The sequence below is a fragment of the Falco biarmicus genome, chromosome 2 (assembly GCF_023638135.1).
Source record: "Falco biarmicus isolate bFalBia1 chromosome 2, bFalBia1.pri, whole genome shotgun sequence".
NCBI classification, from domain to species: domain Eukaryota; kingdom Metazoa; phylum Chordata; class Aves; order Falconiformes; family Falconidae; genus Falco; species Falco biarmicus.
In genome coordinates this window covers 34,765,818-34,837,906 of record NC_079289.1, presented here as the reverse complement: position 1 = coordinate 34,837,906, position 72,089 = coordinate 34,765,818, and positions in this window count along the sequence as shown.

Below are 72,089 nucleotides of genomic sequence, written 5' to 3'. Positions count from 1 at the left end.
CTAAATGTCTGGGTGGTGCCACCGAAGACACAGTAAATTATTAGAAGACATACTAAATTATCTTCCCTAAGTGGGAGACTTCATTCAGATATAGAATAGCGAAATAGATTTGACTAAGTTGGAAATTTTTTTAAGCTATTTTCTGCTAAAGCCACCATATTGTCATTCTAATGGTTAAATCTATCTTCATGGGCTCATGCTGCAGTTTGCCCATTGTTAAAAATGAAGAGCCTTGCTTTTCAGTCATGCAGAACAAACCCTGGCCTTATTAGCAAGTCTTTTTAACAAAGCAGGTCTTGAAATACCAACTTCTTTCTGAAAATCTGCTTTGAAAATAGAGTCAGAGATGCATGATGAAATGTTTGTTTCTTTTCACAGAGCCTGCTTGGGAAAACAATGCTTCTTAGGTCTGCACTAAGAATGGAAGGAGCTTGAGTCCGTAAGTGAATTACTTAAAACCTTTATGAAAATTAGGCAGAGGAAAGGGACAAAGATTCCCTTCACATAATGGGAATCATTTTATTAAGCCCAGAAACAGTGCCTCATACCCCCTTGATTCAAGCAGAGATTTTTTCCCCTACCCCAGTAGAAATAACTGATACCAAATTAGTTCTGACCTCAGAGGCCTCAGACTGACTCATTAGGAACATATGAGTTTTAAAGAGAACCCTCCAAGCACCAAAAAACGTGGAAAAAATTCTATCTCTGGATATAAATATAGCATCAGGAATCAAATTCCTAATTTCATTCCACTTGGGATGGCTGCTATGTCCGGCATGTGAGAGGGAAGTTGTTTTGCGCTCACCTCCATCAGGAAATTCTCAGAGTTGTCGCTGTTCATCATCCAGCTTCAGTGGCAGCAGCTGATAGGGAAAGCCCCTGAGGACAAGCCTTGGAATAATGAAAGAGCTGCTGAGACAAAATGGCCCGGGGCTGTAGATTTTTAAGTTGTACCCATTTATTTTTTTAAATCACTTTGGTTAACCTTCACTCTGTCACGTTTTTTAAGTCAATTTGCACTACACACATAAGGCTCTAAATGCAAAGAATATATATACCAAGCCAGTGCAAGCTCTCAAGGAAAGAAGTATCCAAGGAAACAACTGTTTTCTAGGACAGATGCATCTAAATAACTGTATGCAGAAAATACAGAGGTAAAGGAAAAAAAGAGTATGAACAAACACTTTCCCACCCACTGATACTATATCAAGATTAGTGATTAACAGGTAGTTTTCAGTTTCAATCAAACAGTCAGTGCTAGAGGCTCATCTCTATCTTGTGAATGAATCAGGTCTCTTAAGTTTTGCAAATTTGTTCTTGAAATATCATTAAGACCTTCTGAATCCACTTAGAAATAGTTTCAATAGGCAAAATTCTGATAATTTTGCTCACTAGTAGGAATGCTCAGCAATTAATCATGTGGAAATGTGCACTAGAATACAAGGAAAATAAAAGTAAAAAAACTCAGCCTATTTTCTTTGATCATTTTAACTTTTCTTGCAGCCAGCACTAGAAACATGAAAATGCAGGTGCTTAAGTTTTATCCCTAATTCAATAGTTTTAAATCTGTGCCAGATTTTTTTTTTTATTTTTATTTTTTTTTTTTTTTAGTTTAGAGCAGTCTCAAGTTGGGACATCTCCATTCCTCTCTAAGCTGATCCAGGAAATAGATTCCTATTTTCTATTCACTCCTGCACTCTATCACATCACACTTTCTATATTTAGAAGTGATTAGATTTATTTACCTTGCACAACTCAACTCAAATGAGTACAGAGCTGAACCTACTCTTGCAAATATCTGTTTACATATCCTGATTTCCATTTAAGTAGTGGCCAATTAAACCTTTCTAAATAAAAGAAAGTACCCATAGCCTTTGAAATTTGCAGGTAGATATGCAACACACATGAGCATTTCAGGTTATTGCTCTCCAATTAGAACTCAGAGGACAACGTCATTGTCCTTTTGACAATGAAACCTGCCTGTCACATTTGCAGGCACATACATGAATTAAACATTACACCTAAGCATAATGTTCTTGCATCTTAGAGTTGTGTCCTAGAGCTGTTCAGCCTAATGCATTATAATCACGAAAAGGAGAGCTAACACTTTCCTTCAGATCCTGGCTGCACTGCAGCCATCATGCAGAAGAATCACCCAAGCTGACGGGGATCCTCCAGTGGCATACAACTGGGAGAAAAGTTCTTGTTGGACAGCATCCAAGGTCTCCTCATGCACTGGCAATGTCCACCTGCCCTTGCTGCCGTTGGCATCTGCTGCAATTTAGTTAAGGCTGTTTGCCTGCAGACGGCTCTCATATACCCAAGGGTACCAGCCAGGCACTCAAACAACCACATATCAAGGGAGTGAGAGACTAGCTTGATTCCTCCTTCTCAGTCCAAATCCTCAGATGCACTTTGTGCTTTTCAACCATGGCAGAATCTCTGAGCCAGAAGCTGAAACCCCAGGGCAATGTAAGCACTGCTGTAAACTCGTTCATGGATGTAAGTGACTACGGGTCAGTGAGAGACAAAGGCAGGGAACGAGAAAAGAGAAAGGGACCAAAAAAAGTACCGACGGTACTGTGCGTAATGCGATGTTTTAGGGCAAATGCATGCTACTCCCTCTCCAAAGGTGTGGAAGAAGCAGCTGTGGCTTTGCTGATGGAGACAGAGGGACACATAGCACCTTCAGAGCCCCACGTCAGGCTGCATGCTGGAGTTAAACAGCATCTGTGCTGGTTTGAATGACAGCACATTGCCTCCAGGAGCTCCTGCTGGGCTGCACACCTCAGCACTGCTTCTAAGCCAAAGCATTGATGTTATGCACTATCTAGCCTGGAGATGTTTTTAATTTGATTTGATTTCTCTCAGAGGCAGGATTAGAAAGCTGGAGTTCAAGGCCCACTGGCTCACGCTGACACCGCTGTACCTCACTTCGCTCATACTGCTGTGTCACAGAGGTTGAAGGAGACCTCTTTAGTGATGGGACAAAGGGACAGCAAAGAGAAAGCCCAGCTAGTTCTCTTTTAAAGCTATCACTTGCAGTAAAATATGATTCAGACTTGGCCTGCTGTGTTCCAAAGACAGGAAACTTAGTTCACATTTCCAAGTTGTTCAGCCTGGCTTCATAAAAAGTTCCCGCAGCAGAATGAACAGACTTAAAATCAACTCGTTTTTTGAAAATCTAATGCCTTTCATCTGGGATGAAATGATAGTAGGTTACTTACAGTCAAAAAACTGAAACAATGCAACATATAAAGCATGCACTGCCATACTCTGCAAAGTTTTATTTCTGAACAATTACAAAGGAGACACGTAAAACCAAATGTGGAAACCTGTCCAACAGCTGTATCGATTGAATATTTTCCTCATTCTCTGGCTTAAGCTCCTGCTGCTATTGTTAGGATGCCCGCTGGGTTAGGGTACCTCCATGGAAAATGGCATCTGTTGGAATTAATCAGCAATGCTTTAGGTGCACTCTGCTTCCTCCTCAAAGAAACCCTAGGAATCGACATTGCTGCCTATTTCCAAATGTCTCCCATGGCCTTATTAAACGTGGCTGTGGCAGCAGAAAGAATGTCTTTTTTTAACAGCATATTGCAAAATCTAAAAGAGCACAGATGTGCTGAGGTTGTCAGTCATGCAATTCAGCTTGAACAAAGCAAGTCTTCAGAAGGATAAGCAAGGGAATGATCTGGTGGATTCACTGGCAGCTTCGTTATGGCAGGGAAAGAAGATTTCTAGTAGCAGTCCCTAAATAAGAGGAAATTTGTGTTTTCAAATAGTTTTGGAAAATCTACCTTTGAAAACTCATTAGAAAAATAGTCCCTCAAGAACAAAATAATTAAAACCCTAAAGGATGTATCCTCTAGCATCACTAGAGCAGTCAAGGAGCTGAGATCTTGCATGTAGACAAGAGTACAAAGCATTATTCATTACTTGAAATAATCAATCATTTTGATTACAATTTGCCCCACGAAACAGGCAAGATGATAGCAGCCCTGTTTCCTCAGGTCTAAAGGATATTTTCTGCATGTTTGTAGCACTTTCAAAAACAAAAGCTGTGTGAAGGCTAATTCCTGAAACAGAGGCTGCTTCAGTGTCCTGTGGTTGTAGTTACCTTTCCTGGAGGGGAAGGAACGTTTCTGCAGCAAGCACTCTGAACACGGGTGCTACTGGCCGTGGCCTGCCATCTCCTTTCATAGGTCAACGGAGCCCCAGAAAGCCTGCTGCCTGGCTAGGTAGCTCACTACCTGCTCCTTGAACCCCAGGACCAGTCCTGGCTTGATATGTGTGTAAGACACCCCAGAAGACCATGGCATTGCCCCAGTAGGGCTGTGCATGACCAATGCCCTGTGTGAGTCTAACCATCTTCTAGTGGCATTCAGACAGAACAGCAGGGCATCCTCTCCTCCAGAGCTCTCAGCTTCTGAGTTTCTTGGTTAAGTCCCTTTCTTTTCCTGCTAATATCACTGCAGCTATCTGCTACTGTTCTCCTCTTACAGCCTCTGTCCATGATTTCTCCTGAGAGCACATCCCAGCAGCCAGGACTGGCATCAGCTGAGCCCAGGCTGCAAGCAAAGGGTCTCATGGGGTTCACAACTAAACTACCATGTCTGTCCTACTCTCCACACAGAGGAAAACTCGGCATGCAACCTGGATGGGGATACCCATGTACTTCAGCGGCTTTCTGGATGATCAGGAAACCAAGACCTTAGGGCTAACAAAGCACACATCAACAGTAAGGATGAGTTGAAAACATCAAGAATATAAACCAAATCCAAAGTGATATATAACCAGAAGTTACAAGCCTGATGCAGCCACCAGTTCTTCAGCATATCAGTAGAACCATTAGGGATACATCTACATATCAGTGGAGGAACTGTAAGAACCTTTTAAAGAAATCAGGTGTAGAGGAATCTAAACTGCTTTACCTTATACGCATATTTTAGCCCTCACTTTTTTTGTATAACTATCAGTTCTTAACAGCCCTGTGCCCTCCAAGGCTTTCATGCAGACTTTCCTCCATTTCTTTGCTGAAGGCATGTCTCCAAGGAGATTCAAAATGTAGCCTGAATCTATCTTTAATTTATGATGTTGGACCTTATTTCCCCAAAGGTATGAGTTCAAGCATACTGTCAACCTCATCTTTACATTTCAGCTCTTGTGCAATGTATTCAGCCTTTAATACAGGTCTGATAGCTGTGTATTTGGGATATGGAAATATCCCAGATGAAACCAAATGTTTACAGTTCACTTTGCTACTGCATAAAATCACTCTCATTTCTCTCTGCCAAATAATCTGTGAGGTGAGAACAGGGTTGTTTACTGTACAAATGCAAAACCAAGGAGTACAAGAGAAAACAACAGCAGAAGAAAATTCAGACCTGAGCACTGGTAGAACTCACATGGCAATAGGTAAGCAAGTTAATAAAATTTGTGATATAAAGGAAAGGAAACTCTTTTTAGTGACTTGCAAATGTAGAAAATAAAACAGCTTATGCTTATTCTGAAATGTTTTTTCTATGTATCTGTGCACTGTGGCAACAGCTCTGCTGAAGCTTTTATTTGAGACATTGGCAGATTAGTCAAACTGTAGAGCGCTTTAGCTCTGCAGATCCCTGGCACCATCTGAAATTATTTCCAGTTCACATGCTCAATATGTCATGCTGTGCTGCACATACACGGAGGGTATTGGGCATATATTGGGGTCTTCACTTCCTTCAATAACCACTCTTGAGCACATCTAGATAAGTTGTCCTCTTATAAAAAAAAGTTACATCCTTAGTTCCCTTTTTGTAGTTACTGAGGTGTCTTGGGGATTTGTAATTAATTCTAATTCAAATAATTCGAATTCTAGAGAATTCTAAGCAATATTTAAGCCATTCTATGCAGACAGATTCTGTATGGATGGCAGATGTGAGATCATTTATTTGCTCAAGTCCAGATCTCAGCAGGTCAAAAGTGGAGGGAAATAGAAAAATGTCACATTAGTTATTATGCTTAGTACAGTTTTATCCTGTTTTCAAATGCAAAAACCATTTACACACATAGCAGGAATTTGAACTGTTAAGGACCTGCAAAGTGCTGCTGGTCTAATGAAGTTCCACACTTTCTTTTTTAATTACCTCTGTGGAGTTTGTGTTCTTCACTCATCCCTTGCCTTTCAGTAGATATACTAAGGTCCAGAAGAAGGATGTGTCCTTTGGAGGGTACCAGATGGTAAAGGTATTGAGTCAAGCACATGGTGGAATAGAACAGCTAATAGTGTATCATTATTTATGAGAAGCCAGTATAAGCATTGACATGTCACTGTTGAACTGTCAAAGAAAAAAAAGCTATCAGAAGACTGTTGTAACTGTAGTAAACACTGCATCTTAATCAGAAGCAGCTTGCTTTCCTTCCTACTTTGAAGTTAAGACAAGCAACTGTTTTTATTGTATCAACTTTAGGAATACATAAGTAAATAATTTTAAAATTTAGTAGAAGTCCCAAGTGAGCTTCATTTTCAGTCTGGTAGGCCTTTGTTTACAAAATTGAATGGAAGATCTGAATCAGATTTACAATGGAATTCACATTTCAATTTCAACTATGGGATGATTGTTGTTCTCCATATTTTATTTCCCCAACCAATTCATAAAACATGTGAACAATCTGTTCATAAGATGGTGCCAATTATATAAATACATCACACAGTATGTAAGAGAAAACTTCATTGGATCACTTTGTGAAATCCATGAAGGATATCTGTGCGCTGCTGTCAGTGGTCAGTTTCTGTAGGGTGCTTGGTGAACTTCATTTCAAACTGAAGTTTCACCGCAAAAAGAAGTTGCAGAAGATGAATCATGAAACAAGTTCTTTGCATGCACATGAAGTACTAAACAGTTGATTCTTACTAGGGCTCATCACATTTGTAATCCATCCTGTAGGGGGTCAGTGCTAAAATTAAATTATACCTGCCTACCATTCTCAATCTAATCAGGCTGTGAACTGAAAAATAAAACAATTAAAATTAGAGACAGGCCAGCCTCCCACTGTTTATGATCTCATTCTATTTGTGAAGAGTAGGTGGAAATTCACCCGTGGTGAGCATTTGGTTTATGTCAATTTTTCTTGTTATTACAGCTGGGGCTTATTTTGTGAACTGTTTGCAGCTATTTCTGCTAAAAATAGGTGGATACCAATTTAAACTTCCTGGCGATATTTCAAGTCAAAGTATCATTAGTAGATAGTTATTATGCTGCGTTTTATTGTAAGAGATCCTGCCATGAAGCCAATCTATACAAATATAAATAAAGACAGTTAGAATTACCTTCCAAACGACTCTATTGGAGGTTATTCACATTTGGTTTAGCAAAACAAGCTAAGCTATTTGCAAGAAAAGTTATTAGTCAGAGGAGCACTGAGTTAATGAGACTTCCTAAAACTCCTTATCAGGTTAGACTTAGGGAGAAATCAGGGATCAATTTTGCCTTTTTGCCTCAGTCCTAAATAAGAGAAACTCATAGTTGTTTGTCCCTTGGTTTCCAAGGAATATAATTTCTTTTTATCACTCCTCCCTCCTCTGCTGTGCAGTCTCATAACAAAATCACCTTCCCCAAACACATCCCCTCACAAAAAAAAGAAAAGGTGACAATTAAATACAAAATTCCCCATCTTCTAATGACAGCAGGAGCTGAGATGTGAGAAGACCACATAAGGGTGATTTGGTCATGTTGATGCATGTAGTTTCCTAGTTAGCCATCACAGGGTTTACATCTTGGCCAGTGAGGATTAAGTCAGATTCAGTTGCCATTAAAGTTTTCAATAGGAACTTCAAAGTCTCAGGGAAATTACTTACACTATTCCCAGGATCTCCATCTTCAACCTAAGAGCTGCTAGTGTGGTTGCAGGTGTTAAACAGTCAATATTTCACTCCCATCAGTAATCATCTGCTCTCCATGATATGTGAATTTTGAAAGTAGTGCAGGAATACTAAGATCTTGGTTTAGCTGCAGCTCCCCACAGTAAAGGGATTTATCTATTGTCAGAGACAGTAATGTGTTTAGGAGTGCAAAGTGGCAAAATTTTACAAGGTTACTAACTGTGTTAATCAAATGTTGTGCTGTGAAGGGCTAGCTAGGCTAGCAGCAGAGTCCAAGGTACCTCATTAAAGGAATTGGTTCCACCCCCATTCTCTGCTCCTGAAGACAAGACACAGCACTGCCTGTTAGGTACAAACCCTCTTTGGGCATTGTTTAGGAACTGCTAACTGGCCCAAGTCAAAATGCTACCTGTTAAACAGTATGGAGAATCATCTGCCTGTGCTTGTGTCCTGTCCATTGGTCCAGTCTAGTCTGCTGGCAGAGCCATAGCCAGAACGTTGTTACATGTATGGCACAAGGCATATAGGAGTTCTCCCTAAGCTCATTAGCCCCGTGGAGAAACAAAGCACGTTAGTGGAGTTGGAACATTACTGTAGTACCATTACCATAGTAATGGAGTTATATTTCTTCTTGGGTTTGGATGAATTCCTTTAGATACTAACCTGTTGAAATAATTGTAATGCCTCAGAGCGACGGTCATCTAACTTATCTGACTTTAGCTGTCTAGAAGATAGGGGTCTAGTCTAAACTAATTGTCTTTACTTTGTCTCTCTGTTGATTCTTCCTTTCTAATTTAACTACCCCTTGTTACCCTAGAAAGCTTCTCTGGACGTCTGTGCCCATCTCTGGCCATTGCCTAGAAGCCCACTTTCAGCCAATTAAAAGTAGCTACAATGGGAAGAGACATGGGAATATAAATGATTCTGAAAAGATGAGGGGGAGAGTGAAATCAATCTGGTAGCACAACTCCAAAAGCTAGGTTGTTAGGCTTGTTTTCAATAAAAAGCTTTAAGTGTTCAAATGTTTATTTCTAAAGATCTTAGGGTTAAGAATGCAGATCTGGCGTGATTAACTTAAACATTTAAGCAGAATGGTTTAGACATCTTGTTCTAGCAGTGTAACACGTAAAGCCAAATTAGATGCCCGGGGATCGAATACATAAAATGGGGGAAATTTACCTATCCAGTTGGGAATTACAACAGCTAGAAAAACTGTTGTTTACATTAGTTTTACTCCTTTAGTTAGCTATCTGAATTGAAAAATAACACCTCCACAAAAATGATATTCAAAGTCTGTCTTATTCTATCAGCTCTTGTTTTCTTTCATCACAGGTTTATACCACCCACCCTTAAACTGTGAGACCTGGGTTCTAGGATCTCAGCTACACATACAAACCTAATACTCCTATATCCAAACAATGTGTTTACTCATTCTCCACCATGCACCTAAAAACTGGGATGAGATTAGATTCCAGAAGGTTTAGAAGGACAGAAGTCTGAAGCAGACAGAAAAGCAGAGAATCAATAATGTGGGTCAATAGGGCCCAAACACAGAAAAGAGTTGTTGAGGAAAATGTGATTGCATGTTTTGCCAAAAAAAAAAAAATTTATATGCTTCTTAAGGAATCCAGCAAGGAGAGCCGAAACTGTCTAAACTGTGTGAGCGGAGGAGTGTTTTCAATGTCTGTTCAGAAAGGAAAGGATCTTAGACATTTTATAGAAGCAGCAATAACAGCAGTAACAATACACAAAAAGAGATTCTTTCTTGGGTGCAAAGAAAGAGAGAAAGAGGGTCTAAACTGACCTGCACCGTTACAAAAGTTGTCAATGGGTTTTGTTAGTGGCCCTGGCAGGGAGTTAGAAGCTGACAGGGTTGTAGAAGAAGGGTGAGGAATTTGCTTTTATTTCCACTACACTTCAGGGGAGAAAGAACATGCAGAAACTCTTAAGGGAAACACGCAGGCAAGTTTGATGAAGGAAGAGGTGACAATGAAGATGTTGATATGAGAATGACTGATGCAAAAATAGTAAATTAAATTTTGTCTCCTTTTGATATCTTAAACAGATACTAGTCTCTGAAAAAATCCTGTGTCTGACAAAGGAAAAGGGTGGGGTTTTGTCTGAAAAACCAACAGTGAACAATCAAAATACCCTACAAAAGGAGACAATACTGAAAAGCAAAATGTGATCAGAAAGATCTTTAGGAAGACTGTGAGGAATGGGGAGAAAAGAGGGAGGTCAAGGCAGTCATACTTAATCTTCTTTCTGAAAGAGTAGTTAAGATATTGCATGTAGAAGGTGAAGGGCTACAAATAAGGAGTATTTTAAGAAGGTGTCAAAGGCTGTAATTAAGCTAAGGACAAAGGTAGGCATGCAACTTGTTTTCATTATATTCTGGTTACAGGGAGTGGCAAGGCAACTTAATAATTTTTATTACTATACTACCAACACAAATTTACTTTTTAAATTTAAGAAGTGGCTCCATTAAATTTATTCTGCTCTTTCCAGTGCTGAGAACATCATATTTACACAAACATATTCAGATGATTTAGCCAAATGTCATGCACATACGTTAATACTCCAGTCTTTTAAAAATTTGTATCATTGTGATGCTATAGTTTAAATGCCTACAGTTGATTGATCATTTATTACCTAACACAATGGAGTATAAAAGCTACCAGACTAGAATTTTTACTTCTTTTACTTCACCTTACTTACTTTTTACTTCACCATGTTCAATTGGAAGTTACTGTAAAATGTGAAAACCAGAAGTGACTTGTGCCATTTGTACTGAAACAAGATTCCAAAAGACAGATGAGCTATGTTTTTTAAGAGGATGGAAAAGGCCTGCAGAATAATGTAAACATATTTTCATTTTGCAGATGGCTGACATAAGCCAAAAAAAAATTTGTTCCATAAGTTAAGGACTTCAGTCACTGGAGACAGATTCCAACCATCAGCCATCAAGATGTGACAGCTTTGCCCTGGATGTTCTTTATCCATCACCTGCCCAAAATGTTCAAAGTCAGGTATGAAAAGACCCAGTTCTGCAAGAGACTAAAGCAAAACAAAACAAACCCACCCTTCAATTCAAAAAAAACACCCTGCTAATTTCAGACTGATGTTACACCTTAACAACTCCCACATACTTCTTGTCTTAGAGTTTCAACAGCTGGATGATCATCCCTCCAGGAATACTGCTTCCTATCACTCAGTTTTGTCAAAATGAAGTCTCCAAGGCTAATGCCTTTTTATCCTTTCTCCTTTTCTTACTGCAAGCGCCTGTGGTTAATGACTTTTTAACTCTTGACAAAGCTGATAAGTAAGTTACTTTTAAAGAACTGCAAATCTGCATGTAGCTATTTGGCAACAGTAAGTTGTGTTTATTTGTTAGAGAGCAAAAAAATGGCCAATGAATTCCACTGCCACCGGCAGTGAAAACTTCTCTAATACGCCTCTATTTCTGCATTAGTTTAGGGTGAAACACGACCAAATCTCTTCCAGACAAAAGGCGCTTCTGTCAGTGGACTGTTTCACTGAGATAAGAATAAAGGAAAAATAAGTCTTTATGCTTTTAGCACAGATTGTTTACCTTGTGATAGATGTAGGCAAGTCTATCATTGGGGAAAGTTGCTTTTCAGTTGACATGATTGAAAAGGATATTAAAACACTTTTTTTTTTCCTTTTTTAAGCAAAGTATGCCCAGAATTAACTCTTTCTGTTAAATCCTGGTTTAATGCCTTTTCCCATTGTTTTGTTTCATTAAAAAAAAACACACCCAAAACATGCAAACATTTCTGTAACCCTGAAATGCAGCGTCTTTGCTACCAGCTCAGTATCAGATTTTAGCAATTACACAGTCGTTTCTCTTCACTGACAGTTAAAGTCACAGGGCATAGCTGCCATTTACTTTATTGAGACCAGGATTTGAACTACTTTGTCTGAACTGATCCAGCCTGGAGAGACTTCTGTGTTGTCTCTGTTATTCACCTTTTGCAACCAAAGTAATACCACACTTCCATCCAAATGAGGCCAGCACTCCCCAAGAAAGCCTCTGTTATTCCTAAGCCCAAGCAGTATGTTCAGCGCCATTTCTGTAGAAAATAAGGATAATCCATGCTTGAAAGGTCATGAAGCTCTTAGACTTCCAAATTCAGAAATTGAAGACTTAAAGTTTAATACTAAATCCTGCAAACATACTTAAAGTTTTACATACATGAGTTGTGTTGGCTTCAGTGGTATTACTGTTCTTAAATTAAGCATATGAATATGGCTTTGTACAATCAGGGTTTAAAGAGATGGAGTTGAAAAATATTGGAAGCATAAAGGAAGCATAGGTTCTGAGTAAAATGTGTAAGTACATAGGTGTCCATTCAGATATTTTACTGAGTGAACACGCACAAGTCTGTGAGAGCTGAATGAAATATGTTGCTACATTATCCAGCTCCAATGACCAGCCTGCCGCTTGTAACTGCTAGGAAGAGCAGTTTCAGTAAAAATCCATCTCACCTTCTGTATATCTTGATCAATAATGCTCACAAGGTGTGGATGCTTCAGAGAATGTAGGTTTCAATCTCTACAAAGTCTCTCTTGAGTTTTCTTATGGATGTAAAACTGAGCATATGGCACATTCCCAAAATCTAGGCTAATCCCATTTTTAGCTCCAAATCTTTGCTCGAATACAGTACTGAAATTCATCTGATAAACTCTAGGAGAATTCAAAGATAACAGGTTAACATATTTTTCTAGCCCTTTGCAAAGTTTTACTATTGTTGCTGATGTTTCCTCTAAAACATCAGCCTGACATACACAATAGTCATGGAAGTATTTGAGTCAAGCAATAATAGTTTGTTGAAGTTGTAAGGAAAAAACAATCTAGTGTGTAAAAAATTATACCAGATAATCATGATTATAGGCCATACCACCTCCATCATATATAAATATATTTCTCTTTGGTTTCACAGAAGAAATAAGTATCAGACTAAAACACCTTTCAGGAAATCCCAGTCTTTTATAGGACATTTGACAAAGCTTGGATCAATGGAGCTAGGAGTCCATCCGGTGATTTACAACTGCAGCTATAACACAGATAAACAGAAGAAAGAAGAATGTTTACATCAAAACCTTTATTATCAGACTAACAGCAAGACTGGCAGTTTTAGTAATACAAAGATTTTTCTCTCTGACTGTAGGCAAAGTCACTATGACAATTTGGAGAGCACTTTGCAAAGTCAACAAGGAAAGTCAATTCAGCTTTCTACTCTCAAGTTTTTTTCTGAAGTACATATTCAATAAAGCAAAACTTCCACTGATTCTTCAGATAGTTTTGCTTGACAAAGACCCTAAAAATTCTACTATGTTAATTACTTGGACCCTAAATTATCGTACCACTAAGCACTAGCCTGAGCTACTATATGACTCGACCAGTTTTGTGGTTCTCTGACACTGCTATTTAAGACTGATTGATTTTCATGTGGCTTTGATATTGTGTCATATGTAATATAATTTAGTGCACTGCAGTTCATTTAAAATGTGTTTACCACCATTCAAAATAAAAGAGGGACAGTTCGTCAAAGAGGTTTCTTATATGTCTGTGGACTGAAGCACAGTAAATCAATGATACACTTCTTCCTAGCCAGCATGGAGTTATGAAAGGCAGGTTGTGCTTGACTAACCTGATCTCCTTCTGTGACAAGGTGACCTGCTTAGTGCATGTGGGAAAGGCTGTGGTTGCTGCCTACCTAGACTTTAGTAAAGCCTTTGACACTGTTTCCCACAGCATTTTCCTGGAGAAACTGGCTGCCCATGGCTTGAACAGGTGTACTCCTCACTGGGTAAAAAGTTGGCTGTATGGCCGAGCCCAAAGAGTGGTGGTGAATGGAGTTAAACCCAGTTGGTGGCCAGTCACAAGTGGTGTTCCCCAGGGATCAGTACTGGGGCCAGTTCTGTTTAATGTCTATATCAATGATCTGGACAAGGGGATTGAGTGCACCCTCAGTAAGTTTGCAGATGACACCAAGTTGGGGGGTAATGTTGATCTGCTGGAGGGTAGGAAGGGTCTATAGACAAACCTGGACAGGCTGGACTGATGGGCTGAGGCCAATTGTATGAGGTTCCACAAGGAGAAGTGCTGAGTCCTGCGCCTGGGTCACAACAACCCCACACAACACCACAGGCTTGGGGCAGAGTGGGTGGGAAGCTCCCTGGCAGAAAAGGTCCTGGGTGTGATTGTAGAGAAATTATAGAGGACTGTATGAAAAGTTATTTGTAAAAAGGTTGTGATGATTGTTAAATACATAAGGTATGACATGTTAAGAAGAAAAAGAAAAGAAAAAAGAAAAATAAAAGGGGGGGATTATAGAGGAATGAAGATGGGTTAATTAACATAGGAAATCTTAAGAAGAAAAAAGAAAAAAAGGGAGAAATTGTAGAGGAATGAAGCTGGGTTAATTAACATTGATAAAATACAGCTGTGAGCTGGCTTCAGGGGCGGTGGGTTGGCTGATGTGGATAAGGTGCAGCTGTGGCTGGTTCCTGTAAGTAGTTAAATAGCTCTAAGGGGTATGGAAGAGGAGCAGCCAATGAAGAGAGACTGGGAAGAAGCAGAGGGAGGAGAGAGGGTACTCTGGATGTAGGGGAGACAAGGAGAAGGATGCAGTAGAGGCAAGAAGCAGAGGGACTGACCTGAAGACTATGAAGAAATAGCAAGATGGTAGAATCTGACTAATGGTAAAAAGCCTTGTTGCAGCCTTCTAATTTGTTTGTGCTGCAACAGGTGATGGTCAACAGCAGGATGAATATGAGCCAGCAGTGTGTGCAGGTGGCCGAGAAGGCAAACAGTATCCTGGCTTGTATCTAAAACAGCGTGGCCAGCAGCATCAGGGCAGTGATTGTCCCCCTGGACTCGGCACTGGTGAGGCTGCGTCTCAAATACTGTGTTCAGTTTTGGGCCTCTCACTGCAAGAAGGACATTGAGGTGCTGGAGCGTGTCCAGAGAAGGGTAATGGAGCTGGTGAAGGGTCTGGCGCACAGTCTCATGAGGAGTGGCTGAGGGAGCTGGGGCTGTTTAGCCTGGAAAGGAGGAGGCTCAGGGGAGACCTTATTAATTTTGACAACTACCTGAAAGGAGATTGCAGTGAGGTGGGTGTCAGTCTCTTCTCCTAAGTAACAACTGATAGGATGAGAGGAAACAGCCTCATGTTGTACCAGGGGAGTCTTAGACTGAATATTAGGAAAAATGTCTTCACCCAAAGGGTGATGAAGCATTGGAACAGGCTGCCCAGGGAAGTGGTTGAGTCACCAGCCCTGGAGGTATTTAAAAGGTGTGTAGACGTGGCATTTAGGGACATGGATTACCTGGCAGTGCTAGGTTAACAGTTGAGCTTGATGATTTTAAAGGTCTTTTCCACCCTAAATGACTCTATGATTCTATGATTCCAGTATCTTACAGTTGCCCATATTGTGGTGTGTATTTTATTGTACAGTATATGTATTTCTTCAACAGAATGTGGGCCAGAGAAAGTTCTGTCTCTAATATAATATCTGGTCCCTATGCAAAATGTTTCCTAATGATGGAAGAGTAAGCTTCTGTGTATAGAGAAAATATTGGCTTACCAATCAACCATCTGGTGTATAGTGGGAATGGTCTGAGTAGGTTTCTCAGTTGGAACATTTGGAAAATGAATATACTGTTGCTACAGCTCAGACTGTTGGCCATGATGTTTGTGATAATGTTGTTGATTTACCAGATGTCCTGCAAATTCCTGGTGTGGTAGTGTTTTCTGCTCCTACTGAAGTCTTCATTATGTGATGGGTTTATGATTGCAGTCATTTCTCACAGAGTAGGAGGGAGCTGGGAACTGTGTCCAAGCACAGCATGGAATCAGTCATCCACTGGCCATTCAGTTTGCAAATCAAAACCTATACCAACATGTTGCTTCTAGATCTCTAAAAATTACATGGGAGTGTATGTAAAGACTTTACTAATACCACTGGCATCATTTGCCTTTTTTCTAAATCACGTGATGCCCACTGCAGATGCTTACACATCTGTCTTCATGTAAGCCTGCCCAGCCCTTTTTCCTATTTTCCAACTAGCAGGCAGGAATACAAATGGGAGCACTACATGTTGTATTCACTCACTGCTCAAGAAGTGTATGTGAGGTCTGAATAAGTATGCTTCACCACTCTGCTCCTTTTCTGTTACAGTAGATTAATGAAGATAATATATGATGTACAGCTGAGCACCTAGGCTTTGACTTAAGAAATTAACTCATCTCTTCTATTTTCAAAATGAATAAGCACATGTGCTGCTTTCCCTTTTTTCTTCATGTTGTCAATTCATAGATGAGCTGTATGCATACCCTTAGAGCAGAAGCAGAGTGGAGACCAAGGTACACATACACAGATCTAAGTGTATTTCACAAGACTAGCAAATGCATCAGTCTTTTTTTTTTTTTATCTAGATTCTGACATGCTCACCAATCTTTTCTTCATGTTGTGAACATTGTTCAGTCAGCACAGTTCGGATGTAGCTGCATCTTATAGGCCTGAAGTAAAAATAGTTCTCACTGGTTGAGAAAAAGTTGTAAAATGCACAAAGACTTATAAATCCCAGATTGGTTCTGGAACAAAAAAAAAAAACCAAACAAGAAAAATAAATAAGAATGAGAAATGTAAAAACGCAAGTTACAATTTAACAGGTAGACAACACTTTGTTCATCCTTACCTTATTTTGATTCCAGTATGAATGCTGACAAGTTAAATCACTGATTCTAATTCAAAGAATATATATTGTGTAAATACTGAGATCCTGAACTACTTAATGGATATTTAAAAGATGAACTTACTTTTGTCACAGGCATTTGAAAGTATACAACATTCAGCTTGGCTTAGTCTAAGAATAAGCATTAATTTTTGCAGCAGTGTGTAAGGAACCACGAAACTGCTGTAGTAAAATGTCATTCAGGTGGCATAGTCATCACTGTACCACAGAATTGCGTTCCATGACAAGTGCAGATAAGTTTGGGTTTAGCAGATATTTGTGGAAAGGTATAGAGAAAATACCAAAATATCTGTGATTAGGTGGATCCAATGTCCACATAATCTGATATTGGAGGCTTGGTATTCCAGACTATGGCACAGCATCGATATAAAATCTGCATCACAGCTCAATTTTATTTTTATCTGCTAGAGAAGGGAATTCTATGCCACTGGGCAAAAAACAATCTCTAGAAGCAGTGAGATTATTCATGCCTCATGCTTCATGCAAGAGGGTGTCTTTTTCTGTGTGCAAAAATAGATCCTAGGCTACATGTTCACTCTGGGCTGTTAATCTCAAAACAGAAAACAGCATAGTGTATATTACTTGTGTCATTTCCACATTCAGAAGCAGGCCATCTTTCTGAGATATATCCAAATTTCTTCTGAAGGAGCATAGGTTTTCTCATGGAAGTTTCACCAGTGCTTTATTCAGGTAGATTGGAAAACTTCATTTCTTTCTTAATGTCTATCTCCAGGCTATCCAGATCTAGCTACAGTGAGAAACTATAAACCAAGTTCTGTCAGTGAGAGTAAATTTTACAGAGCCTGTCTTGTAAAGGAAAATAAAGACAGAAAGTATTTAATTTGTACTGAAGAAATGGTGATTCCACATGGCTGATCCCACTGACTTTGCCCTGTGTGAGATTTCTCATTCCTCATCTCATCGCCAAGAGCTGTCTTTTAGCACATGTAATTTCCACCAGCATTCTGGATTCTTCCCAGGTGAGCTTCACACAAAAATGAGGTATGGTACAGCTGGTACTGCTCAGATTCCCTGATTAGGTAACTAGGAACATCCAGGTAGGAAACCTGCAAACAATGATGTGTTTTAATAGGGCTCACTGTATGTATCTCTTGAAAGGTGTTTCTTTGGCTCAGAAAATCTGTGGTAGCACGATGAAATGGTCACTTGATGACCTGTCCCAGGTGATTTGGACAAGCAACTTGCATCAGCACAGACCTCTCAAAAGTAATGTTTACAAGACTGTTATGATCAGCAATTTCCAAGCTGTTTCCAATTGTGACTACACTTCCAGTTGAGATACACTTGCCGAAACAATTTAATTTCTTTCAGATGAATGCTCCTTCTCACAATGATTATCTATGGAATTGCTGCCTCTGCTGTGTCCCACTCCACAATATTGTCAGTAGGCAAGACCAAGGCAAAAACAAAATGGGAAAAAAAAAAGGTTTTTTTATGCTAGCTCTTATTAAGTCTGGCTGTGTTTAAAATGGTGTTGATTCAAATAACTCCAACCCCTACCTCTCTGCTGGCAGATATCACTTCAGTAATAAAGTCTGCAAAACATGAGGCACAGCTTAAGTATCCTAGCCTGACTAGTTTTAGCTCATACTGCTGAGGAAGGTGGATTTAACTAAACTGCCAAAATCTAAAGCAGAGCAGGTGGAGTGCTGGCAACTTTATACCACCCTCTATGAGGGTGGTGGCATCTTCTAGCAGAGAGGTAGGACAGACAACCGAGCATAATAACATCTTAAGTAAACCCAGCAAGATGTGCCAGAATTTTTGTGTCACAGTTCATATGCAACAGCAGATTCCATTCAACAACACCATCTAGAAGTTAAATATCCAGATTTCTCAGTGTCAGACCTGTTAACCCTTATGCTGTCTCTTAAACTGGGAGGTGTGGGGGGAGGAGGAGGAAGTGAACATTTCAGTTGGCACTGAAATTGGGTTCAATTCAGTTTTATGAACCCAAATTGTTCCCTTAATCAGCTCCTGTTTGGAGAAAATTTGCATGTCACCTCATCCCCAGTTTGAGGTCAGGTCTTTTTCTTTGGGAATTGGCATTGCTCCTTCCCAGTGCTTTCTTCAAATGTAGTGAGTTTCATGCTTATTTCCCGAAGGAATTCTTTTTTTCCCAGAAGCTGTATGTACAGCAAATGGGCCATAATACATTTATGAATTGTGTCCTTAGTAGTTCTTGAGTTGGTAAAGCATTTAAAAGCATTAAGCCTAATCATTCTGGGTAATTGTAGGTTGTACATTGCCTGTTGGGACTCTGGACTTTCAGATATATCATAAATCTTTCTCTGGATATTGCGGTTGGTTGCCTTTTTCTCTTCATCATTAAGTGATGGGGCTGATGGAGATCAGCTGCTTCACTTTGTAAGTGGTTAGCATTCTCTCACCTGCTCTGCATGACTACTGAACTGAGGTATGTTGTGACAGTCTGCTCGCTCTTCCCTGTTCAGATTAATGAATACAGCTTTAAGTGTTAATTCAAAGGCAGTCAAGCTTATATCCAACAATTAGAGTACAACTTCCCTATTCAGATAGTGTATGTCTAATTTGGCATGGTCTTTTATACCAGTTTGGGGTTAAAGTGTGTTTCTGCTCTAAGACTGTGTAAAAACAGCTTCAGGATTCAGGGGGCTCTGTGTTTATTTTCCTCCAGAGACATCCAAGCGAAATTCACTAATTTTGCACACAAAGTTATTTTTATTCCAACTGCCAGCCTGCAGATTCAGCCTGAGCTAGGAAAAAAAAACTTGTCGTCTTTCCACAACACGCACCATTTCCAGTAATAAATATACTGCAGCTCGAATTTTGCCTTTAGTTACATCTGAGCAACCCAACTGAAAACAACAACAAAAAAATTGCCCTGTGATGGCTGCACAGATCAATCCTGAAGGATAGCAAGTGCTCAGCTCTGCAGCAGGCAGGGACCTTGACTGAGTAGTGTTGGCTGGAACGAAGCTCTCACAAACCTCTTCTTACCCCATCCTGAGTGCACAGAGGAAACTGCTCATTTCACCATACTCAGTGATACAAATAAGCTTCCCAACATTCCCTTCAATCATAAACATTCAATCATTTGTGACAGTGAGTCAAGTTTGAGACAAGTTCCACAGATGTCAGAGGTAAGCTCTTCCAGTTAATACGACATCTATTTCTCGTTCTCACCCCCTCAATACCGCACATTCACTCTGAAATGTGGAATCAGGCTTTGAAATAGCAGCTTGTTTAGGGTTCCCAGGGAATTTACACATCAAGTGGAAAAAGGTCTATTTATACATCTGAACAGGAATAATATTTCTGCAAAGCACAACCCAGAAGATCTGGATTCAGTGCCTAGTTCTACCTCTAACTTCCATGGGCTTAGTATTTTGCTATAAAATGGCAACAATAACACTTCATTTTCATAAAAAATCTTTAAAACTTGTCTCTTCCAACAGATAAGTAGATGAGGTGTCACTGCAGATCCTCATCTCAGCTGGTGCTGCTAGCAGGTAATATAAATAATAAAGGTAACAAGTGAATATCTTGTTACAGACCTATCTCTGAAGTTTCATCGAATCACTCGAACATGTACAATTTCTTTCCATTGAAGCCATGATCCTCATAAAATGTGATTAAATCCTGGCAAATGAGACACATTTCAAATTCTGGAGACCCCATATGAACCAGCAAGTGATGCTTAAGCAAGAAAGAAAAGCTAATGTCAGTGTAAATATCTGAAAAGCCAGCAACTTTGTTACATGACTGTCACCTTCTGCCACCTCTTACTTAGTGGACCTTAGGTTGGGAGGAGGGCTTGAGTCAGAGACTTATCAAAATATTGCTGTGAGACAGGATAAAAAATCACTTTTTCTTTGTTTCTTCAAACTCTTCTACTCTTTTATATAGCATTTAGAACAATTTGATTCAGATTATCTGTTTCAGATGCTAGGAAACTGTGTTTCAAAATGCATATCCCAAATGAGCTGAGTTGACTTCAGGGTTGGCATGTGGTTGAAGGCTGCTGTTCCGAAGTGCCACGAGAGACAGGTGCCTAAAGTCTCTTAAAGTCTGATGAAGTTTGCACTTGTTGGAATTAGGTGATCTGTAATGAATCCAGTGTTTTTAGGATGGCTTTGCTTTGGTCAGCAAACACTCCCTCCATCTCCCTCCTGAAAGGCGTTAAAGCTTGAATCAGTGCTATGAAACATCTAAGAAATGGAAAAGGGACCATTTGAGGAACACATCCTATGCATTCTTTGGGGTTTTGTCAAACTTCAGAAGCTGTTACCTAAGTAAAATACAAAGTCACAAACACTAAAACGCAATGACAGACATTTATTAGGACAGCAAGCAGCCCCAGATCAAGATTCAAGAACGCCCAGACTGAGCGTGCTAGATTTATACAGTCCAGGTCCTTGTAGCATTGGCGTTGCCTAATTAGCCAGGTGCCATCATCCTAAACAGCCAAAAGGAAAACACTTGATTCCAAAATCTCATCACTGTCACTTAAATTTATTTCAGAAACCTTTTTTCTCTCCCCCCATTTTCTAGCACGCAGAGCTCGGCTTTCAGCAGGGTACGTATGTTTCTGAATGAGATGAACCCCTATAGCATTAGCACGGAAAGGTGGAGAAAGACAGAGAGCAGCAGTCCCCAGCTCCAGAGGGAAGGCTGCACTCACAGCACAACACCCTGATCTGAGACCTTGCCAGTCCACCCCTGATTGCTTTTGCTTTCTGTGGCGGTCACAGGTTTAATGCCTTGTGTCTGTAGCTTTCCAGAAGAGAAAAAAAAAAAAAAGGGGGGGGGGGGGGGGGGCTGTATTAGAAGTTAATAGCCCACTTTCACAGCTACACTGCAACTAAATGTAATCTTTCTCCTCCTGTGTGACAGCCTTTTTGTGCATGAGATTGGAATAGACTGTTCCTGCCACTGTCCAACATCATGCTGACTTCAATGACTTTGTAAACACAGCCCAAGACATTAACAGCGTGCTCACATGCTTGTGAACGGGGGCAGCACTTAGGGCACCCGTATTGTTGTAGCAGGACGCTGTCGAGGTTTAATCGGGTCAGGTCACTTGCTATTTCATCCCTGAACTGCTGCAGCAGATCTGAGCTAGGCAGCTGGGCATTCGTAACGGGGATATCTCCCGAAGAGTTTTCATTACACGCCCTCGGAGGAGTCTCTGAAAAGTCCTTGTTCACCTGAAATGGCAATAATGCTGCCAGTCTATTTGCTCCAACTTTGTCTTTAATTAGGTCTTAAAAACTCACGTCTTTGAGGCCCTGAAGAAAGAGAACACAGCTGTTTTCCAGAGCAAAATCCCCTTGAAACCTATGTTTTGCTTAATCCTAAGGGCAGGGAGGAGGGGGAGAAGGAAGAGATATACACATTTTTTAAATGATAATATGTTTCCAATCAAGCTTTACAAGATCCTGCACAGCATGGTTTGCAGTGGAGTGCTGCTGCCTGAAAAGAAACATGCATTTTGATTATTATTTATTCTTCTCTTTCTTTCTCTTTTCCTTTTCAGAGAATAACAAGACTTGTGCAGAGAGGAAGAGAAGACAGAGTCTGCAAAATATTCCCCCAAACACACCAGCTATTTAAAGTGTATGAATGTGTAGACAATAAAGTTCACACCAGACAGTTAATGAAGCTGGGAAAAAAATGTGAATTGGAATGTAATGAAAAATTCATACTTTCAGTGCATGAAAAATAAGTGAATGCCCTTTAATTGCTCAGTTTACTTGCAGAAAGGACAGCTTGAATAAATTGAAAAATTATTCCAGGTTGTTAAAAGGAATAATGGTTGATCCTCTGCACCTTGTGCTAAATTCTTCAGCCCTGCTGGACGTATGCATATGTGAGGAGGTAAACTACGACTGTAGTCCGTCTGGTAGCCCACAGGTGCAGGAAGCAAACAGGGAGCAACTGTGTAAGCATCAGGTGGGACTCATCCTCCACCCACTCACGGGCAGCAACAGAAAACGAGGTGGCTACTGAAGAGCAGAGAAGTGAAAAATCGGGATCCGCAGCCAGAGGGAGGAAAGGTAAGTTGTCACTGTTGCTGAAGGGACTAGAGAGGAAAGTTTGTCACTGAGGAGAGGCCTCTTGGTCCATTTTTCATTAATGTAGCACCTCTGTCCCTGTTCTCCGTGCTTTTTTGCCAAGAGCATAAGTATTTTTCGGACTACTTTTCCAAACAGGCTGGGAAAGGAGATAGGGAGCTATGGAGGAGCCAATGCCAGCTGCAAGCTTGAAGTCTGAGAAAGACTGCAGCTGTACTGGTTAGTGGGACTCTGGTGAATGGAGAGGGTGAGGTGAGGGGGGGGGGGGGGGAAGGCAGGGAGGTCTGACGAAATGCAGAACCAAAGGGAGAACAGGGAGTAGCTGCATAAGGGGTCTGTCCTTGCTTTCTCTGTGTGCTCCTTTCACTTCTGAGCACATTTTAGCACCTATGCTCCTGTCCCTGTCTTACATCAGTATCCTTGAAGACTACTTGTGGGTAGGTGCATGCTTCAGATAGTGTTTATATCGTGACTTTCATCAATAAAGCACTTGACAAATGCTTGACTAAACACCAAATTAGCATCACCTTCATTGAAAAGGGAAAATGTAAAAGTATATCTTAATTATATTAAAAAAAAAAAAGGAAAGAAAGAAAAGGAAAAGGGAGGCAGGAGAAATGACCTACAAGAGCTCCCAAATGAAATTCATGTCAGAGTCAGCAGGACCTGCAGCTCCTTTCTCTGCTGCTCTGTACAGCTCCCCAAGCACAATTTCATGACAAGACACCCCAGTGCTATTCAATGTTCATATTGCATCGACTGAGTTTCTCACTGCAGGAACTGACAATTCATGATTTTTTACAGAAATGTGATGGGGGGGGAGCACTATGAGTTCAACTATAACCCCACTGAACAAGAAGCCTTCCACTGATGTTAAGGTTAAAGATTTTGTCTGATATCTTCCAAAACTACTAATCACGTAGTGGATTAAATGAATTTACCTTGGTTTTGTACTCAGAGTACAATAATTTGTCGCAAGAGGGTTTTATGTCCTCTTCACTGTGAACAGTGCAGCAAAGCAACTCTTAAGCAGCTTGTAGTGACATAAATAGGCAAGAAACGTCTCCATTCTGGCATTCTTCGGCATTTTTTTTAATGACAGTCTAAAATGCCAAGTGAATTGTTTCAATTTCACAGCCATTAGCAGAAGAAAAGACCAAGTAGGTCAAGACTGTCACATTAGAAGCACTTAAATAAATAATAGTAATAGTCTGACACCCAGCCGAAGGAGGATTTTTCCCTTTAGCACATCTACTAGTTCTTTGTTGAGTCTGGTTTGAACATGTTATAATTAAAACACAGTGCAGCCTGAAGTCAGTGAAGTTACAGCAAGGGAAATTTGCCCATTATTTTCCAAGCAGATAATCATCAGTTATCATTAGTCAACCTATTCAGGCAGTAGGCAATATAGATGGATTACTTTTAGATCACGTACATGCATTTGCTCTTTTTATTTCTACAGAAGCAAAAAAGAAACTAAATTCTATGAAGTGCTAGAGTCAAATTTCAGTTGTGTACAGGACAGCAAAGCAGGGCTTTGTGAAAGCTGATACGTTGGCATGAGGGGACTTCTAGAAAAATCTAAACTTTTTGCTGATAACATGACAGCACCTCCTTAATTTCATTCAAATCTCTACAGAAACTAAGACTAAACAGGCTCATCAAAAGAATATACAAGATACACTGAACTAGCAATAAAAAGAAAAATGTGACTCTACATATAGGCTTTTTCACACACTATTATATCTTTGAGCTGTCATCATTAACTGCAATTCTATAAATGTCTTGTTGTTCTGTTGCCTTTGAAAAATGGATACAGTGATTAGGATAGATTTTACTTGGATATACTGAGAAAAAATTTCCCTGACAGGTATATGTTGCTTTCAGTATGCTTCTTCAACACATGTTGATCATTATAATGATTGAATTTGAAAATTTGCACATCTCTAGAGGAAAAAAAAAGCTAAAATTTGTAAATTGTTTTCCCAGGGCAATTAGAATGAAAGTCAAAACTGGAACACTAGTGGCAACAGAGCTTTACATATTTGTATAAAAGATGAACCCTTCTGCCTGTTCACTGCTTATCAGAAAAGGAAATATAGAGAGATACAGCACTGCAACCTAAGAAAGCTGATAATGAGTTTTACTTCGTGATATCTGGTGGCTTTTGTAAAAATAACAACAGCAACAGCAAAACCAAGGCAGGACAACATGGCAACTGCAACCTACACAGTAGAAATTAAGATGGTATTGTTGGTACTAAAGAATAGCTATCCTTTGCAAACTGACTGATGTAACTGTGTCAAGCAAAAGCCAACTTTGTACTGTTTTCCTTGACATAAAAAAGGCAATGACTCGGTGACTGTCACTTAATGTGCATCTGTTTTGAATGAATAGTAACATTCATCCACTTCATAATAGGGATCCTGTTGTGAATAATATAATAAACACATGCAAGATAAAATCCATCAGAAGTAAACGTGTCAGAGTAAAATATGCTGATTATCTGATTCCTCCCCACCTCCACCCAAAACAAAGCACATATAAAAAAATGAAAATGTTCCCACATCAGGTAACAAATTTTAAGATCACAATAAAATACATGAAGAACAGTTTCCAGCTGAGATAAAATAAGTGTTTCTCTATTAATATACAACGTGGTATCGGTGTTGATTGGCTGGTCTTTGGGTTGGGATGCCATAAGAAGTCATGACAACTGCAAAGTGTTTGACAAAGCCTAAATGGGATAAGCCTAGTAATTGGCAGGGAATTCTACCCAAAAAATGCATTGGAACAATTTTATTTTTTTTTTAGTTAAAATCTAACTTTTTTAATGTAGTCTGTAACTAACAGTTGTGAAACTGAGTGATGTGTACTGCATGCAAAGGTTCCAGAAGAGAGATTAATGGCATGGAAATTTAATAGAATCCATGACACTATCACTCTTTCTGATGCCAAACAGTGGCACTTAACTGCATGGATGGGATTTGGTTGCATAAACATAGGCAGCCAGTGCCATCTGAAACATCCTAACATCTTCTAACATCCATGCAGGACTGGCAGGCAGGATTGGCAGATCAATGCTCTCCTGAGCTTCAGCTACTGCTCTGGAAGGGCATGTGTCCCTCATAGGGCTTACACCATATCTGCTAGCCCAGGCTCAGATACAGCATTTCAAATGGCATTAGATGTCTGTGTTTAGGCAACTGACTCCTTTCTTGTTGCCTAAAATTAGTTCCTGACAACTGTAAACTATCAGAAAGCTACTGGGTCCTAAGCCCACAAATTCCTTTTAACAGCCAGTTCATTCCTTCCATCTGAGCTGTTTACATACCCATGTTGTGTTATTTTACTGTGGTATTATGAGACTAATGCTACTGAGCCAGCTGAAGTCCCAAAGTAGTTCTGCTTTGTATGACCTTTCCTTATAAAATAACTCTGACAAGATGTACCCCTGACTAAGCAAGATGATATAATATAGGCTATCCCTTACTCGGTACTCTCCATAATTGACAGGCACGAATCTGTTTAACTTTATTCCCATGAACTTAATGAATCCATTTTCTTCCTGTTTTAATAGTTGGTAGAACACTAGCCTAAAAGGCTAGGTCTTCTGCTCCCCTGTGGTACCTTCCTTCCTCATTCCCAGGATTGCATGGTGAAGTCACCATGAAAAATAATCATCATATTTAAGGGGAACTAGGGAACTGAATAGCAGCAGCACCTGATTCTTCATCACTGGATGGTAGCAAAAGCAAGGGGGTTTTACAATGGTTGATACCAGGTTTTTTTGCTCCCCACAGCAAATCTGAGATGTCATGCTTGCTCCTGCCCTTTGCAGAAGTAATTACCTTCGAGCACTGCTGCTTCTATGTTGTAGTTCCTACCTGCTGCCCCACTGTTTCACCCATGAAAGCCTTAATTTGGCACTTTAAACATTCATATATCGCTTTACATCTTCAAAGCAGTGTACATGCGTTAATTAAATTACATGCCTAGAAGATAACAAAGAACAAGATACAAAGGCATTTTAAGCACACAGACAGACTATCAAGTTCTAGCACAACAGGAATAAATTAATAATGGCCTTTTATAATGACTGAATTGCATAGCTTTGTTTTTCCTGCAAGCAATAAGCCAAATAAAACTATTATGAATGAATACATAACAGCTTTCACATCCAAAGTCTGATGGACCTGCAGACCTAGAAACCAAGCTATATGCCACTGGAAAATAAAAGGGGGCCCCAAGCTCCCAAATGAAAAAGAAATTAATTCAAGTCCTGGGTTCCAAAGAAAATACTTTTTTATGTGTGGAAAACAGCTTTTTGGCACAGGTGAGTACATTTACCTCACATAAAAATGCAGACGGAAAGGGCAGTATTTTCATATATGCAGACATCTTTCTATAGAGTATTGCAGTAATTTTTGACCAGGCAATAGGTCCACAAAGAGATTTAGAAAAGGTATAAACAACTCATGGCCTCTGGCATGTCTCCTGTCTAAATGCAGGTCCTCCAGCCTTCCACTTGGTTGCTACCTGGACAGGGAGGTACACACAGTCCTTACACTTTTGAATGGTTTCACACACAAAGCTTCTTTGACACCTTAAGTTCTGCTTTTGAGCCCAGCACAATTTAATCTTGACCATGCTGAAAAATTTTCTGCCTGCCTCCCTTTCCAGGTGTATAAGGATCCACCAGTACTCTTTCAGACTTAGGAGATTAAATTCAATTTCTGCCCTGCTTAAGAAAACCTGAGCCTATTATAAAAAATTATTAGGTTGGTGACTTCATACTAGCCTTTCAGAACATTAAAGTGTGGTGGCATCTATTTCTTTTCCTGCACAGCAGTTGCAAAGGCCTGAACTACTCTTAGCGCTTCAAAGATAGGTTGTTGAACTCACAGCAAGGATAAAGACCTGGACATCCTCCACAATAGGAAACAGCTCTGGGAGATCCAGATAAGCTTGGTAAATGCAAAAAAAGCTTAAAGCATCTTTTCCTGCTGCATGTAGCTGACATAATTGTACTAGCATAGTTTTCTAGTAACTATCTTTCATTGAGAGTAAGCCATCAGCATGCCAGCTTTGTGGTGCAACCCCTGCTTAACCGATTGCTCCTTTGTATTGTCTGAGGGACCTGATGTGGGTGATGCCAATTGCACTGAGTGGGTGAATACGTTACAGGTTAGTTGAGTCAACATTCAACATTCGGCCATTTTAATGACAAGGCAATGGCTCCATCAGAGATTTTTTACAAACCAATTATAAGCTATAATTCATCTTTCTGATTTCTGCAAATAGGACTTTTGGTAGCTAAGACATCTGGTTTTGCTGAAGCTGACCTATATAATTCATATATTACCACTTGTGCATAATACAACCACCCAAATCTAGGTCATTAATTTTTTTCCAATACTCTACACTATTAGCTGTATAGAACTCCTTCATTCGTATCAGAAAATTAGTTTTGACTCATGGGAAAACAGTCTGTTGTTAGTCTTTTTAAACTGATTTCATTATCCCCACAAAAATGGAAAACGAGGAGCTGAGAGATTATTCGCAGTGATGTCCATATTCATTTCAGTTTGCAAAACTAGTGTGCATCTGTGTGCGTGTACACGTGTGTGTATGAGAGAGAGGGAAAAGGAAAGGAAAAAAAAATATCTCCACTTCTCTTTCTCGCCTCTTTTTTGTTTAGAACATTTATTTGTCATGTAAGGTCAAAAATGCATAAAGCAAAAATAAACCCCTGCAGGATACCTGTGATTTCTCAACGTCTTTTCCAGATTTTGAGTAGGAAGTCTAACCTGTTTAAGATTAACTAATTGCAACTTTTTTTACCTTGAAAAAAAGTAGGGGCAGGAGATAAAAGGTAAAAAAAGGACAATGGCATGGGCTGAGCTATGTCATTCTTTCCTTTTACTGATCAATATGTGAAGTTCATTGTAGTACAATTCCAGCTTTGCCTTTGAAACACAGATCAAGCTGGGTCAATGAGGCAATCCTTTTGTATTAAACGTTCTTTCTTCTGTAGTCTATGGACAACTTTTGAACTGAGTCTTCTGCTGGATAACTACAACAGCACCTGCTTTCAAATGAGGCTTGCTCGTAAGCAGTTCTTTGTGTCTTTTTTCTTTTTTTTTGTGCTACTCACTGACTGCCATCAGTGACTTAACAAGAGCAGAATTTTTTAAAGCCTTTGATCCTAAGAGCTCTTACTCATGCAAGTTGTCCTTAGTCACACCAGAAGTCTCATTGAAGTACTGGATAAGAAAAATTAAAGTGTTATGTGTACAAGTATATATGAAGCACAAAAGAACATGGCATACCACAATCAGATCTCCTTTTTTTCAAGGAAAAGTATGTTTGGGGGAGAGAATAAAACAGTTCAGAAAACAAAAATATAATACAGCAATTATTCACACTTCATATTCAGTTTCAGACCCAGGGATTTAGAGGACATTTGCCGTGGGAAGGGGTGTATTCTATAGCAAAGTTTCTGAAAGAATTTGAGCTCTGCAACGCCCTTATTACAGCTGGTCTGCATATGTACCCTATATCCAATATAATCAGCAAGGCAATGCAGGTTTCACAGTTCACCTTTGATGTGTCTACAAGATACTCAAAGCCCAGTTTAACACCAGTGACAAATCTCCTATTCTTCTAACAGTGATACTGGCTGTAGCACACCAGAAACTCTTTCTGCAAGTGCAGTGAACACCATATACCTTTTTGCTCTTCTGCATTGCACTGACACAACTGTCATTGTCATTACCTACACTCAGTTAGCTGGGTTTGTCTGACTGAGAGGAATGAAGCTTTTTTTCTGTCTGTCCCCTCATCTTCATCTAATATCTACTGAAAGTATCTAGCAGAGGGTAAGAAAAGTTCACCTCCCACAGTGAATACCATAACCCCTTAAAAAAATACTGAAGTAAGTGTAATGAGATGAACTATAAATACATCATTTCAAAGCAAATTGGCTGTCTGTTTACTAGAGTAGCTTAAGGTGTGGGAACATATATTTTCTAAAGGCAAGAGTTAAAAACTCTTTTTTGGAAGTAAGCCCTGCCTAAGCCCTATAAAGAGTAGATGACTTAAGGAAAGATGCAGGCTTCACTGGGCCAGAAACAGAGTGCCATCTCTGCACACCTTCCTAAAAGGCATTATTTGGGGAACAGTTAGGGAGTGGGTTCTGGCTCCCACTCCAAGAGATGTCCATGCCTCCTATCAATTACCTGCTTAATATAAGATGCACAAATTCAAACTCTTGCTATGTGAAAACATGGTCTGAGAACTGAAATAGTCAGGCACTTTGGGGAAGTCTCCAAAAGCACCTTGATGAAGTGGGACACAAATACAAGCCAACCATAATGGAAGAATTAGCTGGTAGAATCCTAAATTTATGTGAGAATTTAATTTTTCTGCTGGGTTAAAATTTGTGAATATTAGTGTGGGACCCACATAAAGTTCACAAGTTTTCTCAAATATGTTGTAAATTGATCAATTTTAGCCCACAACTGCTGGCAATAACTGTGGGCTCTCATGCCTTCAGAAAATAATTAAAAGCTTCAAACCAACATTTCTGTGCTACAAGCAAATTATTATTTCAGGTACTAATATAATCACTTGATGTTTCATCATTCTCATGCTGAGAAACATCAAAACCAAAAAAACATAACCTCTGTTTTAAATGGGATCTCTGTACGTATACCCTCAGCTCCAGTTCTGCAACGGAGTTTTCAGTTTAGCACATGCTACATCTAAAACATAAGGATATAATTTCTCAGTATTAATGATGGCCACAAAATACATCAGCCTTCCTAAAATCTCTAATAGCACCGATAGAGTCACTCCTCTCCCTAGGATCCACACATATCCCAAAAATAACAAGTCATACCCCAGCTCTGAGATGTGAAAGTGAATTATTTTTTAATTTAAATGACATTAAAAAGCTTAAGACTCTGTTCTAAATAAAAAGGTACCCTAGGTGGGACTCAGGTGCCTAGACATCAGCTGCCATGCCTCTTGAAATGCCTGCTCTGTAACCAAAAAGGAGACAAGGAGCAAGCGGAGGTAACATAGGACCTACCAGAGGTCCATAACTACAGGGAGTGCAGTGGGTGGCCAGGAAACAACTGGAGTGGCACTAGGTGTCTGTGTTTAGGCATTTCAATTGAGCCTGTTTGACTAGTTCTCAAAGCAAATTCTATTTTTTTTTTTCTTTCAAAGGTGAAGAAATCCAACTCTGAAGTAAATGCATTTGGATTGAATTCTGTATTGCTACCAAGAATAAGCATGACTCCCATCATATTCTCCCTTCTCTGTGTGACTTGGCTCTGCTGCCTCTGCCTTGCTTCTCTGAATGCTGGGTTATATGGCCTTGCAACACAATAGAATGCAACAAAGGCAGTGTAAAATACATCCTAAACCAAAATTTAATGCAATATCCATAATTGTAACGTGTTCTTTCTAATATAAATATGGCATTCTCTTGTTCTCCCTTTCTTTTTTCTTCTCATAATCATGCTTCTTAACTTCATGGTGTAAGAATGTCAGTTCTTCTAAAAATTCAGGCAATAGAGACTCAGTCACATGTGTTTGTAAACAAAGATGCAGAAATCCCCTCGGGTTTCAGTCAGTCCTGGCAATAAATATATGTGTGTGTGTGTGTGTGCGTGTATATATATATTGCTACATGACAGAGGAACTATTGTGAAGTTTCACTGTTTTGTGTTTTCTTGGCTAGCATTATGAAAATTGATGAGCTGAAGAAACAAAGCTATTCTAAAGGCAGATTAACCAGCAATACTGGTGAAAGCATTGTCTACTAAGATTCAAAGTGAAGTAAAGAAAAATGCTGTAATTACAAGTAAGACAGTCCTTTGAGATTCTGGCAACGTTAAAAATCAAGTGATTACCATTTAACTGCTTTCAATCCACTTTGATGTAATAACTTAACATAAGGGACTCAGAAAAACAGCAGTTAAGAAAAGCAGAGAATTATGTGGATAATAACCCCTTCGTTACAGAAGTTATTTTTATGCTTGAAAGATGATTGATTGACAGCCTCAAATGAAGTCCTCTGTGTGGCAGCAGAGAAAGTTCATTGCGGCCAGCACTGAAACAAATACTCTCCCTGCGTCACCTAGTGCCTTAGATTAGGTTGCAAGGTTATCTGTAGGCAGGCTGGATGAACAGTTTACAGCGAGAAGTTCAATGGCGTGTGAAAGTAACCAAATTCTAAGGAAAGAGATAAGATAGTGGTGGTAGGGATGTTAGCTTCTTTGGGATTTAAATGAGACATGTTTAAACTAACCCTGTATAACTATCTATGAGCTTAATTAATCCTCGCATCATTATTTTGCAGGACATTTGGAATTCTCATCCCTCAGATATATTGCTTTCAGGCCATGGAGGCTCTGCAAATTTCATTAAGTTGCCAAATAACTGAAGACAGCCTATCTGCAGGTATATGTCCTATATGTAACTTGATCTATATGCACATAGTTAGCAAATGGAAAGAAAGATTTGATCATCACAGCAGTGAGAAAAAACAGAATGTAATATTATTATTTTCCTGCTATTATGTATTATTAATGACCTGAATCCTCTGAGAGGGGTCGACATCAATGTCAGTTGCCAGTTCTCAACACTTCTAAGGAACAGGCCTATTATTAATTAATTATTATTATTGTATTACTGCACCAGTTGTGTGATAGGTGATTTACAGACATATTCAGGCAGGGTCCCTACATGAAATGTTTAAAATCTAAACCATGAGAATTACAAACAGCATTACAGACAAACAAATGTGGGTAAGAGACAAAATGACAGCAGTGATTACGTTTATTACAGGGTCACTGAGCAAAACCCTGGGCTCAGGAGAGTCCACAGGAACTTTGCTGTTGAGCCCACAGGCTCAGGAGTTTGCTGCATAGTTTTGTTTCACAGAAAGCTCTCTCCTTGTTGATTCAGGGGGAGAGACAGGGGGGTCAAGTCTGTCTTCAGATGCCATTGCAGCATCTGCTCAGTTACAGGTCTCTGGATTAATCTAACTTAACTCCTAAGTGAAGAGCAGCTTTGCCCAAGGTGCTCTCTGCAGTAAACATAGAGGGACAACGATCTCCAGCAGATAATTCTGCCCAGTTAAAAGTTGATTTGCCCTCTGGAGGTTTCTGTCTTTCTCCATTGACTATGGAGTTCAGGGTGACTAGATTCCTAACTCCAGCATCTGAGTAAGGTACCTAAACTGAGTAGAATTCATCCAGCCTCTATGCCTATGCATAATTTAAATCTACATTTCCCTGTAGTTCTGCTGCAGACCAAGTAATTGCTGAGACCTGAGTGACATCGAAAGATAGTACATAGATAGGAAGACCATTAAGGACTGCTTGGATTACTTGTGCTTTGTGGGGTTCTTCAAGACTGCTTTCTGCCCGTTAACATTTATACACTTCTTAAATGTCAGAACCTGAGTGGACTTGTCTCTTCATGAGGCACATATAGCCAAAGTCTGCATCCTGCACCATTCTTGTTTATTTACAGCCTATTCTGAAAAAAGATTAGTTCAGTCAATCAAGGATTTTAATACATTTATATGGTGCAATGGTGTGTAAGTTTATTGACTATGATTTCATGATGTGGAATAGGGAGAAAGCTATCTTGGAAAAATGTATTGTTATTTTATATGAAATTCATGATGCTATTAAGTTTTTGGTCTCGTACACTGTGGAGTGTAGCATTTCAGAGATAAACTATCTTGATGTTTTCATTTCAAAGACAGGTAATAAGTGGAATACAACAATTTCCTGGAAACCCCAGACAGGAATAATCTGCTTTACGCAACTAGTCACCATCCTGAGGCTCTTAAAAGAGTTTTACTTTATAGCTATTTTGAGAACCTGTAGGATTTGCAACCATGGCACTGACTGTATGGTGAAGATGGATTATCTGGTTAATAAATACAGGGAGTGGGACTAAAAAGTGGAATATATCATGGAAGCAAATGGCACTTGCATTAAGGCATAACAGTAGGGAATTGTTGTAGATGGAAGCAGATAAAAATAAGGAATTTTGCTTTTCAAAGTTACTTTATGGATCATTCTGTCTGAGATGTTCCATAAAGACACTACTCAGTGTTCCTTCTCTGCCAACATGATCCTTTTCTCTCACAAAGGTGGAGAGCATCTCATAGCTTCCGTGCTGAGTGCCTTTGCCTCATTGTGCATGCCTCTTATTGATGGGTATGTAGATCCAGCGTAGTTTGTCCATGCTCCAAACTGGCAGGACACCATAAGAGATATAAGCATGTTAGGACAGTGCTGTGTCCAGAGGACTATGCTCTATGGATATATCTGCAGGCACAGTGTCATTTTAGCATTATTATATATTTTTGGAGTAAGACAGTCTTACATTAAACCAGTTGAAAGGACGAAAAGAGATATTGATGTCTACCTATGACTAACATCCACAGACATATAGATTGTAGCAATTTTTTGTCTTAAGCCACGCATTTTTCACAGCAGCAGATCTGCACTATGTTTGTAGTGTCTAGCACAGGGCACACCGGTCTATAAAGCAAGCTTCTGGGAAGTAATCCAATGCTAATAACAATAAAGAAGAAATTAGTCAGTAAAGAATAGTTTAAGTAAAGAGAACGTGATATCTAAGTGTAATTACATGGTCATTCAATCCCTAACATGGATATGACTTTGACACACATCTTCTTCATCCTTTATTTAAAATACACATAAAACACCAGTTACTGAGATTCAGGCTCAAATTAGTCTAAACTAATCCATTAGAAATCCATAGCATTACCACCAAAATCACTATCAAAAGCTTCCTGATAACATAAAATAATCTCCTGACATAACAGGAAGCAGAATTAGATTGTAGTTTCATTTGGAATTGTATCGATTCAACTGTATTGACTATAACCATTTCATTTCTTGGTTGCAATACCATAAATCTGAAATAATTTCAGCATAAATGAGCTCAGGATTAGGCTTTTTGAAAAGTTTTTGTGCCATGGGGGTACATACATGTTGAAAGGAGAGAGAGAAATAGCTCCAGAGAAGAAGTTAACTCCTAAGTGGTCTGAAGCAACCTGAGGAGGTATTTTACCTACCTTCACAGACTATGCAGCTGTTTGGGAGTAACTTTGTTTCCATCTTGCAGACCTTTAGGTTCTTCTCCAAAAGTTCTTCCTTTTTTCGCACCCTATGGCCACACGATAGAGCTCATCAGTCAGTAGAATCCATCAGTGACCTTCCCCAGAAATAGGTCTGAACAACATTTCTGAATGAGACAATTAGATAGGCAGTTCAGAGACAACTTTCCACGTGTAGAAAATTCCATCACAGGAATACTAATAGGATCTGCTATTGCACAGATCCTAGGGGATAGCTAAAAAGGGATTTCAGACACACTATAAAAGAAATGATAAAAATATAAATATATGTACAAGGAGAAACCAAAAAGACTGTCTTTCAAAAGATTGCACATTGGATCATGCTAAGTATCTTTTCCCTTCCTCCTGGCTTCACAGAGAACAGACATGCCTCAGCATTCACCACAGTCCAGTTCTGCAGTAATTCTAAAGCAATTGCTTATTTCTTCCAGAACTGAACATCTCTGTCTCACCAAGTGATCTAGTAGGCAGGGGTGGCTTTTGCAGTTCAGAAATCTATACAAATTTCAGTGGTCAAATCTTCCCGTCTGTATTTTCTCCACAGATAAAATACAGGTCAGGATTTTTTACTCCCTCCAGAAACTGATCCAACAACCTTTCTGCAGGAAGATGCACTTATGATTCGCGGTATGGAAAATGTGTTTCTTACCATCTGTTCCATATTTATAATTCTTTAGCTTATATTAAAGGAAATAGTAAACTACAGGGATATTATGCATGCAATTGAGGATTTTACAAGGTTCAATAAATTCCTTCTTAAAAATCAATTTTAAGCCTACATAAATTCTAATCTTTCACCTGCTCTACATTTTAGTTTCTCAGTTCCTCAGTCAGTTTTGTTGCTCTGTTCTCTACTTTAAGATCAGGCATCAATTTTATGGCAAGGTAACAGGCTAAACTCTCTTTTCTAAGAGAGTCTGTGTGGAAGGATTGTAACACCTAATCAAAACTAAAGCCATAGAAATCACTGATTTTTATATTTGGCTGGCAAATTGAAGAACTGAAAAGAATATTCCAGAAGAAAAAGACTAAAAATGTTCTGGGTTTCTTTGCTAAATTGTCATTTCATTGACACTAAGCAACTCATTGCCAGAGTTTGTAAGATATGAAGGTGATGATAACCTACATTTAAAAAATGGTCAGAAAAGATCAGCATCTTTTTTTTACCCAAAACTTAAGTTCTGTGAGCATAGGTCAAAAATTCAGATTCAGCTCCCTTTCAAGTGGACTAGAAACGCCATAATCGACCATCCATGAGACTGGACAAATATTGGGCTGCCTTGTTGTCCTTGCAGAGCCAAGTAAGCATACACTGGAGTAGGCATTGTATCCCTATTCCCCTCAGATGAGTGTCTCTGTCTCTTGACTAGACAGTTTTATCAAATAGCTGGTGATGTATTTCATAGTTATGTCTTCAGTACTCAGCAATGAAGACCTCTCCTTGATCCAAAATCTCTTCCTGAAGGAAGAAGAGCTGAATCAGGCTTTTCCACAGGGAATTCCTTGACCGCTATGATGAAGCATTTGTTGAAACAAGATTTTGTCTTTCCCTCTTATTGGTGCTCTTCTACTTCATATACCACATATAAACACCTACTGAGAAAAACATCAAAGCCGTAAGTCTGGATCTCCAGCCAGTGAGCAGCTCACCAGCACAGGAGACAGATTCAGATCTCTTCTCTAGCCTGTATTTAATTATTTTTACAAGATGAAACAGCATCAGGAAATCCCTAGTGGGATGACTGGTATTTAGGAACTTCTGATAAGGATTCAAACCTTTCAGTTAGAAGAAGGAACCTTTAACACTTTCTGCCACATTTCCACCAACTGCTCCAGCTCCTGCCTTACTGCTAAATGAGAATAACTGAATTGTAATTTTGTAACATTTGCTTAAGCCAAAATGGTTTCATAGGTTGGCTGTGTCATTAGGACAACGAGAACCACATCCCTTTGTGAATTTTCTATCTGCTGGAAAAGTTACGACCTAATCAAAAGTACCTGAGAATTAGTATTACTCACGACAGTGATGTTTCATTGCTTCAGGTTCTTGTTTAAGTGTGGTTCTGTGTCTCATCAGGTCATACACCATTTTCATCACATTTCTGTGTACTTTGTAAATCTACAAAAAGTTTTGGCTCTTGCTCTCCATTTGAAGAATCCCTCTGACTTCACTCAATGTTCCTCAGATTTATGACAGATTATGGCTCACCGCTTTTCCTGTCATGTAGGGAGACAAGTTAAAAGGGTTAGTTTCAAACCAGCATTTGGAATCTTTCAGGTTCATTTGTTTTCTAGTGACACATTCCTTGGCCTCTGGAAATTGTGCTGAGATTCCCCATGAAAAAGCCTTGGTATCCAAGGAGAGCCTCATTGACACTAATAATGATGTCCTTTGGCACAGCCTTCAACATGCACTGATTTTGGTGCAAGTTTATGGCCTAAGTCAGTTGTATGCTACCTGCAGCAAATGGGGAAACTTGGTTTTTACATCATCACAAATGAGAGCAGGATTGGTTCTTACACATTATTATGTTTTCATTTCCCTGCAGCTGTGCTTTCACTGTTGTCTTATTCATCTGAGCATACAAATAAAAAGCAACAAGGAATAATGTCCATATTGTGCAAGAAAATTTCTATAGAAGGGATGTAGGCCAAGAACAGGGAAGAGGTGCACATTTTTTTTCTTGCAGGTTACCAAAGCACCTAGGGGCTTTAACATACATCTCCAGAAAATAAATAAAGATTTTACAGAAAGATTGGCAGATTCTAAGAAGAGCTAGATGTTGGTTCCAACTAGTGTATATCCTCAAAAATACCAAACTATGATAAAAATACGGTTCCTTAACAAACCAAAGGTATTGCAATAATTACAGAATAAATCTAGCTCATAACTGACACATATTTTAAAGACATGGAGGTTTCTGATAGCAGAAAAGGTTCTGCCAGTGGCTGACAGCACAACACGTACTGTTGTTTATAGAATTTTCTAGAAATAAATACTATGAGAAGATTAATGTAAGTTCTCCTAAAACCTTTTTACTAAATAGAAGAACCTATTTCTTTGGTTTTTTTCTTGAAAAGGGGGGGAATTGAACTTATTGATTTATTATTAACTATTTAGGTTAACTCTCTGACTATGTAACCACACAGGACATCGTTTTGGAAAGGCAAAATGAGCCTTTTGGTAGGGGCTTTGGTGGAAATGAGGGGATGAGGGAAAGCAGGTAACAGTTCTGCTAGTATCCCCTCGGTAAGTTTTCTCAAAACAAGGCCAGTGAGCTAAGTGATTAGTTTGTGTTTCACTGCCCTCTTGGACCTCAGCTGGGACACATACGCGGGGTGTCACACTGTGCCGTGGTGACCAGTAGTACTGGAGCAGCCTGGCTGACCCCCAGAAGGAAAGTCATGGGGGTTCTTCTTTCATATGTGGACATTTTCCCATGAGATATGACACAGACAGGGGCCAAACAATTTGCAGGTCTTGTTTATGTGGATACCTGTAATTCCTAAATGTGTTCAAATTCAAAGTCTTTTTTGTGGTGTAGGCAATCTAAACTATGAGTGCCTCCCATGAGCTAAAATAGGAACATGAGCATGCACCTTCTTCCTCTTTAATAAAAACAAAGGCAGGTTTCTGTCCTCTGTTTTCCTTGGGTAAACAGAACCCTCAAAAATCTTCCATTGGTGTTGTGAGAGCTCCCTCTCCTGTTACAAAGGGCTCTATCTGCTGCTCTAAAGTCTCAGGTTTGGTTTACAGGACTGAATCGCAGCTGTGCTGGCAAGCAGGCAGAGAAGGAGATAATGCTAGGTTCAGCTACAGAAATCATGTCCCAGCAAAGCGTCACACAAAGAATGTCCCTGATAGTGGTGGCTGAAGGATGACTTTATCTCCCTGTCTCTCCTTGCTTCGTCTTTTATTTCTTTGGTCAAATTCTGTCCTGAGGTTGTCCAATGACTTTGGTCAGGTAGCAAGTGCAGGCAAAATCTAGTCCTTTCAGAAAAAGCCCTGGAAGCAGGAATGGACAGCTCATCTTGTTAGAAACTTGGTCCACTGTATGGTGTAGATGGTGGCAGGGCCAGATGTAAAGAGGTAGAGTAGGGGTTTAGGCTGTGTACTGACAGATTTTTGTTCAGTAATCTGGTAATGAGTTTTTTATTTAATTACTTGATATCAAATAGCAAACTAAAATAGGCACCATTGCACACTAGGTGACCTTCACAATGACTCAAAAAACCCCAAACCATGCACACAAACACGGGGAAACACAGCTTTCATCTCATCCAACCATTATTAGCTCTAGTGGAGAAAGGAAGCAGCGAGCCCATTATCCCTAAATAGCCCTTTCTTCCCTGAAATGCATGCCCATACTTGTTCACCCCTAAGTGGGATTAGCTTCTGAATGTCTTCTTTTCTAACACATACAGATGGAGTCACAAGTCCTCTACTGAGATATCGACTCCAGAAAGTCTCCATTATCTTGGCAGAGAGAACTTGAAATCAAAAGCACTTGCAGTAAGATGTCACTTTCCATACAGGCAGTTCTTCAACTGTTCTAAATGGGCTGTCAAAATGAATTAGGCACCAAAATGCAAGAAAATATTATCAGGCATCCCTCTGCCTTTATTTATCATTGATTTCAACTTTCCCTATACTCAGAATAAGAATTTGGTATCTTAAATGGGGCTTCGATCATATCTGAGTACTAGAGGTAAGATGGTGCTGAGAACTTCTGTTCTTTCAGGGGTGGGGGAGAGAATGTGGGCTTGAACTGCTTCAACTGGAGGAGCTGAATCTGTGTCTCCCTTAGCCAGATGAATGCTCAGACCTGAGGCCATTCTGTTCACAGTTTCAAAGAAAGCAGCAGCCACCACTTTACTTTTGTCATAGATACCTCTTAGGCATGCTGTAAGCAGTTTCTAAAAATGCCTGATCAAGCTGAGCCTCTTGGCAGCAGGGGGTACTGTCTGTGTGGACTTGGTGAGAACTAAGCACTTTTCATCTGTCCTCTCCTGGCTGAGCACTGCTGGGCGGGCACAGAAGCAGAACAGGAGGTTCTCAGGGAGTTTAAAGGTTAGAAACTGAGGCACCTCTACAGGCAGGTTGTAAGGCTTCTCAAGGTTTGGGTGAGAGCTGAGCAGGGATTTTCAGATTGCACGTTTTGATGTCTGAATCCTCCCCAGTTCTCCTTGGAGGTACCAGTGTCTTTTTTTATTTGCAGGATGTAAAAGCAGGGAGCTTCACTGCCCATAGTGGGACTTTACACTTAAGCACCTGTCTCAATACTTTAGAAAATGTGATTCATAGGTCATGACCAATATTATTCCAGCCATTTCTTCTCTCCTACACAAAGCTTGCAATTAATTAGCATGTAATGAGTATTATACAACTTGTTTCTGCTGTTTCTGAAGGGGTTTTTGAGATACAGTCCCTCAGTAGAGAACATTCCAGTACTCTAATCCGTATGTTTGCGGAGACAAAATAAACAAGCACATTTGGAAGATGTGGGCTACCTTCGCCTTATGTTTGCTTTTGTGAGGGAAAGAAAAAATAAAAATACTTTTTTGCCACCTGATCATTTTTGTGGGTAATTGTCAGGTTAAACTGAGGCTGTCCTGTCTTTTCCAGATAGTTAAAATAACAGCACAGTTCCTTACCCACAGCAGTTAATTATCAAACAGAACCAGTTGCAAAGCTATTAAATAATTATAACACATTTTACAACTGCTAAAAAATGTATGTGAATTTTATATGGTGATATTATCATATCCCTTGTTAATATTTCTCAACAGTTTAATACAATGACTTATGACAATTAAGTACAGTAAACATCTTTTATTACAGTTTTAACATAATTTTGCACTATATTTTCTACATATTAAATCACAGCTTCAGAGGAATCAGGGAGAAACATTAAAATGCCAGTCACCTTGGGATCCTGAAGGGGCAGTGGTGGCGAGTGTACTTGTGCTAGTAAAGCTGGACTGATTGATCTTTGAGGATGATGCTTCCTTCATTCAAGATGCCCTGTAGGGCTTGAGGACAACGCTTAAATACCTGAGGATAAAGTCTTGGTGCACGCAAATTGGGCAGGGTGTGGAAAACACTAACATAGATCAAATTCATTGCTTTAAAGTCACTCTGCACGACACTATGAAATCTGATCTCCCTGTTTTATACCACAGCATCATTTCCCTCAGTATCATGTGATTCCCAGAGCATGCAGGTGAATTTTAGCCTTTTGAACTTCTCCTTTATTTGTGCTGTATTTTCCGAATTGCAGAACATCAATGCTGAGTTCCAGTTTTCAGTCACTTTTTTATCCTGTGGCATCAGCCAAGCTATGCAACTTGTCAGCAACTTGTTGGCAACAGCAAGTCTTTTTCTGAGGTCTTGCAGCAGTTAGCATGAGTTGGGGCTAGTTAGCAGAGCTGTTAGCATAAGCCCATGAACTTTAACTTTCTGGTTTAGAAGTAAACAAATCCCTTGTTCAAAAAGAATCATAGAGAACCTTGAACAGTTTTTGTGTGCTCAAGGATAATAAAAAGCCCAGCTGCGCAAACAACCTGTTGAAAATCAAAAGGTTCAATCTTGTCCAGAATTGTCTCAAACAGTAACAACAGGAGCTGAGTGTGTGCACCAACAGTGTCTACAGCAAGTCAGAAAAAGACAGCAGGATTTGTAGGGATGAGTTACCAGGGAGGTATTTTCTGCCCAATCCTGTAACTAGGGAAAACAAAGCTTTTATAGAGAGACTCCAGGGGCACAGATCCCAGAGGCAACCTAGGAAAAAGAAAAACCTGAGTGACTTCTGGGCAACCCTGGGGACACCACAACCCAGCCCCAGGGCTATGCACCACACAGCTGGGACCATTGTACTGACCCATCTGGTGTTTGTCCCAGCCCACTTCATTGCTCCCATGAAGCAGGAGTCATTGAATCCATAAAAATGTATGTACCTGTGAGCAAAAACCAGTTCCCTTACTGTCATTTGGTCTTTGACTGCAACAGGGCTCATCAAAAAAATGTATGTAGCAGTGCAGAAGAGCTACATACTGCTGGTTAAAACTACGCTTCTATAAAATGGGACTTGAGAAGCATCCAGGAACTCAGGAGAAAAGGTAGATATATTGCAAAATTTATATAACATCAACAACTAGAATTTAGCCATATTATGCAAACTGATAAGTGTCAGTACCTGAAAAGGGAGAAATCCACTGTGCTGTCAAACGATGAACAAAGTATTATTTGGGTGCCAAATGCAAGAGCCTAAGCTCCATGGGCACAGTGGCCACCATTAGTTAAGGAGTTTAACAGTGATGGGGGAAAAAAGAAAAGGAACAGCAATTCAAATAATAGGATTGTCTGGAAACGTAATACGATTCTATAGGAGCTGTTCTGGAAACATCTACCATTTAATAATGATAATCAATAATTAAGTGAATTATTCCTTATTTTGAATCAGCCATTGCAAGAATATAATTGTCTGTCAAATACCACTCTATGATTAAAAAACAATGTTAAATTCAGATTTTTTCCTACAGGAACAGCTGGGTGATTCCCCACCCCTCTTACAAAGATAAATCAGAACAGCTGTTGTAGGAGCCCCTGTGAACTACAGCTGTATGCTGCTAAATATCAGATATCCTTTGGTATGTGGAAAAATATTTGATCAGAAGATTCTGTGTTTGGTCATTCCAGTTATATGCCACTACCATAGGAAAAGATGCAAAGATGCTTGAGCGATGCACTGTCGAGATAAATCAGTGTAGAACTGTGATTTCTGTAGAGGATTCATTTCTCTGTAAGGTTCAAGTTATCCTCCAGCTTGTAACATTGTTCTCAGTTCCAGGGATATATTTGGGCTTGCTAGGAAGAGGTGGAGTTATTCTATAGGGTTCAGCTGAAACTGTTAACGAACAAGAGATCTGGGATGGAGACTGAGCACTGGCTCTGTGGTCACTCCCAAGTTGTTAGTTTGTCCCTTTGCTCCATTTTGTAGCCCACCAACGGGTACTTTCCAAGGAGCCTATGAAGGCTGTTAATGCTCAGCAGTGTGTCTGAGAGCAGTAGGTGTCAGCTGGCCTTGGGGGTCTGCACGACTCCTTATTTGTTGGTGAATTTTCTAGATAGCTCACGTAGGCTGGGCACGTTCACCTTCTTGTCATATTCTCCTCAATACCTACTAGAAACAGCATATTTTGAGCTCACTTTCACTAGCTGTACCTGGAAAACTGTACTGACCTCTCTAGATGTTCTAGTTAGACACTCAAATGACATTTTCCACACACGCAGTTACTCCAAGGCTGATGGGTACCTCCCTACGGACACTTCCACAGTGTCCTAGCACGGCCACTTACACTGGCAAGCCGGCTGCCCAGCTTTCCAAGGGTGATTTCCTGTGGAAACAGCAGGAAGGAAAGCTGTCCAGCCAGGCAGCCAGGCTCAGCCAAAGGGCCCCTCCTGCTGTACCCTCGGGTGACCCAGCAGTTACGCTCACAGTTTACCCCCACCACATGCAACAGGCCTGCAAAGAGACATCCCAAAGCTGGCAGTCAGCTCCCCGTGGTGAGGAAGTTGGACCAATCTGTCAAATGACTGATATGCATCTATTAAACTGTCTTTTGTAACTCCCAGTAAGATAGACTAACAAGATAACACTTTGAATAATGCATCTGTGGATAGGAAAATTATGAAACACAGATGCCTCCCTGTCTCACCATCATATGTCATTCTTCTGTCCTACTTTATCTGCCTTTGACAAGTTGACTGGTAGTGGTAGGATAGTTACATGGGTTCTTTGTTTCCTCATCTGCGTTTTCTCAACCTGATTGAACATTAACATGGCTTTCAATCAATTCTGCAAGTTACTAAATCTGTTTGCCCCTACAGCAGGCATGTGCCAGAGGAAGTTGTGGACTGACCAAACCTAGCTCTTCTGCTCAGAGACTTGGCACACCTATGCTATGTACCAGGATCCTTTTCAAGGATAATCTTGACATTCGATCTCTGATATAATTAGCACAGTTGCAAATTTTCACAAGGGATTCTCTGTTCTTGTCAAAATCTTTACCATAACAACCTTTGAATTACAATACAGCAGTAAGTGTACTACAGTGTTCAGCAGAGGAAAAGATACAGTAGGAACATCTCTAAATGAAATTAATTAGAATGGTTAATGTTCGTGAAGCACTTTGAAGATGGAAAGAGCTATAGTAGTGTTAAATTATAATCATTAGCATGCCAGATCCTGAAGGTCTTATTCATTTATTACCCATTTGTTACACAGGCTAAACTTCCACTCACTTCAGCTGAAGATTTATCTGAATGAGATACGAATACAGATTTCAAAATTCATAAAATAATAATAGTAAATATGGATTAATATACCAATCAGTCTGTAAAAAGCCTGTGTTCGCAGCCCCTAGTACTCCTGTCTGCTTTGGAAAGACTAACCTGGAATATTCCTTAGACCAAATAGCTCCATTGTTCATTTAAATTGTGAAAATGAATAATATAAACAAAACAACAAAAAAGGGTTCTACATTGGATTGAACATAGTAGCTCTGCATCAAGGGAAGGGAAGGGAAGGGGTCAAGAGCAGGCAAAGCTCTGCTGAACCTGATATTACAGACAAAAAAAGACTGGTTGGTGATCTGAAAGTCAGGAGCATCTTTGACTGCAGTGACCATGAGATAATGATCCTGAGGGGAGGGAGCAAGGCAAACAGCAGTACCATAATCCTGGAATTTAGGGGAAAACACTTTAGTCTGTTCAGAGATCTGTTTAGAATAATCCCATGGGATACCATCCTGGAGAGAAGAGGTATCTAGGAGAGCTGTCTGACTTTCTTATCTCTTCCTCCAAGCACAAGAATGATCAATAAAATCAAGCAAAAGCATGAACGAGGAAGGAGCCCCTAACAAAATTCAGACATACAGAGAAAACACACAAAAGGTGGAAGCAGGGTCGGGTAACCCAGGAGGAATTTAGAGAATGTCCAATCATGCAGAGATGAGGCAGTGAAAGCCAAAGCCTGCCTGGATCTGAATCTGGCAAGGGCCGAGAAGGGCAGCAAGAAGGACTTCTGCAGGTATACCAGCAGGAAAAAGCAGTAGAGAAAATGCGGGCTCACTGCTGAATGGGGCAGACAATCTGGTGGCAAACGATGTAGAAAAGGCCAAGATATTCAGTGTCTTTTTTGGCTCAGCCTTTACTGGTAAGATTCATCCTCAGCAATCTGAAGCCCCTGTGAACAGCGGCAAAGTCTGGAACAAGGCAGACTTGTCCTTGGTGTAAAAGAATCAAGTTAGGGAACATTTAAATAAAGTGGACATACACAAATCCTTGGGACCTAATGACATGCACCCACAAATGCTGAGGGAGCTGGCCTGGATATCTCCCTGTAAGACCACTCTGAATTATCTTTAAAAGGTCATCATGATAGGGGGAGATTCCTGAGGCCTAGAAGAATTCAAATATCAGTTCAAGAAGGGCAAAAAGGAGGATCCAGGGAGCTACAGACTGGTCTGCCTGACCTCAGTTCTTGGGAAGGTCATGGAGCAAATAATCCCTGAAACCACTTCCAAAAATATTTGGAGCAATTTGGAGTAATCAGCATGGATTTATGAAGGGTAATTCATGTCTGACCAACCTGAAAACCTTCTACAAATAAATTACTAATTTGGTGGATGAGGGGAGAGCAGAAGTTGACCTTAGCAAGGCATTCAGTGTTGTCTTTCATAATATTACCATTGACAAACTGGTGAAGTACAGGCAAGGTAAATGGACAGTGATGCAGACTGAAAACTGGCTGAACCACCCATTTCGAAGTGTTGTGATGACTGTTACAATATCCATCTGAAGGTCAGTCAACAGCAGAGTGTCCTAGGGGTCAATACGTGTTCCAAAACTGTGTAACATCTTCATTAATGACCTGGACAATGGGACAGAGCACACCCTCAGCAAGACTGCAGAGGATACAAAACTGGGAAGAGTGGTTGATGCACCAAATGGCTATGCTGCCATTCAGGGGAACCTCAACAGGCTGGAGAAACTGGCCAGCAGGAACCTCATGAAGTTCAGCAAAGACAACTGCCAAGTCCTGCGCCTGGGGTGGAATAACCCTATGCTCCAGAACACACTGGGGCATGACTGTCCAGAAAGCAGCCCTGCAGAGAAGGAGGAAGGTATACAAGAAGTATATCATGAACTAACAATATGCCCTTACAACAAATCAGGACAGTGGCAACATGGACTGCATGAGGAAAAGCATTGCCAGCACGTCAAGGGAGCTGATCATTCCCCTCTACTCAGCATTGGTGAGACACATCTGTATTGCTGGGTCCAGTCCTGGGCTGCCCAGTACAGGAGAGACATGGACTTACTGGAGGGAGTCCAGCAAAGGGTCACAAAGATGACTAGGGACCTGGAAAATCTCTGACACAAGGAAAGACTGAGAGAGCTAGGCCTATTCATCCTGGAGAAGAGAAGGCTTTGGGGTGATCTTATCAATGCATGTAAATACCTGAAAGGACGGTATAAAGAAGACAGAGCAAGGTCCTTCTCACTGAGCTCAGTGACTGGACCAGAGACAATGGTGACAGACTGAAACACAGGAAAGTCTATCTGAACACAAGAAAACACTTCTTTGTTTTGAGGATGGTCAAACATTGGTACATGATGCCCAGGGAGGTTGTGGAGCCTCCATCAACAGAAAAGGAAAAGAACAGGTGGGAACAGACTGCCCCTTGCAGTTCGCTGTGGTGCTGTATAAGAATTCACACATTTAGTTTTAGAAAAGTTAAACACTTTGTGAAAGATGACCCAAGTGACAACCACAGGAGGTGTGAATCTACCTGCACCTCTAATCTCCAATAGTCATTTACTAACACTCTCTCTGCTCCCTTCATCTCCTTATTCTCATCAGTGCTTCAGAGTATTCTGGGCAAAGAATGGCAACAGAATCCAAGATCAGCAACAATGTACATCACAGATTGCCCATCCAACACCCTAATTCAATGTTGAAGAAAGTTCATCTATAGGTGAGATGGGTTCATCTGTGTTGCTTCAGTATTTCTTCTCATTGCAAAAGTAGCATCCGTAACTGGTTTTGGTAGTTATTTGAAAATGGTTTACTTAAGGGAAAAAAAAAAAAGACCAAATACAGCTCACTTTAGTCATGCAATTAATTCCTACTGAAGCTAGCAAAATATATTCATAAAGGCAGTCAGAGAGATTTTAACTCACATCTTGTAAACTTCCTTTTTTCCCTTATGCTATGGTTTCTGCAAATAGTACATATCCTACCCCAAATTTCTTTGGTGAGCAGCCATCCACAGGGAGTACCTATCAACTTGTGAGTTACAGTAATGTCCAGCTTTTCCAGATCTAGCTGATAGCTCAGCAGGTCCTCCAGTACTCCAAGGGTTTGTCAAGCAGTAAACAGAAGCTTCAGCTGGCCAAAATGCTAGAAGGAAACATAAATTTAAAACAAGGCCTTTTTTCCCCCCTTCCTTAAAGCCAGGTTAACAGTGAAGACCCATGTGACAGGCATAGAAGTGCCTGTGAAAAGAAGCTACATGCAGGCTTTCTACAGAGAATTTAAAATATTGGTTAGCAGTATCAACATATTTTGGCTGTGTGCAAGTCCTTGCATATTATCATAGTGCCAGGAAAGTACATGGCACCTCTGAGTCAAATAAAAGTTCTGGTTCCTGCACATTATCTGCATTTAGGTAGAAGATGATAATTCATGGAGTGGAGAAGAGCAAATAATAGTTCCCACAACAGTATCATGTGACAACTTGAGTTGATTTTAACTCTGTTGTGGTTCTGTACAGATATACATAGCAACCCTTTCTTGTAAGCAAGTTGCAGACCCAAATTTCTGGAGAATTGGGTAACTTCAGCCCAGTGTGACATTGTAAGCCTCTTTGTGAGTCCTGATAGAGTACATAAGTGCTTTGATCACACAGGTATCCCACCCTGGGCATTTCAATTACACAGTCTCATGTAGATGCTTAAGTGAGACTTGTGAAGCTGTACCCAGCTGATGGAGAACCACCATCTCCTAACTCAGGCTCTTGTCTACTGTCTCTTCACTGGCTGTGCAGCAAGCCTGAGCTCCTGCAGTGGAATTTATCTCACGTCATTTTAGCAATCCAAATGTTTAGCTCTTGGTTGACCTAGTCTCCAAGCTTCTTCTACATTCAATGGAGAGATGGGTATTTCCAGGCAAATGTTAATGTTCTTAACTTAGACACTTATCCTGAGGTGGGATGACTTGCTTTCTCTCAAGGGATCCCTGACAATACATTATAGCAGTGACCTGTGTGAATAGCTCAGAAGAGATGCCTGTGATCTACATATTATTGTACATAAAGTGATCCATAAGAACTTTAAAATATGGTAATCATTAAGTAGTGTAAAAATTTATTTGTCACCCCCAAAGCTCCAGTACATTTCGAACTACATTTGGCACCAGGAAAGAATCATCGGTGCTGGAATTAGATGTCTATTTTATTCTAATACACTATTAAAGCATTTGGAGGCATAAACCTTCTGAAAACCATGGTACTGTTGAAATCAGTCGTATAATATAGATGAGGTTTCAAAGATATTTCAAAGACAATTAGCAACTTCTCTTACCTGTATCTCACTGTCAGTACTTTATTAAATTAAGAAGGAAGTTTCATTTGAGAGAGGAAGAGTAGCCCATCAGAGGCTACGACCAATAATAATTTACTGAGGGAAAAACTTGGCAAATTGTAACGTTTTTGAAATATTATGAAGACATTTTGTTGGGAAGTGTTAAACTTTTCCAATAAGCTAAACTGGCAAAAAGGGACTGAAAATACACACATTGATATATCTCTCTTCAATAATTTAATATAAAAAGAGAATACAATGAAATGAACTGTCAAGTATAAAAATCCTTTTAGTATTCTCTTTTCATGTTCAAAATCTTTGTTGTGTTTGAGCATCCATAATTGCTTTGCGTCAGGTTCCCTAAGACATTTCCATCTGTCTTTCAGAAAACTTGAAAATGTTCTTTTGTACTTTTGGCTTTAGCAGAAATCAGACATTTCTTTCAGCCAGCAAGGTTACTTCTAGCGATTGTTTATCCTCTGCCTCTCTGTTGTGATCACTGGGACCATCTTTCAGTTCGGCATGATACATGTATATTACTGTTTGCACCATCACTCACAGTTCATAACTTGGGGTAATCCAGAAGGGCATTGCACGCATCGTTCCTTCTGTTTAGCCATTGAAATAACTTTACTCAGAATCAAAAAGCTGAATGAAGCAGCTGAGCCCAGCAAACAGAGCAGCTAACATGGGAGTTTCTGAAGGGTTAGCTGTGGACCCTGTGCTCAGAGGTAGTGCAGTTGCAGCAGGTGAGTTGAGAGAGCATTTGCATGCATGGGCATGTGTGCATTATCTATTCAAGTTTTGTCCTTTGGGAAGTCTGTGGACACAGTCTCTCGATCTCCTATCAGGCTTACTGATCGGTTTGTCGGTGCTTCTGTGAGACCCATCTGGCCATGACTAGCAGGTCTTTGATCAGAATCAGTGCTTGAAATCATCAAGTAGCTAATCCCTCAAAGATTACTGAAGGAATGGGGCTCTGCAGTAAGAATTTATATATAAATCATTTCCCTGGCGTGCTTTGGAACCAGGCAGATGAAGGAAGAATGGAAAGGAAGACAGTGACTTCACATAACATACAGGAGGAATATCTGGAAAAAACACATCTGGAAAACATCATTGTTGCAGTTTCAAGGCAGCAGGGACCCATCACTAACGAACAAGCTATATGACAGAGTGGGGTTTGTAGCACAAGGGACAAGGGTACCATTTTATAGACCTGCTCAAAATCCACAAAATACTCATGTCTGAGCCACTGACAAAGCCCTGCACCAGTGATCTTGAAGGTTTATGGATCAATTTTCTAACCAATATAGTGCAAGGTGGAGCACAAGCCACTAGCAGCTCCCACCATCATATGACATTTCAGAACAGCATCAATAGCTCCTTAAAATCCTGTCTGTCCTATATAAGGGAAAAAAAGCCGAGAAGTTGACATCTCAATGTGAGTGATATATATCAGAGATCTGTCAGTACAAAAACTACCATGGAATTTCTAGAAAAAAAAAAAAAAAAACAACTGACAATTTCCTAACAAAAACTGGTGTCACAGAAAGATAAATTTGATTTCATCTTGGCAGATAAAAGGGCACTGATCTAAGAACTAAAACCAAGGATTTTTTAGGAGCAAGTCATCGTCACTTAATTACATTCATTATGTGCAGACTGAAAAAAAGCTCAAATCAGTAATAAATATGGTTGGTGATTTAAAAGAGACAGGCTCATAAAGCTGAAAACAACTATAGGCTGATAGAACTAGAAAAAGGTATGAATAATTTGGGAGAACTGATTAAATATTTTATTTGATGGCCAAAAAGCTACCATCCCACAGCTGAAAAATTAGGTGACGTTAGTTATAAAACAACTTGACTTTAGCAGAGAGAATAAAAGCACCTACAAAAGCTAAAATATATTTGTGATGTGTGTGTGTGCATGCCAGTGCAGGGTGGGGGAAGTAATGAAAAAAAGAGCAACATGACAGAAATGGATATAAATTTAGAAGCTAGAAAGTTTGGGAAACTGATTAAGGAAACAAGAAAGAATAAAGTAAAAAGCAAGGTATGTTACAGCTGTGGGTAATAAAAATCCAAATGGAAGGAATCTTGCCAGAGGTGCTGGTTTTGTCCTAAATGAATAAGGTAGGACTGTCAATAATAATGCAGAAAAAAATAAAAGTGTTGGAAAAAAATTCTGGTTTTTATTTGGAAAAAGGATGATATATTCAGATTACATGAAAATAATGAGTACATTCACTTTAATAAGTAATTTTTCAGAGGCTTTCTTTACATACAAAGAACCATAACAAAGAACAATAAGATCTTTATTATTTTTGCTTAGAAATAAAGTAGGTTTTGAATGAGATTTAATCTGAGTTACCTGGATCTATATTTAGAAATGTTATAAACAAGTCATTTGTTAGCCAGAGGGGTCCAGAAGAAACATTAGGCTGGGAGTCTACATTTTTTAACGAAGTCACTTCAAACTCCTAAAGTCGCTTCAAACTCCTAAAGCACTGAACAGATTTACTTCTTCATGTTGAAATGCCGATGCTTTCTTCAGTAGAATGCCTGCTATTTGTTAGACACTTCACAAAGTCTCATATAAATTCTTTCTGAGCATCTGATGAGATGTGGTTTTGGCAAGACAGAATGTCAGTGCCTGCTGTTTTTGAAGGCAGAATTTTTGTGGAAGGTTGTATATAAATACATATTAAGGAAGAATGCTTTAACATAATGTTTGAGACATAAATATTCATTTCCTGGTGCAAACTATAGATGAACAAGGTATTCTAATCCCTTCTGATTCTTAAGCACTTATTTTTGGAATGTTTGCTACTTCTTCTGTCTGTTGCTCCTTGATCCCATGTTTTCTCTATAAAGCAAAATACCTCCCTCACTGTACACTTCATGGACTTCAGGAAGAGTAACACGCAATGGTGAAGCTGACCAGAATAGCGACCACTGTTCTCCTGTGCCCCATATATGAAGGTTGCTGAGAATGTGACATTCTAATGGTTCCTCTCCCTGCCAGCCTGAAATCCTTACTGAATTCCTGTAATTTATGAAAGCCAACAAACAAGCAAACAAAAACCTTCATGAGACAAGGACCAGTTCCTTTAAGGGTTTATTTGTGCAAGGTGGGCAGGATGGTATGACTGGCTAACTGCCAGACATCTCGCCTGAAGTGATGCACAGGGTGCTGCGGTAGTGATGCTCGATAGCATACACAGCGGAGGTCAATGAGGTTGCTGTACTCAAAGGCAAGCCTGAGCAGAGGCCGTGCAGCCAGACATAAGGCTAAGCTCTCAGCACAAGCCACTACATCAGTTTGAGGTAAATATCAAGGTTCCTGTTTGCTGCAGCTGGCAGGAAAGTGGTATTTTCTGTAGGAGCATTTTATGTCTCCTGTCAAGCTCACATGGACATTTTTGGGTTTTATCTAATTAAAAAAGCAAAACTGAAACTTTTTCTCCTATTTTTAATATTTGCAACACAGACAAAAAGCATGTTTTCTTGCACATATACAAAGGAAGCAAATATTGGCGTCCAAATTTTTCATCCAAAAGAAAAAATGCACAAGCATTTACATGTTAATAAAAGCAACTCCTTCTACTGGTTATTATCCTCCTTTCTCACTCATGCATATTTCTGTGATTCAAGCGGAGAATGAGCAGGCTTTCAGACCTTCTTTAGCATGCAAATGAAGCATTGGCTTGTGCATCACCCCTTAGATCTGAAAGCAACTTGGATGTCACAGCATAACCTCATTCGAAAAAACGGGGGATCTTCCCCTATTCCTTCAGCCAGGCGACATTTTCCATCCATGATGTGTAGGACTAAACCTAATCCAAATGGCAGTAAAACTGAGACAGAAGAGCAGGTGAAGATAAGGAAGCAAATGAAAATAGATGGGTTTTTTATCAATACGTGTTTCAAAAAGAAGGAATTACAGCATTTCCCTCCAGCTGTACACTCAAAATCAGATATGAAGGACTATCTGACTACTTCCTAAAGTGTTGCCTGCGAGAATTAAGCACAGGCCATGGAGCAGATCCTCTGCATAGGCAAGTCGCTGTAGGCTTTTACACCAGCTGAGAGACTGCTCCTTCTGCATCCCATCTGTCAAATATGCATAGATGCAAAACAGGTGCCTGCAGTCCTCTGAAGCAGGTACATCCCCTTTCTCCCAGTGTTTTTTTACGCACCCGGTGAGTTTCAGTACTCGATTTAGCTCTTTTCCAACTTCATTTCATAGAGAACACAAGATGGGTTTTGGCAGTGACACTTAGCTGAACTCTGCTTTGTGTGCAGTTAGATTTACTTCTAACACTTCTGAATGTCGTTGCCCGCATTGTCGCTTTTGTCCCAAACGCTCTTTTTGTTGGTCGGTTTTGTATTGAAATCACAGTTAAGCCATTCAGCATGGTATTTTCTCTACAGAGTGAAAAGTGTGTGAAAGCAGTTGAAGGTCACACGTATTATAACAAAACAAAAGAGAGAAATAATAGGGCATCCATTCTGAAGTCCTCAGACATCCAACATATTATTGCCTTGGTGATTTCAGTGCGATAAGAAGAGTTGCAGAGGGAAGGAGGCATCTTAATCCAGCTGCTCCTTTCAGCATACACAATGAGAGAGGGATGTGGGGGTCCTGTTGCCCAGCCCCCTCCTGCCACTCTGTGTCACAGGCCTGCAGTGGTCTCTAGAGAATATACCTCTCTGCCAGGGTACCATGGAGGCATATGTTCAATTTGTGAGTATCTGTGGTAGCACCCCTGGTAGGGATTTTGATCAGAGGGACTGACCTCTTCAGCTCATCTGCTCCCAAGCCAGGCGCTGGGCAATGCAGCACCCACGTCCTGTTTTAGCTGTACAAGTGTTCCCACCTGAGGCTTGTGACCAGAGCTGAATTAAGTGGCCGAACAATCAGATTCCTCCAGTAAAGACACAGTTTTTGCTTCCACCCCGAAAAAAAGTGCCTGGGAATAGGGCATAAAACATAAGCGAAAGAGAACAGGGATGTATCTCATTATAGTTGCTTCCTCTCTCCAGGGCCCCAGCACCTTAGTCAGGAACAACATTCTGCATTGTTTGTATTTATTTATATATTCATTTATTGTTTTTATATATATATATTATAAACATAATTTATATCTGTGTGGGTCTTCCCAGCCTGTCAGTGTACCCAAACCCTTTTCCTTTCCTTAGCAGTTTTCAGGTTTTAGCCCTTCTTTATTGTTGCATTTATCATTCAGTAGGATAGGACAAGGGGTAATTGTTTTAAACTAATGAAGGATAGATTTAGACTAGATATAAGGACGAAATTCTTTACAATGAGGGTGATAAAACACCAGAACATGTTGCCCAGAGAGGCTGTAGATGCCCATTCAAGGTCAGGTTGGGTGCAGCTCTGAACAACATGATCTAGTTGAAGATGTCCCTGCTCATTGCAGAGGCAGTTGGACTAGATGACCTTTAAAGGCCCCTTCCAAACCAAACCAATTTAGAAACAGACATCTAGCACCTTTGAAGCTGCCAGCAACATAGCTTTATAAACATTGTCTTTACATCTCCTTGTAATTGTGGTGGTTTCTGTACTGCACCTGGTCACTGGTGCTGGTACAGGAATATATAGGGAGGCTGTGGTACAAGTCAGGCAGAGAAGACCCTGCTGAGGTCTGGTTGGGGTGGTAGGTAGTCTATCCAAACCAGTTGTGCAAAACCCCTAGGCATCTCTAAAGACACTGGGATCTCACAACTTTAAGAGAGAAGTGCTCACATAGTTCAGAAACCCTCCTCCAGCATAATCCTACAGTTCAAAACAGAAGGGGCATAGAGGGTCGAGCCCACCTTTGCCCCACCTGGCACCAGGAGGGAGCACAGCACTTGTCAGTCACTGTGGCTTATTTAGTAGCAATTGGCTCCCAAAGAGTCCTTGTTTTCTGAGGTCTTGTCTATGTTTGCATCTCTTGTGGGCGCTGTTTTGCTCCTTTGCTTGAAAGTCTGAATGCTGGCAACACCGCCCTAAGAGTTGAGCACAGTCATTAGCCCCAGAGTTTTTTTTTCGCCCAGGCCAGACGTTCCCTCAGATGAGGAATATAATTCCTTTGCAGTATAAAACACAGTGCAGAGCCATGAGCTATCTTGCAGACCAGAAGAATTAAAGCCACTTCGCTTCCCTATCTGTACAGTATCATATATATTACATTAGCACAGTGCTCTACCCAGGCTAATAAACCCAGCTCTGCGTTGGAGGTAATAAACCCGCTGGCTGGACTGAGGCCAGTCTCATACTGTAGCTAACCTAAAAGAGGTACCAAAGCTAGCTAGTGACAGAAGTGAGTAAATATTTGGGTGCTTAGCCTCTGTTGAACTCTATGCTGCTGCAGCTCCATTGCTCTCAACACTTGAGCTAGCGACTTTAAAGCTTACTTAGGTATGTATTATCAGTACTGTAGGGGAATATCAATTGTGACCCGGTGCAAAGCAGGAGAGCATAAGATTCTCCTCCTTTTTACCTCCCAGAAGTGGAGTTATATATGAAACCATTTGTCTGAGTATATACGGTCTTGCTGTCAAGGCTGGCTGGCAGAGTGGCTTTGTTCTTCCATGCAGAGCCCTAAATCATCAATCCTGGGTCCAAAGAATGGGGGCATTTCAAACAGGGAGTGTCAATATTAATATCTCATTTCATTGTTTCTAATCAGCTAAAATTATTCGGTCAGGGCAAATTCTGCTGTCTATTATCCTGGTGCAATTCATTGATTTCATGATGGCCAAGTGTAATTGTGTGCAGAATTTGGCTATTAATGTAATTTTAATAAAAGTTTCTTCATGTATATTTCATAAATCTGTTATTTTGCAGCAGGAGTTTTCTAATCAGAGAGAAGGTATCTCTAGAGATTGTTGCTCATTTGGTAAGGTAGGCAATAGGTAATAAATACCACTGCATTAGAAATGTAAGTTGAAGTGAAAATTGGAAGTTGCTTTAAGATGAAAGTAGATTAAATATGGTACATTTGCTTAAGTATCTTTATAATGTAACTTGGCTTTTCATCTTGATCTTTGGTTAAAATGACTTTCTCTGGATTTAACTCTTCATACGTGCTAGAACACCTCTGCACAATCGGAATAAACAAGACTCTAAAATTAAATGCATATTGTGCCAAAGCCTTCCCTCAGCAGTATCTATGCACAGGAATTCATAACAGGATTTAAAATCGGAGCTGAAGGTCACCTCTTTTGTATCACAGGCCATTACATTTCTCCCCTGTAAGTAAATCCAGTAACTTTACTCAAATTAAAACAATTCAGCTCCTTTGAGACCTAACTGTTAAGTGCTTCAGACAGAGATCAGCTGCAACAGAGCTGCCACAAATGCCCAAGGCCTTTGCCATGCCAGGCAACAAAGGTGCAGCGCTCTTGCATAGCAGTAAAGAGCCAGAGTCCCTGATGCTCTGAATTAGGGAGAAGCCACCTTTGTCTCTGAGCATATGATCCTGGCAGAGTGGGCAAGGACCAAACCATGAGGGTCATCTGTACCACATAGGAGCAGTATCCAGTTTGCCCTGGGGGACAGTTTTCCTGACATTGAAGACAAAAATCTGCTTGTCATCTCTGTCTTAATACAGGGCTGCAAGTGTTAGTGGGAACACCCAATTTCTTCTCCCCATGGCCTTCAGCAGAAATGGAATGACTGGGGAATTTGTCCATGCTTCCTGATGTTTGTCTAGCTTACATTTTGTTATTTGTGGATGATCTCTCCTAACTTTGGCATTCAGATACAATGCTTCATTTGATGTGGGTCAACAAGAGTGAACCCTTTTCTATCTCCCAAACAGCTATTAAGACTCCTTTCCATAGAGAAGTAACTAAATCCACTGAAAAGCAAATAAATCCAGTGATTGCCTCTCAACCACTTTTTCAGAAAACAAAAGAGGGTAAATTCTGCTGTTAGATTTTCCACATTCTCCTTGAGCTGAGGACATCTTTTCATAGTGCCTCTAACAATGTTGGTACAAGGGAAAAAAAACACTTCACTAGTTTTTCTCAGTTATCCCTTTTTACATATACAAACCCATCTTTTTTTCCCCCCACAGCATTGCATAGAATTCTATAATTATTCAGAGTAACCCCTTACACCCACCTCTGGTGACTTAGGCTCATGTACGCCCAATGTAATGTACTTTACAGGAGCCAGTGTTTCATCTGATAGGTTTTTCTTGCTTTCTGAAAGGCAGGAGTCAAAATTCAGATGTGAAAGAAGCAAGGAAAATGACTTTGAGGATTCCTTTTTGACTGAAAGGTTACAATTACTTTGCTGGAGCTGCTGAGAACTGCAGGAATGACCTTGCTTAGTGTAATTTGGGATTTGTGAGAGGTTCCTCAGCTCAGAAGAGTTTGCTTTCTCTTTAGCTGCTTAGTGTTACCAAAGGGTTATGAATAAGGGTTGCAGGAAAAAAAACATTGGCTACTCGAAGTTGTAATGCTGAGACATTTAGGGCACTTACAACCTAGGCACTTTACATCATCCTTGTGATAGATATTCAAGACTGTTCTCAGGTATCATCCAGAAAAGCCTGTATTTTTGTGTCCTAGGAAAACAGCGACAGAATTTACATTATCAAATTGTCATACAAGTAGATCAATTAGGAAAAGAGAACTTGCATGCTTAGAGATTGAAGGATATGTAAGCATAAGAGAAACCTTGAAAAAGGGACATTTGTACTGGATCTAGCAGCACGACTTACCACAATTAGCTTAGCAGAGTAGCATGTATCATACAAAATGCCATACTGATGGGAAAAAGTACTCAAATGTGTCATGTACCACACAGAAAGGGTGGAACCAAACTGTGAAGTGCTGTGAGAGATATAATGTTCAAGGTACGATACACGATGAACCAGAATAGAAAGAGATGACAGCAACCAGACAGCAGACCAAAATGAAATAAAATAAAAAAAATGACATGCTGTCTTTGATCCTGTTTACAAGAGGAAAGCAACCGCACAGTAAAGCTTTCATGGTATCAGAGGATCTGCAAGTGTAGGAGAGATTGCTTGTGAGAGAGGGCTTGAACCTGGAAGTTTGCATGCAGCTCTCCCATTAACTTCAGCTAGAGTGCAGTATGCAGGGCGCTGGAAAGATTAGGGTTGAGATAACTCAGTAAGTGGCTTGAGGACAAGAAAGACATAGGCAAAGAAAAATACCGTTGATCAATATCACCTGCACTGTCCTTCTTTACACTGCATTAGCTCATAAGCTTTGGAGACAAAGCACATCTTTAATGAAGCTTGAGTATTATATAAGGCTTTACCATTTTCCAAAAGTAGACACATTTTCACAAAAGGGTTTTAGGATTCCTAAGGAAGCATCAACCCAGTCCTCTGTAAGAGGCAGAGGAATGGAAGCAGTAAGCTTGTACATGGAAAGCAAGTTTTAGAGGGATCAGCACTGCTACTTGCTTCTCAAAAGAAAAATTCTTTTTCAGAAACTCAGTCGTATTAAACAGCATGTAAGTTTTAAAAGCCTTTTACTAGTCAGAGACTTTGCAGTACCTGTACAGGAGGTGGGGAAGGGGAATGAAGGACAAGCATTAAAATACAATTTTCTAATATTTTGCAGCTTCTTCTGTAGCTGTACTAGCGACCTACATTTTGCTAGTACTGCTTTAAAGAAATCGTTCTGTCCAACCAATTTTTTCAAAACAGCAAGCATCATAGTGGAACCCATGAATAGCTGACTTAAATGTAAAGCAAACGAGGAAAACCTCATACTCTGCTTAGCACCTGGTAAAGAAAGTGTCAGTGTAATGTCATATCAATCATTGGATTTTTATAGTTCAAGACAACAGCTGGATAACGTGAAAGACTCCAGAGGAAATAGAAATGACCAGAGGTCTAAAAACCACTGTCCAGCAGAAAAGATAGAAAGAAATGGGTCCATTTACTTGTAAGGACTGAAACGCCAATATTTTGGAACATGTGCTGAAGAAAAAGGGAAGGGATAAATTGATATCTATGTTCATTATAGGTAGGACAAGAGGTTGTAAGTTTAAGCTATTTCAAGGAAGATTTAGACCAGACATTAGGAAAACCTTCCTAATGTTAAGGATTGGATGAGGTATACAGGGGAGTCTCACCACCAGGCTTTTAAAAAAGGATGCATGAAACAGGATACATGAAAAAGAGAAATGTTTACTCATAGCTGACTGCCTGGAGGCTGAAGTTGGCTGAAATGGCCTGTCTAGGTCAGTTGAGCCTAGATTTATGAGCCAGGCTGCTGCCTCTGAAGTGAAATACGATGTGTTTATTTTAAAACAATACTGCAAAGTTTAAGGAGAAAAACTTAACATCTCTAATTAAAACTGCGGGAGTAACATGAATAGGAAACATATTTGGAGATTTGGCCTATGGTAGAGCAACTTGTCTAGTGCAACCTTCAAGGGCCATTTCAGTGTCTGTCAACAGTAAATACTTTGGCCACTGCTTCTCTTCTGAATGTGAAAGATGCAGAAAACCTCATTCTCCTTGAGGCATTCATGGGGCATTGTTTCATCCCTGTTTACTGGACAGAGGGCCGTGTGTTGAGTCTCTAGGTGGAGTAGTTTATTCTGGTGTGTTAGTTGATTAGCTTTGAAAAACAGGTCTTTGGAGAGAGGGGGGGAAATCGTTCTAAAGCATTTTCTCTTTTTAGAGGGACTTACTGTTCCAAATTGCTTGCAGCTTTTCTCTCCATATAATGATTATGGAGTTAAACATCAGTGAGTCTATATAAGTAGAATAATGACAATAACTAGAGCAAGGAATGAAAATGTTAAACTAACAAATAAAGAGGTCAATTACTGAAACAGATGAGAAGACAGAGGGCAAATTCTAATAGCAAGACATAGCTGGCACAATGATTAGACCACAGGCAAATCTTACTGAGTTTGGATTCAGAATGCTAAAGCAGCCACAGTGGAAAACAGAGGACTCACAATGCAGAAAGAGCACAAAAAAATAATTGGAGGATATATACAAAGGCAGAAGGGAAAATGGTGCAACTGAAAAATATTATGAGACAGAAAGTCCAGGAAGGACAAATTTACCTGAGGATGAGGAACTGAAATGAGTGGCTGCACTCCTGCAGTACCATGCAGTTCTTTCTAAGGCAGGATCCCCCTCAGCCCTTCCAGCCGGCCTCTGCTGACCCGAGTCGCTGAAGCATGAACGTGGCAGCAGTACCACGATTCCTCAAATTGCCTAGCAAAACGAATCTCTGTACATCTACATTTTCGACAGAGAGGATGACAATTTGCATGCAGCACGTATGTTACTGGTAGGGCTTCCAGACCACCCTCTGGTCTCACTTACAAGGAATCTGGGAGCACTGCCCCTTTCTAAAGCACAGTCTCATAGCAGGCAGGGAAAACCAGCTGCTGTTGATAATAACATGGTGAGGCTCATGCTGTGCAGGGCTGATTGATCCAAATTCAGGTGATGATGGAGGGGAGCTTCATGGACAAAATCATTCCATGGGTACAAGTGATCACTCAGTTGTGGTAGCAGGAATAAAGTGAAGTCCTTTGCTTTTATTTAGGTTAGAACAAAGAGGGCAGAGAATGACTGAAGGGCTTGAGCAGGAAGGCAAACCTTGTTAGTTTCTATTTATTTTTACCATCTAATATCTAATGTTTCATAGCTCTTGTGACATTTCAGACACATGCGACAATTGCACTAAAATCTAAGTCCATAGAAGTAGGCCAATTTACAGCAGCTGAGGAGCTCATTCTTCTAGGGACTGCTACTGAGACAAATCATTTTGATTTTTAGGCTTTCCTCCACCAATCAATATTTTTATTGCTTTAGTTGAGATAGAAAACAATCATATAACAACAAAAGTTGTTGGGTTTTGTTTCAGATTGTTTGTTTTATTTTTTACTGTTTTCTTCTGAGCACAGTGGGGTAGCCCCTTCTCATAGAAAATATGAAAAAGGATGAAAAAAAAATTGTACTCTACTTTGAAGGGAAAGAAGGGAAAAGGCTTCAGTGCACTGCAGATAGACTGAGGCTCAAAACTGACTGTTTATTCAGCCTTCAGACTGCATTCTCATCCATGCTGCTGTTACGTGTAAGGATGTGTATTCCTGTACAGTCATATGCTACTGCTGCTGAGTCTCATTTCACTTTCTGCTCCTGCTTTTGATTCATCCCATATAAGAATTTGTGTTACAAATCAATCGCATAGATATATCTACAGCTGTTACAGACTAAGCTGCTTTCCACCACAAAATGAATATAAGCCATCCAGCAGGAATGGAAAGCACAGTGAACAGAAGTTCACTGAAGTTAGCCACCCAAATTGCCCTGTCCACAAACTCCTGGTTCTGCACTTCACATGTCACAAGCAGGTGGGGGATGGGTGTAGGAGGAAGCTGTACAATCACAGCACTCCAGCGTGGTGGCCACAGCCCAGTCTTAAGAATTTTTGTTGTGCTTTTTGCAACCAGTCTAAAATTATTATCTCTGTCAAACTTGGTCTTTGAGATTTTCAACATATCCTCAAGGTGGGCAAGGCTTATTTTTCTGAATATTACTCATTTTGCTAGCATTACAGGCATCAATACCTATTTCTCAGTATTTGAAGGGAGATTTAATTCATTTATCAATTCCACTATTGAATTCTTTGAAAGAGGACATATCTTTGTGTTCAGAAGGCTAGAAATATCTTCCCAAGTATTGCTCCATTACTTTTGTAATTTGTGGCAAGAAAAGATTAGCAAAAAAGAATAGATTAATTGCTGGTTGGCAGCTTCGCCAACATTTACAAAGGTTAGCTAAACTAGCTTTACCTATGTAGCCTCATGTCCAGTAAAATTGGTTTAAAATTTTGTGCAGTTAAACAATTGTAAACATAATGAGTTGGATCTATTCCTGGTGTTCTTCCTTATTACTTCAATTTACTAGTTTAATTTAAAAAAAAAAAAAAAAAAAAAAAAAAAGTGAAGGCTGCAGATGCTTCTGTAAAATTTGCAGCTTTTAAAATCTGGAAGATGCCAGTGACAGAGTCCTACAGTAAAGCTCCCAGACAAAGGCATCTATACAGAATTACCAGGAGGAGAGTAAGGTAGCACAAGACGAATCACAATCAAAGAGAGCCCAGAACATCCCTGGGCTGTCAATTAAATGCAGGGTTTGCTAATCTCAGTTCTGGTATGAACTCATTGCCTTACCCTGAGAATCTCTCTTTTTCCCTTCCCTAACTATAAAATTATAAACTGTCAGGATTAGTTATTGTCTACAGAGGGCCAGTAGCTAGCTGTTTACACATTTTACTGTTGAAAAAAAGGAATTAAATTATATTTGTGAAGGATGAAAAACATTAAGCATTACAAACATTCCATTGTTTTGTACTTCTTATGTAATATTTCACCTGCTAAGATAGTGATCTGACAGCCTTAACCATTCACCGGTTTGATATCCCTTTGTGACAACTGTGCTGTTGACACAGAATCATCATTTCCCCCTTCACAATAATATTTTCATGCCTCATGTCATTCCCACCTGTGACTTTTTAGTAATTAATGATGTTACAATGCAAATTGTAATCAAGCCGCATATGTATTTTGTTCATTTGTTTCCTTATGGGAAACATTTTAATTTCCCCTGGCCTTTATGCAGCAGCTGCATGTCCTTTTGATTATTTCTTCTGTTGAAAAGTGGTCAAAGTGTTGTTCAGGCCAAAAATCAGTCCAGCTGTAAGCACATGAAATTCTTTTGGCCCAAAATGTCCTAATCCATATACCATCTAACTTATTAAAAGCCCGGCAAGACATAGGATCCATGAGATCTCCAGTAATAGCAAGAAAGACAAGAGAGAAATGAGAATTTTAAGGCTACCAGAGCAGACTGCTGTTAGCGGGTGTTTTGCAGATTACAGCAACTCTAATACACAGAAAACAAACCTTCCTGCTATGCAATGTTATCTGTTAAGAACTTGCCTATAAATATCATCTCCTTTTTGTCTATGTCTATGAACTAGATGAAAGCATTCAAAGTAGAATTTTCACATTAACGTACAAACAAATGTATTTTGAAAGGAATTTCAATACATATATAGCAACTTGTCTATTATTTTAAACCTCTGGTTTGCTGCAGGCAAACACAAAAACAGCCATGCAGCTGAAGTATAGGTCTGGGAATGGGGTGGTATACCAAAATCTGTAATGGGCTTCCCATTTATTTTACCTCAGTCCTATGAAACTTTCTAGGACTCATTTTAATCTTCTGTAAAACGGAAACAACAACTAGTACACACATGGCAGGGACTCCGGGAGGTTTATTTCTTCAAAGCTCTTTGGCAATCTCTGATACAAAACAGTAAAACACTCTAACTATTGCTTTTACACATACCTTCTCTTACACTTCAGAGATCTGAAGATGTATCTTCATTACAGCTTAATGGCCTGTAACTTCCGCCACCACCACCACCCCTCCCCGTAGCTGGGAGCAGTTTTTTAAATTGAGTTCAAAACACTGAGAAAAAAACATCCTCCTTGGCCTTCCTGAGCTGTCCACACTGCCTTTATCTGCTTTCTCACCTTCACACCATTCCCATATGTGAGGTTTCAGCTGAAGGGAAAAAATACACCTGAAGAGTTCTGCAAACTAGTGACCTATCATGGACTCTCATCTGTTCTGTAGACGTTTTGCATCTGGAAGATGATAATGAAATGAAATCTCTATAGCTGGGAAACCTCAGATATTAAATTTAACTGAATAGAGAGAGGACTTCTGCAATTCATTCAAGTGAGATTTTGTTAATGAAAAACCAAATATCTTGAAATACTGGTAACATAGCATTTGATCCTATAGTTTTCTCCCAGAATAAAATTTTACTGTCTTCAGATCTTAACTCTTTTATTCAGTTCCAATTGTCAAGCTCAGTTCTCCACTTAACTATGGTAGGACACTGTGATCACTCCTGGGCACTGAAATAGAAGTACTGTAGTTTCCTATCTGTAAGATCTTCTCCCAACACTTAACACCCAATTTGCCTTGCACAGCTACCTTAAAGGCTCCTCCCAATGAAGGCATCAAGATTCAGACCTATTCAGTGTTCACAGCCATCTAAGAGAGGAGGCTCAACTGAGGAGGTCCTTGTCCCAACCTCCTGAAGACAGTATGGGAGCTTGGCCAGATTAGAAATTGAACAGGCACATCCAAGGATATGCTGCTTTTTAACTCATAAACACTTTGTTGCTTCTGCAGCTTAGATTTACTGTAGTCACTAGCAGTCTTTGATTCCTTCACCTTTCCAGAAATGTGTGCCATTTCCCCCATACCCTTTGTTTTAAGGACTTGATGCAGTTCTCCTTCCCATATGCTAAGGATCTGTAATTCTTTTCTTCTAATGAGTAGTGTCTTCTTTATACTTCCATATTCACACTTCTGTACACAGATTCCCTGTTCTCCTCCCGTGTCCTCTTTCAGTTTCTCTATCTTCCCCAATTCCAGTGTCTGTGTGGGTCTCTTCCTTACTCTGCTTCCAGTACATCAGAGACAATTGTGTTTTCTACATTCTGTATGGGGTTCATATGCCTTTGATTTCTACCTGTGTTTCCATTTCTCATTATCCTTTTCCTGTCTATGAGGACAGTAGTTTTGAAATTTGGTTGGGACTGACCTTTCTTTTGTGTAAGAAGGTACTTCCCCATAGACTTGCTTCATAATCTGGAGAGAACTTCAAATTTGATAATAGTGGGTGGCTCTACACTGCAAATGCCAGGCGGATGGTGTACCCCTTATCCTTTTTTCCAGTTGTTTGTCATTGAAATCAATTGAATTCTGCTCCAACCTACTACAGACAGCTCGTTCCTGAGCTTTTGCTGTCAGTGGGGGAATAAAACTCTCAACGAGTGTAAAAAAGAAAAACAGCATCAAACTGAGGGCAGGTCCTCACAGTTTCAGCCAGCTCTCCCACCTTTGTAAGTGCATGACTAGTCATGCTGCTCTACAAGAAGGCAATGGTTTGAAGTATCAAGCAGTTTGATAAGTTGAGCTTGTGAAGAACTCGGTGTGTGGCTAAGTTCTCCGTAGCGATATTAATGAAGAATGACGTCACTTTGAAAATATACTGTGTGCATTTCTTCACTGCTTCTCTACTGTCTCTGCTGATTTCTACTGTGTTCAGCATTCTTGGAAATGTCTGCCCTGCTGGGAGACCTAGAGGATCTAAACTTTAGTTTAGTAGCTTTAAAATCAAAAACATGCGCTCAAACAGGCACACACGAACATACAGACACAAGGGTTCACATTATAAAAGAGGTTTTATTCATTTTCCAGCAAAGCTCTGTCATCATAAATGATCACTGGCACTTAAGAGCACCACTTACTTTGTGTATGGATACAGAGAAAAAGTCTTTTGGACAGCAAGATCAATTAACTTAATACAATGAAATTTTTTGGAGTTGTAGCCTCTTTTTTAACTGAAAACAGGACTTTAAGAAAAGCATTTAATTTCTGTGTCATCATTTCTCCCAGCTGTACAATGGGATAATAACGTTGCTTTATCTCACTGGGATTCTGTGAAGGAAATTCATTATTCTTGTGAGAGCCGCTACTACCAGAGATAAGGGTTGTGGAAAAGCCTCTCAAAAAACTAGTTGTATTTGGACTTATCATTGGTCACATGATGAAAGTTAAATACACTCATAAGTGCTTGCTGGCTTTGGACCTGTGTCAAGAAAGGTGTAATTAATGCAAAAATCCAAAGTCTGAAATTCTTAAAATGAAAAGGTGATGTTCCAATTCAAGAAATCAGTAACTTTGAGGTTAAAAAACATTGCCTACATTTTCAGACTCTGCCTCTCTCTGTGCATCACAGCAGCATTTGGTGGCACAAAGGGAGAAAGCACATTCAGAAAACTCAGTCTATGGCACTTCCATGGTGCTGCGCAGACTTATTAGCTTATTGTGAGAAATTTTGTTAACACTGGAGTGAGGAATTCTGTTCAGCGCTCTACTGCTGGGTTTTGATACATACTGGCAAGGATATGTCCTGCCCCAGGCTGCTTCAGAGATACAGAGCCCTTCACTTGATGTTGCAGTTAAAGGCTCAGTCTGACCCTCTGGGAAGTATACGGTTACTACTTTTTTTTTTTTTTTTCCTTTTACATAAGTAGGGACAGTATCAATGTTCTCCAGCAATCTTCATCACACAGCTTTTCACAGGAAGAAGAACAAAAGGTAGAACAAAAAGTACAGGTTGTCAAAGATGCTGTCACTTGGAACATATTTCTCCTGAGCTGTATCTGAAAGGGGAGATAAAAGAAAAGATACTAAAATATTTTATGTGTGTTTGAGATGAGCTCAACGCGATTCCTGTTGTTTCTCTGCTAAAACACATCACTGACTAAAGCAACATAAACTCAAAATGCTGTCTTTGAAAATAGTTAGACAAACACTACTTAGAGGCTTGGTTGTTTGGTTGCTTTTTAACTTTGCTTTAGCCTGTCAAACTCAAGAACTGTCTCTCTGCCTGCCATTTTCAGCCTCTGTCTCTGCCCCCTTGCCATTTACAAGGGGTTAGACAGCTACTGCAAGTCCTCTTCTTCTTTAGTTCTTCTGCTATAAAAAGCAAGGTGTGGAGCAATGAATGCCCACAAATGCTGCTGTAAAACAGCACAGTAATGCATGAGGACTGCATGGCTTACAGAAAAAAAAGAGCCAGTCATCTTACAAAGTCATTACTATGTGTCTGTGCATCCGATGAGCAAGTCACACTGCAATCCCTGCTGCTCACCCCTGATTTCACCTGGGCTGTATATAAGTTGTGTTTTATATGGACATTATGTCTCCTCCTTGACTAGCAGCAGGTGGGGGGCATTAGTGTGGTCTGCGTGCTGAACTTTGACGTTGTGACAGTCACAGTGCCTGCGAGGAGTGTGGTAACCACCGCAAGAGGCACTGCTGGTTACAAGCTGTTGCATCTGTGTTTTATGTCTGCAGTCTACTTTCATTTGTGTCCTACTCCACACCAAGCCTGCCATTACTGCTACACAGCTAAGGACAGTCTTTTGCAAACAGTAAGGGGCAAATTCACTTCCAAACATTAGTTCCTTTTTTAATCACACGGAGCAAGAGAGCAGAGATCCTCCAGGAGTTTGTACTCATGCTCCACAGGCACAACACTATGCAGATAACAAGCATCCTATTATTCCCCTCCCTAACCGGAAACGTCTGGTCTGAGCTAGTTGTCTGGCATCCACCTGTAGTCAGCAAAGAAAGAAAAACACTTAAGAGACTGATTGATCCAGTGCTAAAGCAGGTGTCTCAGAAAAGCAGCATGAATTGCCCTCTGGAACTTATCTCCTCCTGTTAATTATAAGGGTAGCCTGAAAAACTGGTTTAGACTAGATACTGGACTTCCAGGCAGCTTAAGTTAGATGAGCTGACTTCCAGCCCTGGTTGAAAGGAGGCTACGTCAGAATCCTCTCCTCTCTGCCTATAGCAGGCTTTTTGCTGTGCAGAAACTTCAGGCAAAGCCCTGGCTTAATTTAAGTCCATGGCAACACTCTAACCGGACTAGGATTTCCTCCTTCATACCTGCTTCTGATTCCTGCACTTTCGTAGCCTCACAAAACTACTGAGAGGGAATCGCTGTGGTAACTGTTGTCCAAATATTTCATGGTATAAGAAAAGAAATCACTCGTTTTGGAGAGGGAAAAAAGCTTTTAGCAGCCTTGCCTTTATTATGCAAGACGTTATCTGGTTTACCATAAAATAACGCTGTGATTTTTAAGTGGCTCTTTTTTCACCAGATGCCATAAAAAATGGAGTGAGTATTCACCAAAAACCCAGACACTATTTGTAACACTGAAACAGGCTGTGGCAGGAATGGGGTGGCACTGGGTGAATTCCCAAATACCAAGTTCCACCCCAGTTACTCCATGGCTTACTAGAAAAAGCTGTTGTGTAGAATCAACACGGAAATTGGGAAATGGTGAGGAAAGCCAAGAACTAACCTCAGACAAGACACCTCTCAACAAACACCTGGGGGGTTACAAATGCAGGAAGGGGAGACGACAAAAGATTTGTGTCATAAAACACAACTCCCTCTGCAGAAGGGGGTAGGGTTTTCACAGGCAGGTAAGGGAGACAGACAGACAGACAGAAGTTATAGCTCTAACCACAGCCATTAGGGCTGACAGCGAGCAGGAAACCTATTTAGGAGCTCTGTCAGCCTTTGGCAGTAATCCAGGTAAGGTAGACTTGCAAATGGGCCTTCGCCGTTTTAAAATCCTCTTTCCTTTATGTTACCTTGTGTCTTCCCTGACTTAGCCGCTCCCGGGGACTGGGTTAGCCACCAGTCCTTACCCCAGCTGTGGCCCTGCTGCCCACCACGTACCTTTGCAGCAGCATGGGATACACACCTCCAGAGGAGCCTCCGGGGGAGCCTCCTCACCGGCCACACTGCACCATACTCACCTAGATGTTGGTCGCTTCAGGGCATGAGCAGAGTTTGCGTTGACCCTCAATACACTGTGCATGGCGTGCCTTGGAGAAGGGATGAGAGATTCAGCTAACTACAAAGAAATGTTTTTGTAAATATATATGGGACTATATAAATACATAAAATATACATATTGCATAAATATGTTCCTGTGTAGTGGGGAGTAACAAAAAAGGGATAATTTTACCCACAATTTTATGAAAAGCATGTAACAATATTTCTTTCTGCCTCATTTCATACTTTGCCCACCAATTTCAACCTGCCTCTACCTCCCCCCCTTCACAGCAACTGAACAAGATTCAAACATTAATGAGTCAATGCTCAAAACAGCCCTGCAAAGGGTGAAGTAATATCAGCTCCATCTTGTCGTGGCAGAGATGAAGTTACACATGAGTTGCCTGTAGTTACTGAGACAACCTGGAGGATATCTGTGGTTCAAACCTCAGTCTGTCATTTGCCCATGTCTGGATGGCCAAAGTACCCTCTCTGTAGAAAAGCTGCTACTCTGCTACTCAGCGTACGTAACTGGGGCTTGGCTGAGTTTTGAGCACAAACCAGTCAGAGGCATGCTTTACTCCAAACAGAGGGAAGTTATTCTTTCCTGTTAATGAATCTACACTGCTAACCTCATGCATTCAAAAGTCACAAATTATCTCTACTACAGTTTCCAACGAACAATACTGGCCAAAAACCACCTGATTTTTTTTGCCTCATGAATACTTGGTTCTTTTATTTAACTCTGAATTTCTGAGCCCATAGGGTGCGCTCAGGTCAAGTTATCAAGGGTTTCTGAGGTACCATGAGAACTATAAACTTGTGCTTTTAAAAATGAAGTATGAGATATGCCCCCAGAATCTGGGACTTCAAGAAAAAAAAACAACAAATGTCATGAGACTCCATTAAAAGCAGGAACTGACAACACTGTGACCCAGAAGTGACATGAACAGTCAGCACTATTTCTAGGTACAGTGAGACTCACATTGTTAACTTTTGAAATGACTTCTAGAACAATATCAGACCAAATTATTTGCTGACATAAGTAATTTCACCTGAATAAGGTGAAAATTCACCTGGATAAGGAATTTCACCAGACTCATCTATGAAAAGCTTTGGCCCTGGTTCTTTTTTCTCTGTCCATTTCACTGGAGCACAGGCAATTTTCGTATCAGCAGGGCATCTTTTCAGAAAAAAAAAGGAGCCAACAGATTTTGGAAACAAAATTATTACTTGCAACTGTGACAGATAACATGGTGACGCTTACAAGAATTTTTCCTATTAAGCTTTAGCAAGTGCTAGTGCCACAATAAATAACTTTTCATATATGGAGGCTTCAGAAGGAGCAAATAAGGAATAATACAAGCAATTCTAGAAGAAGTTTAAAAAGGATTATAAACCAATAATGTAATAGAAAAAAAAGTAGCCAAACTATATGGAATTACTTACAAGGGTATCGTCATTCCCAATCTATAATTTATATGCACATTTATTTTACATTTCTGTAAGAATAATTAGATGTACTTGGATTCCAAATGAAAAATACCAGATTATACATAAGGCAGCACAGAAGCATCTGAGGTTAAATAACACTCCCAGTGAGATGCCTATGAATCTTTTTGATACCCAATAGTCAACAAGGAATTTTCCTCCCAATTTCCTATTCTACTGAGGCTTCAGCTCCTCTTCCCCTAAGAAATTTAACTTTGCATGGACAGGAACAAAGAATTTGGAAGGTGGAAAAAATGTAAAGTCAGCCTAAGTGTTTTCTGTACAGATTAAATGTGCATGCAGCTGAGTTTACAGAAGGATTTTGTAACATCAGGACCTACAGAGATCAAAAGTAATAATCAGGAGTCTCTCAGAGTCTGTGGTGGCATGAAAGGATCATTCATTTGGGAGAAAAATTTACATTCCGTTTGTTGACATCTTGTAGATTGAGCTATGCCAGAGGGATATAAATCAATGAAGATTCTGCTGTAGTATTCTAGTCCATTATTAATAGTCCAGTATATTTTTATAAGAATAAGTTTAAAAAGTGCAAAACATTTATTTTTTAAAATTCTTTGAGACAAGTTCCATTCCCTACTGTGCACATACATGTAGTTTATATAATCTGAATGTTCTCCATTTTCAGGTGGTCCTACTCAGGCATAGATATGTAAATAAACATGATAAAATTTTCACTAATGAATATGAAGAAATCCTTTCAGGATGGCAATTCTATAACCAGAATCTGTAACTACAGCTAGAGTTTCCCTATATAAGAACACAGATTCCCTGTCCCTGGGTATCTCCCTGGCAGTCCTTTAATCTCCCTTCTAAGCAGACATCATTTTAATTTAAATATTGCATTCCAAGGCTGAGACAGAAAGACAAGGATAAACCATGTGGTATTATGGTCCAGGAAAATATTCACTATCCCAACAAGCTATAGTTCTACAGTGAAGATACAAGCTGGGATTGAAAGACATAAAAGGAAAGCATACTGAAAACATGCAAAAGAAAAAAGTATAGAACATTTCTGGGCTAACATGCTATGTTGACATATTTCTGGGGGATTTCCACTGATATATGTACAGACAAAATATCTGAATCTTTTTGAAGTTAACTTTAGGATTCACAAAGCAACTACCAAAGTCAGCAGATAAGATGTCCTCAGTCTACAGTAATGTTTACAGAGGGAGAGGGAGAGGGAGAGGGAGAGGGAGAGGGAGAGGGAGAGGGAGAGGGAGAGGGAGAGGGAGAGGGAGAGGGAGAGGGAGAGGGAGAGGGAGAGGGAGAGGGAGAGGGAGAGGGAGAGGGAGAGGGAGAGGGAGAGGGAGAGGGAGAGGGAGAGGGAGAGGGAGAGGGAGAGGGAGAGGGAGAGGGAGAGGGAGAGGGAGAGGGGAGAAACCTGAAAATGGTGACTGCTGGGTGCTTGTATCCAACAGAGTAAAGAATGAGTTCACATAATAAAACAATGTAAAGGTTTTCAGTTCTGGAAAGGCACACTTGGAGGATTTAAATAAACAAGAGTTCAGTCCTAAAGGCAAAACTTCAGTGGAAACCAAGGAGTATCTGGCATGTAGAATGCTTACAAAAACAAGAAGCTACCAGGAAAAAATGGAAGAAAGCACTAAAATCCACCACATTTTTCAATTTCATTGTGATTAAGATCTTCTAGACTTAGCCCCCCCCCCCCCCAAAAAAAAAATAAATATGAAGAATAAACAGTCAGATGGACCATACAATTACAGAAGGTTAAAAAAATATGTTATATAAGATATGGGAAAGCAAACCAACAAAAATGTCATCATTTAGTCAGACAATTGTGTAAAACAAACAAACCAGAGAATTAAAGTAGCACAATTGATCAGACAAAGAAAAAAAGTCCTTTACAAATACATTGGATGAGGCGGAAGATATACCGCAGAAAAAGAGGCCCACAAATACAGAAGGCCAAAAAATAAAAGTGTGGAAATGTCCAAGAAGATATTTCTTTAGATATTAAAATGAAAAGCTATGTTGATTATTAAAATGGATGCAGAGCTTTCTCAAGCATACTTTAAGCACTATTGCATTATATGAAAGAGAGGTGGAGGTGTAGCAGGTCTCAGACAATACCAGGAAGGTTTCAGACAGGTCAGTGGTGAAAAATAGGGTGATTTTGTACTCATATGCAGAAATACAGGAGTAGACATGTGGAACACAAAACACTATATTGCCTGCATCATCGCTTGTTATTAAAAAAAGCATGGCTCTATTAAAGTCAATGGAGCTGCAGCAGTTTAAAACAACAGCTTTTTCTCGCTGTGCAGCTGTATGGTTGAAGGGTTCCCTTATGTTGAAAGAAAACACATTTCTCCCTCATAGTTCATTGAAGAAGTATTTCCAGCATAACCTTTCTTTATAAAAAGACCACTGTGGAAAGTGGACAAACTTAGTGGTAACTGATGTAAAGAAGTTCTCCCTCAGAGGAATACCTTGACAATGCATATGAATGCATGTTCTCTTCCTCTTTTTTATTTTTGAGACATCTTTTTTTTA